Here is a 71,050-nt window from a genome sequence, read left to right as displayed (position 1 = left end):
AACAGGTCACACACCAAATGTGTCACATGACTGTGACCAGATCATTTTCATGCAGTCACAAGGACTAAAACCTCTGCAAAAAAAGGGAAACACTTCAAGAGAAGGAAAGAATTTGTTTATTTCCAGGATTTTATATGATCTATACTACTGTCTGTTACTGTTTACAAAATTAATCGCTTCTCAGCAGTAAAACAAGTTAAAACACAGTATGACACATTATCCAGTCTACTGTGAAATGTGGCCTCATACATCACACTGTTGAAACCGCTGCTGTGCTGTTTACTGTCAATGTTTTACCAGTATTTATATAAATTTGACAAACCATGTTACCCTACAACATTATTTGCAGCATTAAATTAAAAAATAAAGTACAGGTAGCTGTAAAATGTGAGAATGGTGGTTGTTTGGTGTTCGTCTTTACTTCAGATAGTTTAGTTGAAGAATCCACTGCATAGGAATGTATTTTGGAGATGCTGCCTCTGCCTCATCACCCTGCTGAGTCTGGCAGTGTTGAGAGCAAATGAGGTGAAAATCACTGGAATGTAGTTGAGAGCTTTCCATTTACAAACCACACCATTCTGGGTAAATCGCCTACATTACAATGTGAATCTCCTTTCTGCAAGGCCTTCAGGTTTTTCTTACCTAAATAACTTTGAATGGAGACTGAGTATGTTTTCCGTTGTGTTTAATAGGGCCCACTGTTGAGTTTTGTAAATTAAATAGAAAAAAATAGTTTTTGTTTTAAAAATTTTGGCTTATAATGTACAAAATGTCTGCAGTGTGTGGTGTGTCTAGACTGTAGGCAGGAAAGTTCAGTGAGAGTTCGGTGTTGTTGCCTCATGCCTCCACAGATGTGAGATGTCAGATGTTCCATGAAGCGTTTGTCTATTTTTAATCTTTGTGCAACTTTTTCATTCTGTTGTTGATCCTGTTGCATCAAATTCAGTGTGGGCATCTATGGGGTGTTTGATTATAAGCCTCAAAAACAGTGTTTTAAAACCACATTCAGATATTTCTTTGATCTGGAGCTGCAGTCTACTGAAGCAAGAACAGATTGTATTTTTTAAATGCACAACATATTTCATTAATGTTTTATTCAAAGAAGTAAAAAACATCATTGGTAAAAACAAAACAGTGAGATGGCTTTTAGGAAATTTGCAAAAAAGCTGTTGGACAGGATGCTTTTTTTTTTTTTTAACACGTACGTGAACCCACAGGAGACTTCAGACCTCATTAACATGGAATACACACCTACACTGCATCCTACTGACTTTTAATGGCTGTCTTTAGGGCGGGTAATAACAGACTAACAGTTTTCTGGTCCCGACTTTTAAGTCATTTTACAACATAAGTTCCAAAGTTGGCATGCTGAACGATATACAAATTTATTTTAACTCTGTTAATAACCTATTTTACAAATCCATATAAAAAGAAATAAAAAAAAAATACTGGAAAAGTGTTAGACAAAATAAGTTCAAAGCTGACATTAAGAAACCTATGTTCTAAGATCTATTCTCATTTGTATGATGCTAAATCAAAGAAAATAAAGTCACGTGATGTTTATCACAGTTGCATCTCCTTTTTTTTTTTTTTTTTTAACTCTGTAAACATCCCAAAACTAAGGAGTTTTGCAAATAAAAAGGAACGGCAGCCACACAACAGCATAAACTGCCCCAAAATCTTTCATTAATATCACCTTGACAGACACACCATATACCGATGCATCCCCATCAGTATAGACTAACTTTTAAATTATTAATCAATACAGAGGTTTTCTGTCTGTAGCCAAAATGACATCAACAATTTACATTTCTCTTAAAATTATTCTTTGGACATGTAGTCATTTAATGGTGAAATCATTCTTCAGCTATAAAAAAGATAAAAAACCTCCAGTCTCTCTGGTGCTTTTTCCCCCATTTTGAATGGACATTATTGGTTAATCTCATTAGTAAGCCTAATAAGTTGTGAGATTCTCCACCACAAAGATTATCCTTACTCTTCTGAAACATGAGCATTTCATCATGGTGAAAAATTTCACAAAAGTTTTTTTCATCAACAACAGATATTATTTAGGTGGCTGAGAGTCCGTTTTTAACAGACAGCCAATGCTAAGGGCCAAAGCTGTGTGTAGGAGCCAAATTATTGTGTTATGTTTTGATGGATTTATACTGTTTCTGAATGGCTGTTATTTGTTCTATTTGCTAGTTTATGAGATAAAAATGTGAAGTATTAGGATTTGAATTATGAGTTGAACTAAAGTAATGAATTGTTTATTTTGATTGTTTACTGTTGCACATGGTTGATGCCGTTTCTCATCTCCGCCCCCTCTTTATGGACAGGTGACTGCAGCACCTGGGCTATATTAGTGTTGGCTATTGGGGCCAGGTGAGCTCTCGGTTTCAGGCATGCAGCTATACAGTTTTAGACCGCGGCCAGCGTTGGTTATTTTTGTTTTGTTTTGATAAAAAGAAAGAAAGATGCCTGCCAGTCACGTCATGGTGCGGTAAGAAACGCTAACACTTTTGGAAATAAAATCATTGATCCAGAGGAAAGAAATGTTTGGACTTCATGATCATTTGTTTTGAACCAAAGAGCGCTGGAGCGCGTCGAACTTGGATGCAAGTAAGCCGAGAGCAAAGAGCGTCTTTTATAAGAAAAGAACGAGCTATTACTGTGAATGAATATTAAACATAAAAAGGACATTTCACACCTTCATTTCTGGTTAAACTTACAAGAATGTTTCATTTATACTGACCAAGACATGAGTCATCATGCCTGGTTTACTAAGCTTGCAAGCTTGATGTCAGTACAGTTTTAGTATTTTGAGTGGAAAAACCTCAAAAATGAAATGTTTTCATTTTGAACCCGACTATCTACAGATAATTCTGTAAGAACAGAAAACGCAGGACAGAGACCGAATGAAATAAAATGCCATTTTATTGTTCAGCCGTGTTATAACCTCGTCTCCAAAATAAACACAGCAGGACTACAACTGTCTGTCAACCTAGCTACCCTTGATAGCACATAAAACTGGGTTTTATCAGACCGCCAACAATAGCATTAGAATTTTTCTTTCACACATCCAATGATAGCATACAAAATAGTGAAGCTACCAGTGATACTGTATATAAAACACTTGTCTCTAGATTTATCCCCAACACACCCTCAATTTGACCCATATCCCTCTTTAGAACATTTGACACCGACATATTTTATGCTTAAACAAGCACATATTAAGAATGCATAATTCTCCATTTTTGAGATTATAAAAAAAACTACACAATGTTACACTTTAAGTCAGAATACATTTTAACTGATTATTAGTGTTCTACACATTCGACCATAACCAAAGGAACATTGTATAATATCACTATAACTTAACACTACGTGTAACATACGTTCTTAAAAAAAAGAAAAAGAAAAAAAAAAGGAAAGAAATTACAAATGATTAGCACTGAAATGAAATGAAGATGGCTAGTGCGAAGGCAAGCTGGGTCAGTACCATAACAGAATGAATAATACAAAAGAAATAAAAAAAAAATGAATAAGAAAAATAGAAACAAATTTGATAAGAATACAGGCAAGGCTAAAACATATGTGTTTCACACTTTTTAAGATCCACCTCATGTGTGCTCATTCAAACAGATAACCTGCTCTTGGACCTCCATTGTATGATTCCACATCTGATTCTTTTATTCCTTCTTTCCCCCCTTTTCAACTTGCTTTAACATTCCTGTGGCAACCATCTTTATCTTCCTGTGTCAGGCACTTTCCAAGACCACTTATTCCTCTTTCCTTTAACAATCTACAGGGCAATCACAATGCTGCTTCAGACAATACAGGCCAGTCACAATGCAGGTTCTATTAGAAAACAACTGTAAAGAAAAAACACACAAGGATGTTTTATTAATACACTGTTAAGATAATGCATAAAAAAGACAGTAGCTAATGTAAGAGTTCTATGGACCATCTCACCAATCCTACAGGTCGGTGTCAAACCAGGCCAGCTGGTTGCTGTCCATCAGATCCTGGGTGTGGCCAAGGTCTGGCAGAGGATCAGTGTGGTGACCCAGGTCAGGCAGCGTGTCAGCATGGTAGTCGGCACCTTCCATCATGGGGTCTAACAGGGAGTCCTGCCCGTAAGCTGGGGGGTAGGCCCGATATGCTCCATCTGAAAGGCAATGAAAGGACATTTGATTCCAATGAAAGGAATACACTCTAAGCTTCAGCTTCATTCATTTGTCCCAATAGAACGTCATTTTCTGAGAAAGCTGCAGGATGATCTACAGCTAGACGAACTTGTTAGATTTTTAAGATCTCTGGTGTGGAAGTCAAAACTGAAAAGATAAAAGCCTTAATGTGAAAACAAATGTTTTTGACACACACACACTCAGAAAAACCTACCTATAGTCAGGAGCAACATGGCTAAAACAAAAATCATAATCTCTCTAATTCAAGAGCCTAGTTTTTTTTTGTTTTTCTTTATAAGAGGAGATGAACTTCTATTGTTAAACTGTTTTCACACAACACTGGACATGTTCAGGATTATGTGTGGACAATGTGGTCTGGCCTTTTTCTACAGTTACTGTTAGAGAAGTGCTCACAGCTGGGAACGCGACTGTGTTCGTTAAGCGCAGAGGAGGCCAAACATAATGCAAAAGTACAGTGTGGAATTTATTTTCATTTTTGTTAACATTACATCCGAAATAGCAGGCGAGGCTCCTTGAAGATCATCTTTTTGACATAAACGCCACAATCCCTAACGTACATTGATGGAAAGAAGCAAATGAGTCGGTAAAAATGAAAATGGTGAGCTACTTATACAGCACAGACACACAACTCGAACTTTACTCGAAAACAACTTCAGAGACTTGGGTAGAAAGGTGTTTGCTGTGGAATTAGCTGAGAAAACTTCCAAAATATTCTTTTCAAACCTTGTTCTCTTTGGCTTAGTCACAGACCACTTTGTGACCAGAGGTCAAACGGTTAAATAAACTGGTTGTGTTACCTTGTGTAACAAATACTGCACAGTATTTTGATTCGTTCCAAGTCTAACTCACTGAAAACCAAATTGTTTACAGACAACAGGTTTCATTTCCCAGTATCACCCAAATTGCAACTTTGGAATATTTTGCAAGTTAATTCTTCCCAAAAAACTCCACATGTGCACTGTCACACTTCTCTTAACACAAGATGACATACTGTACTGAGCCTGCAGCATGAACTAAATTTACCTAACAAGGTAAGCAACAAAAATATATTTGACATAATTTTAATATCAGTTTTAAAAATTTTAGAAAATATCTGAAAATTAAATCTAATTAAAATCGCCCAACCGACACTTTTGATTGATTCTATTAATACTAGGGCTGTCAAATGATTAAAACTTTTACTCAAGATTGTTAACAGCTTTAAAATTAATTAATCATGATTAGACACTTACATAAACCAAATTACTCCATTTATTTAAAACAAATTGAGTCTTAGAAACCGTAACATTCAGCAAAGAGCTTTTGGTTCTGGTTCAGGTACAGAAATGACACTGATCTGAGAATTTTTAGCTGTTGGTGCCTTGTCACAGTGGGGAACAAAATCCACCCAAAACAAGCTTCTTCTGAGGCCAGAGGTCTTTATCTTCCTCAGTTGTAGCATCACAGACAGCTGCCTCTGATAGCTTGCTTGAGTTACATTCCCAGTCTGCTATGAAGAATTTGTTTGTGCTGCAATGCAGCTATGGTTTGTGTGCGGTGATCATGTGACTGCACAACTACATTGACTGGTGAAAACGCAATGATGCAGTAAAAAGATGACACTAAACTTTGATGTCAAGTAGTAGAACCAGAAAATATCATCCCACAGCTGCTCTCTCTCGTGGCACAAGCTGACTCTAAATGGTACCTTAAACCATTTTTTATTTATTAAATGTTCCATCAATGTTCTTTTTACACTCAAAATCAATTCACAGTGCAAACTGGCTCATCTTGTTCCATTTTGCTTCTAAAAACTTTCATACCCCACCGTCAAAGAAATGACTGATGTCTGGGGCTAGTAATGCTGCGCAAGCATTAAAATATTAACGCAATTAATTAGAGGGATTAGTTACATCCATTAATATGTTATTTGTGACAGCCTCAATTAATATCAGTTAGTTTTAAATATCAAAACACAAATAAAATATAGATAAACAGAGGAGGGATTTAATGAAAGATGAGAAACTCACCATCCTGCCTGTAAGCCAGGGGGTCGCCCTGTGCTCCAATTTCCAGTCCCAGGTCTCCAGTCTATAAAGAGCCAAAAGTGATGAGTAAACTGACAAAGCTTGCTTATGTAACCAACAGTATATCCTCTTTATAAATTTAAAGAGAATCTTTGCTGTAGAAAAGGACATCTTAATTTCCTATACAATGAATTGTGATCATATGCTTTGGTTTATTAGGTTCACAACAATGTAAAATACCACCCATTGAAAAGAAAAACAACCCACAATCAAGCTTGCTATGAACACTGTTCATAGCAAGCTTGATTAAAATGGTCATTTCCCCCTGTATGTAAATACAGAGCAATCAGTATCAAGCTTATCACAGCTTATTTGTTTATTTTGTGTCTATGCACATACATCATTCCAGGCCATGGGTTCAGTCCTGAACAAAGAGCTGGTCAGTTCCACTGACAGACGTTTCTTGTAGTCCTGGGGTTTGTCCTCAGACATGCGGAACAAGACAGCTGCAGCATAAGTTGCTAAAACATAAGCAACACAGGTTAAGTTACTTAGGTTGACACAGACAATAAAAAAATGTTTACACTGAAACTGTGCTTGTATACTTACCAACGCCCTCGTTGCGGGAGTGCAGCAACTCGGTGAGTGGTGCAGTGGCTCCTTCAGCTTCGATTGCCTCAGCAGCTTCCTTGTCCTGGGCCAATTCGCACAGCACACCTGCTGCAACACGCTGGATATTCTCCACTGGAGAATACAGCAACTGGATACAGAAAAAAGGGAGCACAAAATGCACAATATGAAGATCAACAAAAGAACAGGAGTCCTAAGAAGGAAAAGTTTATTTCACAGATAAGGTCATAAACAAGCCATATAGTTGAGACTGTGTATGCTGTGATTGCTGTGATGGTTTCGTTTTACCTGGACAAAGAGTGGAATGGTGTTAAGCCCTCTGATAACAATTCTGTTGTGGACATCGCGGGCCAGGATGTGCAGAGCTCCTGTGCACCCTTCCACTATTTCCTCCATACGCACACCCTCCTGGATGTATTTCAGGGTAGAAAAGACAACAAAAAAAATTACCTCAAATACATATAAAAGGGAAAAAAAGATCAATTTAAAAATTAAAAAAGATAGATAAATAAAAAATAAATAAATAAAAAAAAGGTGACATTTATCAACATACAACAAACTGCTGTTGGTTGCCTCCCATGCTGGTGCGCCTCTGGGTGTCCTGGTGAGCTCTGACGAGCAGCTGGACCAGTCGGGGGATGGCACCCTGCTCCCGCAAAGCACTGTGATTAGCTGGGCAGAGAGCCAGGTTGCGAATAAGACCAACTGTTGCCTAAAAAACAGAAAAAATTGTCTTTGGTTATTAGTGCAAACGTATAAGGAGAAAAAAAAAAAAGAAGAAAAAAGGGGTAAAGTGGGGAAAAGTTACTTTGATCAATGGCCAGTGGGATGGAGGGTGCAGTAGTTTCACTACCACAGGCAGGCCATAGTGAAGACGCACAGCATTCTGGGCCATCTCAGCATCCTGGTGGCGGGAGGTCAAGTGGCGCAGAGCACAGACCGCTGGCTCGGTGATGTCCTCCCTGTCACCAGCCCGAAGCACTGTTCGCACTAAAGCCTCGATGCCGCCAACCTGACATGATGAAATCATTCAGTGAACACTTTAATTCCATAAAAAAAGACATCAAATCAGTCCTGGCAAATAATTATTGAAATTTGCAATTCATACTCCACGAAAACAGATCATTTTCACAGGTTTGTATACATACCTGGCAGACCATAAGTTTGTTACTGTAGTTGTTGCAAGTCAGGTTGGAGAGAATGCCAGCAGCACATGTCACCACATTGATGTCATCACTGCCCAGCAGCTGGACCAGGGTCCCCAGGAGACCCTCCATCCCCTCCTACAGACAACGGCAGGGTAGCAGGGCACAAAAGATAATAAATAAAAATTTGAATGCTTTATCAGATACTTCAGATTAGAGGAGCTTTCATTTTATTATGTGCTACATTAAATTTGATATAGACAACAAAAAATTAAAGTCTCTACACCGTTACTGTTCATTTAAAAAAAGAAAAACATCTTATTGAAAAGGTGTGCAACACCTCTGAAAATCTGAACCTGAGGTTTGTTTGAAGTTGGCATTTATAACTAGAAAAGTGATTTACCTGTTTAGTGGCAGCATCAGAAAGATTTCTCAGAGTCCACAGACAGTTTTGGACCAGACGCTGGCTTGGATCTGTCAGATGAAGCCCTAGAGCCTGCATGCCTCCTGCGTCGACAAGGTCATTTTATTACAAAACTTCAAACTGAGTAACTCTAAAATATAAGTTAGAGCAGTAGAAATATCCACAGCTGCATAGTAATGTGTTAAACAGAAGATTTAAGCCCAATTTTTTTTTTTTTCACCATATAGTGTTACTGTTTAATTTCTGGACCAGAAGTATGTGCATACCAGCTTCAACAATGGCAGGCTTGTTGCTTGAGCAAACAGAGAGCACCTTAAGCACTCTGCTTGTGGTCCACAGCAGTTTCTCATATGTGAAGGTCCTCATGATGTTGACCAGGGCCTGGGGGCCACCACTGGCCAGAATTATCAACTGGAACATAAACAGTTCAATGTTCATTATTTAAAAAAAAAAAAAAGGGAAATTGTGTATGTAGATGAAGATACTTGTTACCTAAAATGTAGTCAATTAATTTAAATGCAAGTCAAAATAAGCTCAAGCTCCTGTACCTTGCTTTCCTGATTGCCATATGCCAGGATCTGCAGACAGTCGGTAGTGATTGCCAAGAACTTAACATTGGTGTTAGACAACAGCGCCACCATCTTTTGGAGGCCCCCAGCTAGGCGCACTGCCATTTTGGCCCCTTCCTGGTGCAACAACAGGTTGTGAAGTGTGGTGATGGCATAGAACAAAACACTGTCCACCGGTGAGCTGAAGGGAAAAATAAAATCATAATAAAATTAAAATAAGTTAGTTTTGAAAATAATTAGTACAAGAAAAAAAAAAAGATAAATCAAAAGAAGTGCTTAGTAGAAAACCATACAAAATACTAAATTATTTAACCATTGATGGTTTGTCAAACTACAAGAGTTTGTTGAAACTGGTGTCACAGCAGATCAATGCAAATTCTTTAAAAAAGGAAAATTTCATGGCCAAAGCACAACTAAAAAACAAAACACTGCATGTTTAAGATTTACTTATAGAATAAGCTTTAGTATGTTATTCTAAATTACTCCTTGTATCCCCATTTATACAAAGAAAGCACCTCTCTAATTTTCACACCAACCTGTACTTATTTTTAGCATAATTTTTGATTAATTCATTCTTGAGATAAAACAACAAAGAAAAAAATAATCCAAATACAAGAATGCAAAAGAGGGCAGAAAGAAGAGCAATCGTATACGTAGTCCCATTTTTACATTAGAATTCACCCTAAACTTATCCAAAAAAAAAAAATCCTGCACTATAAAGCATGATGTGATTCCAGGTGCAAATTCAAACACACATCCAACAGGTTGCAACTTGCAAGAGAGAGCAAAGCGTTTTGGCTTTTCATTGTAAAACACAAAGAACTTAGTATGGGTAGCACTTCAGTGTTTTCAGAGAGATAAAAGCATTTCATTCCTCAGGAATTTCGCTGATTGAAAACTAGTATGTTTTGTGATCTGTGGACAAAACTAGTCTGTCACTTGTATCAAAGTATCTATGTCAAAGAGGGTTTATAGTTGGTCAGCTTTATGCTAATTCTACCACGTCTAGATTTGCAGTTCACATTTGTAAACTTGTGATTGTCAAGAATGGAGTTTTACAATGTGCATAGCCTTCACCTGGACAGTACAGAGCAAGGACAAAATGGATAGAGAATACAATTCTGTCTTTTTGTCAGCATTCCAACATATTTATGAACAACACTCATTTGAGTCTAAAAGAAAAAGAAAAAAAAAAAAAAAAAAAACTTAATTAGCTCAATGACATGGAGCAGTGCTGCATATAACACAAACATGAACTGCAAAGCAAACCACCAAACAGTTCTCTCAAAGCACCATTGATCAGCAGATCTCTGACAAAAAAAAAAAAAGCTTGCCGGTCAGATGTAAATTCTTATAGCTTCAAAACAAATATTTTCCATCACATAAAATGCAATTAGAACCCCAATCTTTGGCATCTTACCCCAACATCTTGACCAGGGCAGGGATACCTCCAGATTTAAAGATTGCAAGGAGTCCCTCACGATGGTGGGAAAGATTGTGTAAGGTGCCTGCAGAGCAACGAGCAGTTTCCACATCACCAGTGTTTTGCATGGCACGAACAACTGCTGAAACCATCTGCGGTGAACGCATGAGGGCATGGCGCGATGCCTCCTTCTTTGACAACTGATGCACCATTACAGCGGCTTTATTCACAACAACCTAGGACAGAGATTAGATACCTTAGCAACAAATGGTTAAGGACAGGAAAAGGAATAAATTAAATTTTTTTCCCATTACTGTAATCACAATTCACTCAGGTGGCACTTATTTTAAAGTACTCGAGTGATAAATCCGTAATTTGTCCACATACCTGGTCCTCATCATTGAGCAGTTTGGTGAGCTCAGGTATGGCACGAGTGGCCAGCTCAGCATCATCTTGATAGTTAATAAGGTTAACTACAGCGTGCTTTAGCATCTGAGAGGGCTCTGCCAGACGCTGCACCGCCGTTGGGTGGGCTGCATCCAGCTGGGTAGGTGGAATCTGAATGCCCTCTTCCAAAGTCTCAGGGAACATGGCAGCACGCACACGCTGGGCCCGGGTCATGGCATACCCCTCAATATCTAAAAGAAAAGCAAAACATACACTATGAGGCTTTTGAAATGTACGTTGTATCTCCCCCCCCCCCAGTTGTATTTTTCCCCTGTAGTTGTAATCACTTGTTTCTGGCCAAACCTGCTTTGTAATACATAACATTTTCTAAAACTGATTACTTACATGGTAGTTCAGCTCAGTGCGAGTTCTACATACCATTTAATAAATGTACTCACCATTGCAGGCCACACAAGGCAGGAAGTCACAGTGATGCAGTAACACAATCAACTGGCTCTCCTCAAAACCAATAAGATTTTTACACATGCCCATTTCCAGCACTCAACATCTAAACTACAAGAACTGAATGTTTGCTTAAAATAAAAAACAGCATTCTTTAAAATGTTTATTGAGTCACTTGTGTATACTAGCAAACCACATACCTGTAGCCTCAGGAGTGAAGGGTTGGTTGAACTCCCAGTCATAGAGAGTTGGATCTTCTTCTTCAGCATCAGGGTTCCCCTTGCCACTCAGGGATGGAGCAGTGGTGGTGACACCAGACTGAATTCCTGAATCCAGATAGGACTGCTGTTGCCACTGGCTCACAGCAGCCTTACTGTCTCCCATAGCCATGTCCAACTCCATCAAATCAGCTATAAAAAAAAAAACAGATTGGATTAAAAAAAAAAAATAGGAAACTTAACACCACACACAATGCTTTTCATATATTGAATGTAATCATAATTTGCCTTTAAAATGATTCTGCTTGGTATTTTGTGTTAACATGACAGAACACTGCTCAAAGACAATGTCTATTTAAGTGTCTGACATGCTCACTATACTAACAAAATAACCAACACTGTGTGTAAGTATCATTTATCATTCTGCCAGCTCAATTAAAGACATAGTTGGTTGAATGGATGTACACACCATCTCCTCCCTTATATTCTATCTTTTTGAAGTTGTGGTCATTTTAGCACACTCACTGTTGTTAACATTCTTTCACTCAAGCATGTCATACCTGAACAGAACTGGTTGCATCCAGAAGATATAAATGCAAATAACAGCATAAATGCTACTTGCCCCAGAAGAGATCTGAACAGATTATGCATGTATCCTTTTTTTTTTTTTTAAAAAAAACCCTGTCCCGGCCAGCATCCTAACATACAGAACGGTGGTCTGTGTGCCATAATTTGCTTAACAGATTTGCTCTACCAAGGGAGACATGATGTATACATGGCTGCCCTTGATAATTTTATTATTTTTTTTGTAATCTTATTTTCTTTAGTTTTTATATGTCAGTACCAAACCTGACAGGGAGAAAGAGGAAGAGTGAAGAATATATATATATGTGTATGTATATATGTGTATATATATATATATATATATATATAAATAAACTACCACAGTACTACATGGTACATAAAGAAAATAGGATAATGATATGAAAAAGTACAGTAGTCGATTGTGCACGTATCCAATGCAGAAGTAAAAAAAAAAAAAAAAAGAGAAAAATTAAATGAATAAAAATGAAAATCTAATGGGAATATTTAAAAGCACTGGTAAAGATCATGTTTTTTCTTCTTCCTGTGTCTGGTACCTCATTGCATTAGAGTATGTAAACATCAATTTCCTTTGATGTTTTCCAGATTCCTTTACTTTTTCCAAAGGAAAACTGGAAATGCAATTCATTTTTGAGATCTAGTGGTATGTGCCTTCTACTGTTTCCACAGTGCTTCAAAGCTAACAATAATTTATTTATATTATTAGGTATAGAATTATCATACATGGTAATGAAACAATCGTATTTGTATTAACATAAACCCTACTTATATAAAAATAGTTTCCCATACTCACACTGGGTAGCCATTGTTCTTGCCTGCCCTCAGTCCGCACAGCAGATATGTCTGAAAAAGGAAATGGTACACGGGAGAATAAGTAAACTTGAACCAATTTCTTAGAAGGCAAAGCCAAACTTAATCGGAATGTTCAAGAGTTCTTCCTGCGTAGTCTTAATAATTAAATCGCTGTCCGCTGCAATACCTGCGCCAGTCCTTCAAATGATTGTTTGCCTTACAAATAGATATGAGGGGAAATGCCGGGCCTCCACCTTCAACCCAGAGAGCAAAGCGGTGGGTATTTCCAGGCCAGTACGAACACAATTCACCATTCAGCTGCAAAGAACATCAAAGGCATATTTCTCCCCCTCCCCCTACCACGGCCAAGTTCCGACCTCGCAGCTTGGGTTTCCAATGGGAGAGACTACCCCTCCGCCCGCAATCACTTCCATGACTCCTCCTCTCATGGTAGCTTCAACTACCAGCATAACAAGCTACCTAATCAACATTAAGGGAAAACACAATTAACCGTATGGCCCACATCGAAAACCAAGCCAATTTTATCAGCATAGAATTCAAAACCGGTGCGCTAGAATGTATTAGCCACCTCTGTTAGCTAACAGGTTGGCTAGCTTACCTTGAAAGCACACTAAGCTAACCTAACGTGCGCAGCTAATGTCTCCGCTAGTTAGCTAACTAGCAAACATAAACAATCAGTGTTTAAGGATTAGACCACTAATTACAAATCCGTACGATTTGTACTGAGAGACAGTCAGTACTATAAATCATTATTTTCCAAAATAATTAATTTATAGTTTAAGTCGTGACATCCAACCATACCCTCGAATTTTTAATTCAGGTTTGATTAGCTTAGCAAGCCAACACGTATGAAAAGTAGATCCAGGCGCCACCGTACAAAACCTGCTGTGCTGCCAGCCAAATCAGAAAACCCCACTGGAGCCCCCTCCCCGGCCAAAGATGATTTTCTTAAGTGAAGCATACATTGACAAGCAGTAAATACGTTATAGAAAATATCACACTAAGCATATTGTATTTACCAAAGTCAAACGGCTTCTCCGTGGTTCTGGTCAGAATTTTTTCCCCTTTCACGTAGCTGAAAATAGGAAAACGACTGCTAGGTGAACCACCCGTACTAATCCGAACCACACCCGTGGCTGCCTCGCCGAAGATGTTGCTTCCGCGGTGCGACCGAACATCAAGATGGCGAAGAGAGGGGATAACGTATTCCGCCGCGCTTGGAAAAGTAGGGCGCCCCTTATAATAACTTTAAGCATACACACTGCTATTTCTTATTTATTGCAAAATAGAATTCACTTTTTATTTCAACACAATGTGATGTTTTAGTGTTATATATATATATATATATATATATATATATATATATATATATATATATACTGGAAAGGACTGAGAGTTATTAACTGCTGTGATTTGATAGAGGCATTAAATTAACATGAAATCAACTAAAAAAATAAAAAAACGTTTCATTAAAAGGATTTAAACTTATACTGATATTTCATTTAGCATTATTAAGTAAAAATGAATCCAACAGAGGGCTTGTAGCTAAAATCATGTCAACTTTGCATATGATGCAGAGGTTGAAGAACAAATAAAGTATGCAGAGTGCAAAATAAACTGATGAGAAAATGCAACTGTGTAGAAATAAAAGTATCGGTTTTTTAACCTCTTTTATTTCATCCTAAGATGCAGTAGGTCATCTTGATAGTTAAACTTAGTGTACTATATAGGCTTATTTGTACAATATATCATGTCAGAATTGTGTGGAAGTGCTTACTACTTTAGATTTGGGAGGAATAATTTGCACTCTTGCTGTGTTGTAATTGAAATTTACATCCCAGTGTATCAGTCTAACAACCCTAACTCATGTTTTTATTGCACTCGTAATTAGTCTCACGTATAAATATGTTTTCAGCATTGCATACATACATAAAAAATTGTAATTTAACAAACCTGAAGCCTAACACAATCCATTATTGATAGATTATAGCAAAACCAATATTACATTTAATTAAACAAAACCAAAATAACAAATATCATGCATATACCAGAGCATGTCCATGTTGAGTGACACATGCTACAAGCTAGCAAGGGTCTAAGTCCAAAGTATCACTGATAGCATTTCCTGCAGTTACAACAATGTACCTAACAAAAACTAAACAATCATGGACAATACCACAAAGATCTGTTGATAGTGGCATATTTATTTAAAAAATAAACCTGTCTGTTTTTGGGTAATAAAAATTTGTGGAAAGTCAACATGCATCCAAAGGACAAGGAAATTTTAATATATTTTTTTCAATTTGTTGTTTGAATCAAGCATAGGGAGGGGTCATTTTCCTTTTTCATTTTAAATATTGGGTAAGTTTACTCATTTTTAATATCATTGGGACTTTAAGAGAAGTTGTTAGTTTTGGGCAAATATATAGTTCATAATTACTATTATTATGCTGATATTTCCTGTTTCTTGACATAAACCTTTTTGGTTGCAATAGGAATAATGCTATCCTCTCATAACATCATATGTTATATTTTATAAAGCATACATATGGTGGTCAATGTAAGAAATAACTGAGCAATCTTATAGGAAATAAATTACCAGGTAGTAGGGCTGGATGAAATAAGGACAATATACAATATATACAATGTCAATGTTGAATATTAGGATGACATAACACTTGTATTATTTAAGCGAGTACTTCACCATATGATGCTTGTTAAAACACCATCAGGCTGCATTCCATTTCTTAGTTGTGGAATAGACAAAAAAAAGTCCTCGGAAATTCATCTAATTGAAATGCAGTTCAATTATAGATCAATGCTTATTCTCTTACAAGTCTAAATGTTTTTACAATATATTGCCGTGCATTTTCAGTGTATTTCACAGTTCTACATGTGAAGCTTATCCAGTATTTTATTTTTTTTAAAGATTAAGTTAGTGCTCACTGTTACTGTTTAAAAAGCTACTAGCCCAAAAGGTTCACCTGCAAGTAGTTATTAATCCAAATCCTTAAACACATTTATTTTAACTCATAGTGTAAAAAGCTTTAAAAGAAAAAAAGCCAGATGATTTCGAATAAATACACCTTTTATTTAACTGATTGACAGATCTGATTATACAAACGCCAACACGGAGTTCTGAAATAACAGGACCAATCAGCGAGACAATGACTGTACATTCTTGATGTGACCCTCCCCACCTTTCTTAACCACCACCCTGCCTGCAGTTAACTATGGAACTTAATCACTAGTGCTTTTTCCTGTACACGTAAAGCTCAGCTACCCCACCCACCCACTAACACCCCCCCCCCCCGGATCAGTGTACTGTCCGTTATGTACAGGTTTGAAATTGATGCAGTACCTACAGGTGCTGTTCGACCAATTACAAGCACCAGATTACAATTACAAAACAGGGTTTAATGACTAACCGTAGTGCTTGAATACCAAATTTGACTTTGTAGTATATTTTAATGAAATTTGGTTGTGTAGTCCAGCAGATGCAGCTGCTGTAGTAGTAGAGTTTGCAAAGTTTGAAGTGTATGAGCATGGTAACATCTTTACCATTTAGTTGCAATGCAAACTGACAAAAAACCTCTCCAAAAGAACTTCCCTATTCATCCTCTACCTGCCACTTTCTCACACTCTTGTTCACACTTTTACATAGACGCACATGCACACACGCACACACAAACACGCACACACAAATACTGGTATGTTTTTCCCTTCATCTTTAAAAATAAAAAAAAAAAGAATGTTTGCATGTTTGTTTCAGGATTTCGTTTTTTGTTCTCAATCTCTTCATCCAACCACATGTAACTGGCTTCAAACCATGCGCGATCATCCCCATGTTACCTAAGTGCAATTTCTTCCACATGCGTCTTCAGCCTTTCCCTACAGTAAAAACACAAACTGTACCATCACAATAAATTGATGGATAAAACATCCTCACTTTCATTCTTGCAGTCGACCTTTCTCAGTCCACCTCTCACTTTCTCCCATCAAAACCTTCACATCTCCACAACCTTACCCTCTATGCTCTCATGTAACAGACAGTCTTGCATGTAACAGTGACAAATACTTGTCCTCGGCATAACAGCTGGGAAGAAAAGAGGGACTGGGCAGGTGCGAGGTGTGGGTGAAGGAAGGCATAGGGGAAGAGATGGCGAGTTTTTCTCCTTGAGAAGAAAGTGAAAAACGATGGGGGAGGAATAACTGCACGTCCACCCCTTCGTTTCCCCAGCATCTTTATGATGAAGTGGAGGGTGAAGGTGGAGGGAAGAAGGGAGGAGGTGGACGGTGACTGTAGTGGGGAGAAAAGGAAAGCAGGGGGATGATGTGTGTTGGTTGGTCTTCATGTGTCCTGGCCGTCAGTGGCAGGGGTCTCGTTGGCATTGGACAAGTCTGAGTCCGTCTCCCGGTTGGATATGCGATCCAGGTCTGCCTGGACGTCAGTCAGGCCCAGCTTGGAACCTACAGCAAGAGTTGGAGGATGCAAATGAACATGCAAATTAGTACTATATTACAGCAAAGGCCAACACATGAGCAAGCTAGCCAGTATAATAATTAACGACAGATTTTCAGCATTGAGTGGTTCAGCCATAATGTAGTAAGCACAAAAGCAAATGCACATGATTGAAATAAGAACTGGGTGAGACAGTGATCATTTCAAAATAATTCTATACACACTTTTAAGAAGACTGCATTGATGTCAGTGGTCTCATTGTGTCTCAACTCATTTGCAAAAGGAAGAATAGCTACAGAACTATCAAGGATAAGCAAACCATTGCAAGAGTAAGACAGAGGCCCTTATACTAAGATGAAAAAGGAGGTAAAACAGTTTGAATTGATTTAATATATATATATATATATATATAATATATATATACACACACACACACACGTAATGGTTTCAGCTCCTGCTACAGTCAGCATTGAACTGAATAGAGGATGAGTTGATCAGTTCAATATTATAGATACGTATTTTTTTTTTGTACAGTTTTGAGAACAAAATATATAAGAGCATATTCTAAAGTTTGAGAACCCAAAGGAAGCCAAAAGAGCCTGTTAGCACAGTAATAATTCAGAAAGATCAGGTGATGCAAATTTCAAAACTGTAAAAATAACTCCTCATAATGTCTCCTAATGATCAGCATCCACTGGCTCCTTCAAGAAGCTACTGAGCGTTCTGAAAATAAAAATAATTGATCCCTGCACAGCAGGAGAAGGCTTTGAAAATAAAAGAAAACAAGAATTGTAGAGGCCAATTTGAGGCTTGGAAGACCAAGAAAAGTTCAAATAGAAGTTTTTGCCACCAACGCAGCCACACAACTTCCCATCAGTCCTCACCATAAAATGTAACACTAGAAGTTTAGAGATGAACAGCTAAATACACACCATGGATTTTGTCCTGCAGACAGATGGAACTAAAACAGAACGTTTAGGTCATTTTCTTCAGATGGAGTTGTCTCACCTAATGAAATTAAGCAGCTTAAGTTGATATGAGGAGGGAAGCATGGCACATAAAAAAATTTGCAGAGCCAACAATGTTCCTCCTCACTGATTAAATTCACCTGCTTTCTGCTGATGGTGGCGGTTAATTTCCAGTCCTGCTCAAAATCTACAACACACTCCCTGGAGTGAAGCAAGTTAAAGGTTCTACCATGACCCTCACAGCCCTCAACTTAAACATCAGCGTTAATCTTTGCATATACCTCAAAAAGAGAGCTGCATATAAGAGTTGCACATAATTGAAGTCTTCTGATGGAAGAATGAAAAATCCACCAAACAACAACTGAAAGATTACTCAGGGTGTTCGTACGAACTGACTCAGACTGCACACCTTTTTTTTTTTTTTACAGAAATGTAAAAGTCCCCTTTATGAGGACACTAACTCTAATTCTTTGACTTTATGAACTTTAATTTTAACATGGATCCTGGGATGGTTGTATATGCATAAAAAATTTTAAACGATATAATTAAAAATGCTTGAACATTAGTATTTACTGTACATGTTGAGATAAGAAAAACATTTTCAAACTACCCAGCCTCAGTTTGAATCATGTGCATATGTTGGGAGAGATGTTGCTGATAAGAAATGCAATGAAACATGCCAAAGAACACATTGAAATAAAAAAAATGGAAATGGAAAAAATGAAAGGATGACAGGGTATTTTAAAGGAAAGGATGCAACTCATCAACAAATGCTCTATGTCTATCTGTCTTCCTGTAAATCCTTACATGGTTGTTGTGTTTATTCTTTTATACTCTGGCAAACTGGCAAATAAAATGCAAGAGAACACATTTGAGGGCACAAAAGTGATTAAATAGCTATGGGATCATCTCAGGTGAGACAGACATATTGGAAGGATGAGCATAATGTAGAGATGAATGAACATAACAGAAAGCTGGCATAACAGAGGATAATGGAAAGAAAAATAGGCCATTCACAAGCAGGTATGAATGAGAAATAATCTTGCTAACACACACCTTAACGTGGCCAGCATCCTCTGACTAGCACATACACATACACACATTATATGAATGGTGTCAATAGTGAGACTGTAGGAAAGACAGTAAGTATGGTAAAGGAGTAAAAAACAGAGCAACAAACTAGCATAAAGGTGATGGTGAAGAGTTTGTGGTGCCCTAGATGAACCCAAAAATACTAAGCTCTATCAAGAGTTATGTCTGAAGTGAAGAACGAGTATGAAAGTGAAGATGACAAGTGGGAACTTAAGTGATGAGGTGTGGCTAAGGATAGAATTTCAGCCCTCAAACACAACAAAATAACTTCTTTATTGGAGAAAAAATTAGATCAATTAGAGCCCACCAAACAGAGTGAATCTTCTCACCTGACTTCCGTACAGTTCCTGGAGTGTTGTTACCACCACCTGGTGTCCCGGGCCCCCCTGTGCCCGCTTTCTTTGTCAGTAGACTGTTGAAGAAGTTGGCCAGCACACCCTCACTGGTCTGACCTGTAGTGTTAAAAGGCTAGAGTTAAAAAGCAAACAAAATGCTTTGCAGTGATGAAGTAATAAACACAGGCAGCCGTACACATACCTGACTGAGGCATGGCATTTGCTACATTGGCCGCTGCAGAGCGATTACTCGTCCTTGGGGAGCCTGTGGGTGCCCTGCTGGTGGTGTCCTATAAACAACAGCACACAACACAGTTTCTTTCACACATATGGACACTTTCTTTCAACTTGTGAGCCAAAACTTGTGTATTCGTGTGTATGTAGGGGAGGGGGGATACCACTCACCACTGGCCGCCCTGCTGTGACAGCGGGTTGTTTGGCAAGCAGCGACTGCAAATTAGAGCACAATATGCACATTCACACCAATTAGTACTTAATTACCATATCAAGACCCTTATCCAGATTTGATTTGTGTACCCACAAGCAGAAAAACCAACTGCCATTAAAATAACTGAAATGCTTTCTGACCTGCAGCTTTACGAGAAAAACTTGGTCATCTTCTGCCTGAATCTCCTTTTCATGAACAATCTAATGAGAGGAAAGGTAGAAAAACATGATTAAATGGGATTTGCCAGGTTAAGCTTAGTGTAATGGCTGTAATGATGGTGCACAAGCTAATGCATTATATTATAGTAGAAATCAATATCTTTGTCTGAAAATATTATCTTTTGGTTGTGTGTACCTTTCTAACTGGTGGTTTGATTATTACTTCCTCATAAGTGTCGTCTGCTTTTACTGTCTGGAAGTTCTCGTGAAGTATGGCAATCTTTTTCTCATTGTCCCAGCCTGACGGACTAGAAGAAAAGAAGAAGAAGAAAAAAAAAGAAGGCTCTATGATCCCTAGGAGAGACAGTATCAAAATACTACCAGGCTTACATGAAGATGGCATCTCTTTCCACCACGAGAGCCGGGCAGTGGAAGGGAAAACCGTAGAGTCTGTGGACAAGATATTTGTACAGGATGTCCAAGTTCTTCATCTCCTTCACTGATGTGTAAAGCAGAGAGGCCCCATCTGACACAGCCATCAAGGATATTTTCAAGACTATAAGTAAACCGATTCTAGCTTGAACAAACTGCTATCAGGACAGAAGCACTGCAATCTTGTTTCAAACCCATTTTCCTGGAAAGCTGCAGCACCGTTTCCACTCAGCACTGACTGGAGAAGAAAATGTGGAAAAACAGACATTTTGAAGGAGGATGGAAAATCTATTTATTGCAACAAAGCAACAGTTCAATAACTCACAGAGCTTAAAACTGTTGCAACAATAATATAGCAGCAAACTCATATTAACTACCTTTGGATTGTGAATTAAAAACTTGCAGAGATGGACTCTCAGTCCTATCAACACCCTTCAGCAGCTAGTACATCAAGCAAAAATGCCATCACCTTTTCCCAAAATTACATCATCAGTCATATCAATAAGCCCAATTGAGACCCAGCATGTACATAATATGTTTTGTTTTGTTTGCATGTCAGGTTTAGCTTTGCACCTGCATGAAGGGGACAATGTTGTGTTAGTTCAAGGATACATTGCAGACAGAAATGTCTGATGTGGGACTGGATGAAGTCCAGGTGTTCGTCTCTGTAGTCGTACTCCTTCTCCAGTGTGCTGATAGCGTCACACTGAGGACAAGATAAGCAGGTGGCAAAAGTCAGTTTGTGAACGGACGCAATAAATCAGCACACACACACACACACACACAGACAGACACGCACAGATACAGAGAGTACTTTAAAAGTTTTCCCTTTTGCCCTGTAAAGCATTTTAGCTTGCACTTGTACAGATCAACTTGAATTTTGAGTTAAAAGCAAAAATGTAATAGTCCATATGTCACTGTCAGCTTAAAAGTAAATGTGTGTGTACCTTAGTGCAGACAACCACCACTGGTATTCCCAGGTTGTGTGTAAGTGTGTTGTCTCCTAATGGCAGCAGCACACTCTCTTCTTCTTCACTCCTTCTCTGTGGTGTGCCGTCCTCCCCACTGCCCGGTTCTGTGTACTCCTGGAACTGTTTTACAACTACAAAGAAAAAAAAAGAAAAAAGAAAAAAAAAGATAAATAACACCAAGGTACACAAGACTTGCAGGAAATTACAATTTGAAACTTCAGATAAAACTACAGGAGGGTCTGATGTAATTTTTGTACAGAACCTCTTTATCCTACTAACGTTTTATACAATTAAGAGGACATCTGAATACACACTGCTTTCTTTTTTTTTACCCCCTGCTAGTAGGTCCAACTGCCGTCTGTATGACTCACTTTTGTGTTCCAGGTCCCGCAGCTTTTCTGGCGCAACTCGGAGTTTGTCAATGTGCTCCCTAGCAACGGCGGCCCACTTCTGGAGGGAGTCCAGGGCGTTCCACGGCCGTGACATGTCAATCGTTATCAATAGCAACGTGTTTTCAATAGAGTCCACTGGAACGGCTACTCCCTGAAGACCTTTATGGTAAAGGTCTCCGTCCAACACCCACACGTTACATCTTGTTTGGTCTAAGAACACAGACATGCAAAACAGGTGGAGTTTAACACACTCCAGTAAACAGGAAAACACAGTTTGCAATTTATGTAATTTATTATGAACAACAAGCATTCATTGGTTACCATCAATGTCATCGTCATGGACACTGAAATAGAAATATTCCAGGCCACGCCCTTTCATGTACTCCTCAACCCCCTGTAGCTTTGTAACCAGGGTGCTCTTCCCTGAGCCCACCTCACCTAAACACAGAAATTAATGTGAAATTAACAGGGTCACTCAATAACATGGTTGGTAATGTAAATGATTACCTTTATTATTATATTTGTCAACATGCTGGAAAACAACAACAACAAAAAAACAAAAACAAAAACAAAAAACCACATGACCAGCAAACATAGTCATGCCCTCAACAATGCCATCATTTAAAACACACTGAGAAACATACAAATGTTGCATTCTGCTAAAGAGGGACACCCATATCATCCTTAAGCCTGGTACACACATAACGATATTTGGGCTGTTTTTGTCCCGATTTTGCCTCTTCCCGACCTCGGACGTTAAACGGCCGACCATCGTGAGATTTCCCTGTCCAATCATCATTTGGTCTCAGGTGTGTTACGAGCCGATTTGTCCTGATAATCCGCTCCGAAACGGGTCGTAGTCAATAACTGGGAACATTGAACATATTTTAATATTTTAGAGCCAATTTGTGTTGTGTTTTCCAGTTGTTACTATGTTTCTTCTTCTTCATTTTTTGCAGGTGGTTGCTAAGGTTCTTCTTCTATGTTTCAACGTTTGTCCAGCTCAGAGGACTAGATTGTAGATGAGTTGCAGAACAGCATCTTTATGTGTGTGTTGCTCTGTGATTGCATTTTCAGAGCACACCACACACAATACGATCAAAACTGATTTTTTTTTCTTTATGTATGAGGTCTCGACCAGATAGAAAAATCTCATAAGATTAAAAATAACGTAATGTGTGTACCAGGCCTTTGGCAAATTAATAATCATGATAATAATTCAGAAAATGTTCATAAAAAAAGACAATACATTACTGGCCTGTACCGTTTTAATAGGAGTATATGCCTAGATAAAGTAATAGACGGTTAAAAGATATGATGTGGGATTACTATAAATAACACAAACATAGATATTTCAGAATTGCTCATTGCAAAAAAAATTAAATAAAATAAACTGGGAATATATAAACGTATTTCAATGAGACAGTCTCCTTAGTTATTTGACCTAAAAACAATACACTTTATTAGCTGCCCTCATATTGCATCTAAATATATTGTTAAGTCTGACGACATTAGATTGTTTTTGAGTGTTAAAAAGGTCAAGCTGCATCCATTCTTTTTCTGTGTCATAATAACCTAAACCGACAGGGGGACTCGACGCAATAAAGAAGAGCTTGCTGATGTTGTCATGGACAGCATAACACGCAAATGGCTTCACAGCCTCCCCATACATAGGTAACCAACTCGCTGATTAGCTGGAATGGGTAGCAGGCTGCGGATTATCCCGGGCGGATGTGTAGATAGTGTGTTTTGTGTGTGCGCCTGGACATTAGCAGGGCGGGGGGCGGGGGGGCACCATCTCTGCTTCACTCACATAAAGCTCCGTACAAAAGAACATTAACTTGTCCTCCAATCACAGTCATCTCAGCCCAGACGCTACTAGCATCGTCGGATGCTAGAATGACTTGCAGGGTTTCAAAGAGGCTCGGGTCTCTCCGAGAAGATGATGTGGTGTGTATGTGTGCGCGCGTGCTCGTGCCCCAGTGCGGGCGCTCAGGAAAATGCACCTGTCTATTTCTCCTCCGCAGACAGCCAACGCACCAGCCACGAAGCTGGAACACAAAAGCTCCAGTAGTGCAGAGCCAGCTAGCTTAGCTATCGAGCAGAATTAAGTTTAGCCACAATGCAGAGATGATCAACAACTCCTGGGCTATCCGAGCTAACGATGCCCATTGGCTAGCCAGGAGACTGCAGAAATACACAGATACCCACCCATGACCAGGACATTTCTCCCAGACGGTAGCTTTGATCTTGAATGGGTAGACACTTCACTCAGGATGGCGGACCTGCAGACAGAGCAGCTCCGTTACAACACAGCCAAACAAGGCGTGTTCATTCATTTATAAACAACGACTGACAGCAGGAGGCTAGAGAGAGCTATAGAGCCGATGTGTCACCAGTCAGTCTGGTGCTGATGCTAGCTAGCCTCATTAGCGGGCTAGTTGTCAACCCATCCTGATCCAAACACAGTGGGCTCTCTGCGTCCCCAAACTGTGTTCACAATAACCAAGCTTTAATCTCTTATCGCCCACCATAGGTTCTGTCCATCATCCTCTTCTTGGTTGGAGTTCTCCAATGTGCTCTTAGGTCCAGTTGAGGTGGAGGATAATAATGCACTCCTCCCAGAAGTCGCCATCTTCGCAGGGCTTGTAAACCTAACGAGGGCGCCCGGATGTAGCAGGAGAAGCAGTGCTGAGCTAACCTAGCCTGGCGCACCGCACGGCACGCCGGGGCCGGGGCGTGGTCCGCCGGCACAAAGCTTGAGCTCCATGAGATGATCTCATCCGCAAAGTCTACTCTAAACATCCCCACCAAGTTATGTAGAGGCAGAGTTTACTGCGATGTGCCATGCCAAAATTAAACCTGTCATAATCAAGGGCTATTAGACTACTTAATTTAAAGTAAAACTGGCTTTTCAAATTTATTTATTTGTTTGTATGATTTGCTTCCATATCATGCCATCTTTCAGGTTTGCTAAAAGGAAACATGATTTTTAATAAAATATCTCGCCAGTCTACTTTCCTTAAACATTTATTAGGCTAATTATACCATGAATTATATGTATGTAACATTTCATTCCTTCCTCCTTTCTTTCTTTCGTTCTTCCTTTCTTGAAACATTACACCATTTGCACAAACATGAAGGACTGCAATCTTGGGGAGGTTTTATTACATTTACTAAAAATGTAACCCACTGCTCTCCTTCGCTATAGTGCAAATAAATGAATAATGAACCCAACAGTGTGATGGCACAACACCGTAATACGTTATTTAAAAAAAAATCACCGAATAGGCTATGTGACTGGTTTATCCAAAGAAATTATCAGGATGTCCCAAAACAACCACACAAATCCGTTTCAGACAAAATATCCTCTTAAATACCCTGCCTCCTAAATCAGTGATTTGATTTGTGAATTAAATAGCATCAGGCCTAAGCCTGTAAGGAGATAAAGCTATAATTCTGTGTAGCATTTGAAGGCACTTCAGATTTATTGGGGTTTAGAGGTTGCTGAGGGGAGAAAAAAAGAATAAGTACACAAATAAACTAATAGGTAAATAATCAATTTTCTTTCAGGTTAAAAATGACGTTTCTACTCTAGTATAGGCTATGTCAATTTCTACATCTGGAAACTGCCTGTAGCCAACTAAAAACTCAAACCTGTCAAATCGATTAAAGTGTAGCTACACCCCCTACTTTCGGTGGGCGGGACGGGATGCACAGGCAGAAATGATTGACAGACAGCAGCTCAGCTTACTGGCAAGATGCAAAGCGAGATTCTCAGAGCAGCTACGCCACAGAGGGAAGACTTCCCCTCCTGAATACCCTCAGCTACACATTAACAAGGTGGTCCTGATCCTTTTCAGTTTGAGCCGTTAGAACTGTTGCGCTGACCAGCTCCAGTAGCTCTGGAAAGCTATGGAGCCTGGCAGCAGGTTGTTCTGAGGTTCCATTTTTGCCAAAAACATTCAAACATGTTTATATGCACATTTTCTACGTCTACGGACCATTGTGTATGTAGTTGGTAAACCTGACCATACATTTGGCTGTGTCGATCCATCCTTGTCGTTCTTACATCTTGTTATAACGTGTCCCAGCTGGCATTCAACTTACATTAAACGTTTAAATGTGGTTTAAATAATGTGGGTTTACGAAAAAAAAGTTAATTCAACGTGGAAAAAATTTGAACAAAAGCTAGTTGAAGTAGTGTTGACTCACCATGGATTCACTATGGAAATATCAACTGTATATGCTGTATGTCGAATTAACATTATTTTACAACTACTTGTGAAAATTCTGCAGAAATAAAACTGTTGAACAAATAACGTTTCAACGGCTTAATAATGCTACGGTGGCCGGGAAGTGCAAAACAATATTACATCGAGTGAAACACTTTTACATTTTCGTGATAGAAATTTACAGCCACTGCAACACTTTTACATGGTCACAATGCATTTAAAAAACAAAAGTACAACGCTGAAACACTTTGACCAACGACAAAGTAACTTTACATTTACGTGAAACACTTTTAGAAGTTTACCGAAATACAATTACAAAGATAGGTGTTTCACCAAAATCTGTGACCATCAGAATCTGTGACTGCACGTAGGTTTTCACGAGCAAAGTCTTGAAAACACTTTTATTTAAGTCTGAGTTCACTATAATACAGTAAAGTAACACATTCTGAGAGCTATCAAAAAGTGTTCAAGACTTTGCTCATTACGTAAATAACCTCTCCATGTCACGAAAAACATAACCTGGTTTTATCCTGTTGAAGCGTTATTAGTCATTTTTTTACCCACAAAATCCTGTTTATAAAATAAATAAAAATAATAAAAAACCCCAATTTTATCAGCAGTATATGTGGTTTTTATTACAATTAAGTAATAACATGTTGTTTACAACTAAAAAACAAACATTTTTGGGTGTACTACTCCTTTAAGAAACTTTTCCAAGACCATTTCATTTGCGTAGGCTATGAATTTGTAGCCTATTTTAGAAGCTAAATCCCCTCATACATGATTTGGACACATTTTTGAATTATTCTGAGCAAACAATCTGTGAGCTGAAACTGCCAAGTGGTCTCAGGTGTGCGGTCACTGCTTATTAGAAAATCACTGAAGCGCGTCGCAGCCAATCAAAGCTGAGAAGCAGAAAATTAGTATCCTGAGCGTCAGTTAACCATAGTAACCACTAGATGGCGCAGAAACACTGCGGTCGCAAGCCGCTGGTCCATGGGTAAGGTGCGCTCTCTGCGGCCCCCGATGGAGCCAGCGGATTACAAACTCCTGTTAAGTGGCGCACCGTTCTCCTCCTCCCATCTTTCACCCAGAGTAAACCCAGGCGTGCGGAGCGCATCCTCACCGTGCTCCAACACTGTCAGCACCAAAGCGGCCGGGCTCTGCATTATAGGGGAGCGATTGAGTCGGAACAAAGAGGCAAGAGTGAGATGGGTCCGGAGGTGGTTAGGTATCCGTGATTATCAAGTGAACGGCGGTGAAGTTCTTCGGCTCCGCTCGGATCTTTTCCCCAGGACGCTGAGGTGAGTTTTTTATTTATATATTTAATTTATTTTTTCACTCTCTCTGCAGGAGATAGAAACAGCCTAAATGCTGACTGGGTGGTAATATTCTGTTTTTGCCCAGAACTGTTTTCTGTATGGTCCTGCAAGTAGTTCACATAGCTTAGTATGTAAACATGCAGCTTTACAGACCTGGCAGAGACTATTTTAGATCATTGTTAGACAGCTTGTATGACTTTGTGATGCATGATTAATTCTGGACAACAAAACACGAAAGGAAATTACTAATTTTATTACCAGTTTATAAAATATTATTTCAAAGCAATCCACTGGGACTTTAATATACTGGAAAGCATGTTGAAGGCTACTCTGAAAGCTTCTACTTTAATTTAATTCTCCTGCAAATATGACAAGATCAGCTATTAAGATCCACTTTATTCTCCATCCCTCTTTATTTTCTGCTGCAGCTTTGTCTCTTTCTTTCTCACTTGCTGGCCTTTCTTTAGTTCTTTCTCTGATTCAAGTCTTATCTTCCTGACTCTCCCTGCTCATCCCTCCATGTCAGCTTTAATAACAGGGAAAGTTCACAGATCCACGCAAGTTCCCTTTGGATATTCTTCCTTCTTTTTTGCGTCCCAGACGCCTTTTATGTGCCCACTCTTTCATGGTTGATATTACATATATGGCAGCATGAAATGCCACATGACTCTTTAAGATGAAACATATGTGAGGGAGTAGTGTCTGATAATCAATATGTGACAGATCAGTTACAGTAAGAGTTATGGACCTTCCTGTGACTGAATCTGTAATGGCAAATCTGTCACAGTCACTGTTGCACATATGTGAAGGTGAATGGTCACAGCCACACATACAAACACACACAGAGTCAAGGGTCAAGCCAGTCGAACTCTAGTGATTGTCACAGTGTGAGGAAAATGAGCTGAAAGTGAAGAGCTGTGGAACGGTTCAGGCTCCACTCGGCAATCAGTGGCTGCTATTCTGGAATTCAATTAGGAATTACAGGAAAAAGCTCAGCCCGTCCTTATGCTATGCTCCCCCTTTTCGATGGCAGTCTAAAAAACTTATACACTTAAAATAAAGATTATTCTCCTATATTTCTTTTTTTGTCAAATGTTTGAAAAGTAGCAACACTAAGCCTTGATTAGAGTGTTAGTGAAGGTGGTCTTAAGATATAAAACACAACAACAAAAATGAATACAAATAATAATACCATTTTTAACAGAAACATTTGAGAAAAGTTGACAAAATCTCAGAAATTAATCTGTTTTGTTGTAGTGTTTCCATATTTTTCCATCTCTTGTTTATTGTTGTGTCCTCTGAAATTTAGCTGTGTTTTCTGTTTCCTTTTTTTCTTTGTTTGTTTGTTTGCTTCCTGGTGTTTCTGGTCTTAATCATGCACATTTCTGAAATGCTGTGTTTTCTGTTCAGAATCAGAATCATAATCAGAATAGCCTTAATTGTCATTGTACACACTATAGGTGCTCGGCATGAAAACCATGTGAAACTCAAGATATATAAAACAGGAATAAATATTATCTGATAAATAATATATAAATGAGGGTTAAAAGATACTCGGGCTAAAAAATGAACAACAATGGCAACAACATGCACCTTGTAAACAGTAAGGCTGCACAGCAGATCCAGATAATGTAAAGTTTTTAACCTGGTTTTTTGTCTTCACCTGTAAACCTTTTAGGTTTTCAGAAATATTTCATTTTCTGTTGTAATATTTCCTTAAATGTTGTCTTATTCTACTTAGTTTTTTAACTTTCTGACATTTTGCTGTTCGTGTGTATTGTCCTGTGGTATTGTGTTCTGGCATTAGTACTTTGGCACATAACTGTAAAAATGATCCAACTGTCAGTTTTTGCAAACCACTGATGCTAGTGCCAGATCATGTGAAGAAGTATGATGGAGAAATTAATTGTCACCTCTGGTAATTTGTAACACATGTGAGAGCTGATGCTTTGGTGAGATGCAATGGTAGATTTTGCACACAGTAGCTCTGGCTGTAGAAATCTTCCACATCTCCCTTCACTATCGGTGTCATCTGCTGTCAACCGGAACAGACAGGCATCTGCTGCTCCCCACAGACACACACACACATACACACACGCACACACACATTTATACTAAAATATACTGCCACGCACAGGGACACACATGGAAATGTAACTCTTTGCTGTTCCCACACAGGTCTGTTGTATGTCACATAGCTGCCTTGTGGCTCTGTCAGTGTCTTTCTTACTGTATACAACCCATTCACTGTGCTTAGATAAAAATAATCAGCCACACACTTAAAGCATGAATTATGGAAGATGGAGGGAGAGAGAGAAGCATTCAGGTCAGAGTGAGACCCAATTCCATGAGCTTTGTTCCCTAAGGACGATGCTACTAGACCAGTGCATTAATATTCAGTTGGTACCATCTAGAACAGTGTTTCTCAGTCCTGGTCCTCAGGACCCACTGCCCTGCATGCTTTAGAGGTAACCACACTTTAACAAACCTGAATGAAGTGTATGGGTCATTAACAAGCCTGCAAAGAAATTGTTGAGTTCATCTGAATCATGTATGTTGGAGTAGAAACATATCTAAAACATGTAGAACAGTGAGTCCTGAGGACCTGGATTAGATCTGGAACGTCAGGTCTGTCATTATCCTTTAGTTTGGGTTTAGTTGACATGAGTTCACCAAATGACTCAACCCTATGGGCCGGGAAACTTTATCCATAAAGTTTGCACAATATATATGTACATGTTTCCGACCCAAACATAATAATCTTAAGCATATAAATGCTTTAGATGCAGGTTTTGGCTGGTGTAACTGTTAAGGTGCCAGCCTAAAGTAGCTGCGCTGCCTCATTAAGGGCGTCAAAATTTTTACTCAAAGGAATGGTTACATATTTTGGGAGCTACTTTTATTTTTCTTACCCAGAAAACTGATATGAGCTTTGTATATTTCCTTTAAACATGAAGCTGAAACACTGCCATGAACTGGCGACCTGTCCAGGATGTACCCTGCCTCTTGCTGCTAATTGCTAGCCTAGGTTCCAGCTTCCCCATGGCTGGAATAAGCAGTATAGACAATGGATGGATGGATGAACCTGAAATAAGAAGTCAGTTTTGCCTGGATACAGCTCTGTTCAAATGTTAAAACCAGGCCTATCAACACCTCTACAGTCCACTAATTAACACCTTTGTCATTTTTTTACACACATAGATAATGTGAGACTAATATTTTTAACATAACTTGCTAATTGGTGAACTTGAGAGTTGCTGATTGGCTAATTATTCTACCTTTAGACAAAACCAGACAGGTTGCTTCTCTCTGATATACAGTCTTTATATATAAGCTAAACTAAACAGCTTCAGCAAGTAGCTTAAAATTTATAACAGGCAAAAATTAAAATAAATAAAAAAGAAATTGATATTGATCTTCTCACTTAACCTTAGATAACTAATTTAATTGTTTTCATGCCATGAAATAACCCTTGTCAATTGTTCTCATTCCCATTCTCCACATTGGCCACACTGAACCTTGCTGTGAGCTAGAAGGTTCCCCCCCAAGGACAAATTCCCAATTTAACTCAATTACTTCAAGCAGAAGTAAAAGAATATTATCAATGTCAACCAGGACACATAGCCCACTGTCTTGGGTGAAAGTTTTACACCTGATAGCATTACCTGCAAAGACACACCACAGTTAGTGTAACAGTCACAATACACAATCTACTTATTTTGTGACCAGGGTTACAAATAAATCCTTTTCCGTGTACATAGACGCAAAAATAGCGGCATAAATTTATACATTCTTAAAGCATTTCTTGAAACTGTCACAAAATTAATGTTTTGACAAGATATGAAATCCACCAGGAGACACAAGTTAGTCTCCTGTCCAAGCCAGTATTATTTTATGCATAAGTATCCTTTCACTTGCTGTTTAGAGTAGGTATTGAAAATGAATTGGTTGAATTTAGAAAAATGTCATGACTTGCTTAAAATACATTTTCCAACAAATCTGCTTTACATAGCGTCCCAGGGCACCATGGTTGCTCCATCTGCAAAAGACTCAAACTTGGTATAGACACTCACACATACAGACACACAAGTACTTACATGATATGGATAAATAGGTGTAGGCTGTCTCCAAAAATAAAGCATAATTTGTGTCCAGCTGCATGATTGAAATGATTTCTGTTTCGTGCCTATTTCATTGCTTTAACTTGAGACTTGGCTACCAAGTGGGCTGCTAACATCCAATGCAGGTTCAATACACAACAAGGCAATTACTGACAAACAAATTGAAATAATCTTTCAAAGGCCCTGCACACTTTCTTTTCAGGCTGTAGACAGGTGAGGATGTAATGGGAAATTACCTGGTGTACTTTTATACTGACATAAATACTCAAACAGGCGCAGCAAACTAATAGGGAAGGAAAGAAAAGTGTTAAGCTGAAGCTGGACACACCCACGGAGTCCAGAGAACAGGTCTTATTAAGCAAAATAACTGAAAACACCTGTGTTATTGGATGTGAAGAGTTATCCCTGCTAACCCATAAGATATTTTTTATGTTAATATGATAGTGACTATTTATTATGTTCTAACAGCTAGATGCTCTACCAACACATTTCCTTAAGCAACAATAAAGTGTCGTGTGGTTCATCACTTGGTGGAATTGCCTTTATCTTTTGTGGTGTTGTAGCATAATTGAATTATAATTGAATAAATGAAAAGTGGTCGACAGGCTTTATTGTAATGAATTGCATTGTTGTCCCTAAGCCTTACTTTAAAGCAAAAGAAAGAACTCTACATCATCATGGCATAGAAATATATGTGGCACTGATTGAATACTTGAGAATGTCCTATTTATGGACTGTGAACATAATACACTCTGTGGAAACCTGAGGAGAAAGCCAATGATTCTGTCCTGGAGACTCAGCAAAGTTCAACCCATGCTTGTGTGTGCATGCAGATGTTGGTTTATTTGTGTTTTTTTGTATTAATCTGCATGCACATACACTCAAATGAGTGTTTGCACCTAAATGTGGAAGGGCATTTGTATTTATACTGTACGCTACCTGTGTATTTGTGTGCAGTTGGACACTTTGTCTATCAAATACACACAAATGCAGTCCTGACCTTGTCATGACAGTTTCAGTGCTGCTTGCTTAGTCAGGTCCACTGCATCTGCTCCTTTTAAGACGAACAAAACATCTATCTATCTATCTATCTATCTATCTATCTATCTATCTATCTATCTATCTATCTATCTATCTATCTATCTATCTATCTATCTATCTATCTATCTATCTATCTATCTATCTATCTATCTATCTATCTATCTATCTATCTATCTCTCTCTCTCTCTCTCTACAAATAAGCCACTATTTTTCTTTCCCTTTCTTTTCAGTCTTTAACTGTGCGTTCAGCATGAGTAACATCTATGAGTCTGCAGAGGCCACGCTGGGCTTCATCAGCTCTCCATGCCTGACTAAAGTGGAGCTGAGAGTGGCCTGCCGGGGGATCTCGGATCGTGACGCGCTCTCCAAACCTGACCCATGCGTGGTGCTGAAGATGCAGTCGCACGGGCAGTGGTTTGAGGTACAGTAATCAGGGGAGGCGATGAGGCGGGAGGGGATGAGTCTGCTTCTGGTAAATGCATTTCCAGTTAAGAAAGACTATTTCATAATGAGAAAACGAAGCTATAATAACTGGATGGAAGTATGAATTGAGGGTTTATCATTCTGAAGTGTCCTTTCTCATAACACTGATTCACCCATTATGAGATGTTCTGATGTGTGAGTGTGCATGTTTGATGGTGCAATCTTATGTGTGAATGAAGTGTTTGTAGCTCTCTGCTGTGAACGGATGTGTCATTTGAACTACTTTGTGGTGCATTTTTTTTCTTATAGTGAGAATCTACTCATACATCAAACTTTTGGACACTGGTACTGCATATGTAGGCCATTTTATGCTAATTTAAGTATAAAATGAACAATTTCAACACCTTATTACCATGATCAGATGCATAATAAAATATCTACTTTGTTTATCTGCAACAAAAAGTAAAACTCTTCTTTTATTAAAAAAATAAATAAATAAAATAATTTTTCTCAGGAAGATATACTAAAAAAAAGTAGGTTTTCAGCTTTTAAGCTATATTTAGCAGAATCTGGGCCAGGGAATTTCTTACTGCAGGTCCAAAATTACTTCTGTAGGAGATATAACTGTAGTATAGTTACTGAATTAAAATGTGGTAGCAAGAAAGTGGAGAAGTTGAAACACGAATCATTTAAAATTAAAATAGAATATAACATTCTTTAGTAAAATGGATTTAATGACAACAACAACAACTGTTTAGTTGGTAAGTATGGTTTTGTAGATGTTACATACACATTTCCAATCAATTCAGTGAGAGTTCAGAGGTTGGTAGGGCTGAAGAAGTATGACAGAAATTCTGAAATTTGGCTATTATTAAAAAACAACAACAACAAAAAAAACAAACAACAAAACAAAAACAAACAAACAATATAAAAAACAATACATAAAGTACAACTTTAGGATTTTGCAGGATCACAAGAACTTGTGATTTTTACCTGATTATTGTTTCAGGAAAATAAATTTTGTAAAATAAAAACATAAATTAGGATAATAAAGTGAGCCTGCACTGAATGATCCATTTGCATTCATTCAAACTGGCAACACAACAAATTCTTCAAGAGACAACACCTAAAATTACTCAAGCATGCCACTGAATTCATGTTTGACTAAGTGATTGCACTTCATCAAGGAATTTAGCTATCACGCACAGCTGTGATTGTGCTTTGTTGTGATGTGTTTGACTTTTATGAATTATAAATGCTAATTGTCATGCAGGTCAACTGAAATAAAAAAAAAAAAACGTTTGCAGACTGCTTTTTCAAATATCTGTCCAGATGGCCCTCTTACAGAGATGTAGTGGTCTCTTATTAGATCATCAAAATAATTAGAGCCACAGCTCCACGTTTTCCTGAAATTATCAGCAGTTTTAACGCAAATAGGTCTCAAATAGATGGAGAAAGCATCTTCTTTGAGATGAGTAATTTAATGTTCTACATGTACTCCAATTACGTCTGGCACAGGTGGTCTTTCAGGACTTTCTAATGGAAAGTAGACATGCTATCGGAAGAATAGAAAAACCTGGAGAAACCCATGTGAAATAACCTGTCTTCCCTTTAAATATGTAGTTACCACGCTCACTTTCACATGTCTGTGGTGCATCCTCACAAATTCGGCACAGCAGTGACCCATCCAATAGGTGTGCAAATACATAAGTAGATTCACGCATGTAAGCCATTTACACAAACTGTCAAAGCTAGACCACCACCACCACACACACACACACAGACACACAAGTTCTTTTTCCACAGAGGCTCAAGATCAAGTGCTCAGAAAGTAGTGCAACATTAGGCAACTCTGTCTTTTGGGACTCCAAAAAAAGCTGCTTTGTACAGCAGAATGGTGTATGTGTGTGTGTGTGCATGTTCATAAAAGAATAAAGGAGAATATATATGTGTGTGCACTATGATAAGCTGCTTTAAGGGAGTGTGAGAATGGACAATTGCTATCACTGCCCATCAGATTCAGTTTTAATTAGATAATTGTGAGAGAGCACTGTATCAACCGGGTGAGTGTGTATGTTTATGTGCTTAAGCCTTTTTTTGTTGCTTTAATGAGTTGCCAGCCTATTGAAATAAGTGTCAGGAAAAGGACAACATCTGTGTGTAACAGTCTGTTTGTGTACAATTCACTTTAGCGTGCATGAGTATGAATGAACCAAAGGGTTATCAGCAATAAAAAGGCACCCATTCATCACCACCGCGGTGCAGCGGCTCTTGTCAACGCCGTCGCAGACTTATTTGGCTTTCTTATCCTTGCTGTGTCAGGCAGTCAGGGAGCAGAAAAATGTAAGATCAATGTTAGAGCTACAGTCGGATTTCTGTGTAGTCAAACAGCTTGTGTGATTTTAAGGCATCAAGAAAAATCAATGTTTGCAGTTCTCAAGTTGATAAGTGTAAACAATGTGGTAATGGCTATTTGTGGTAATTGCTGCAGTGCTGAAAAGTCTTCAGAGATTCACAATCAATGCACAGTAGCAGTGAGTTTGATGCTGAATGAGATTTTCATACTTGAGTGCACTTTGGAACATAAAGAGCTCAATTTAAAGTAAGACTGACAATAATAAATAGTGCAGAAGCAAAGCAACTTTTTGCACATTATCACGATAATTTTTCCAAAATTCAGTCTTGCCCAAAGTTTAACAAGGAAAATATCAGGGTTTGTTGTTTGTTTTGACATATTTTGATTAAAATCTAAAATAATAAATGCACAAACATGTATGATCACATATTGTATACTAGACAAATGTTTGAATACTCATTCATTGTAGCTGTTAATGGACTTGCCAAGTATATCTGGGATATACACACTCTCTCAATCATATCATTATCAGTTAAACAACCACAAAAAACATATTTGTACTTCTGTATTTCTAAGATAATCCCCTCGAAATAGAAGCTAGGTTTATTTACACTTGATCAGATAGCTCCTTGTTCTTTATAAATGCCAAAGAAAACCCAGAGTTAATCGTGCATGCACATGTGTTTGCAGGTGGACCGTACAGAGGTGATCCGCAGCAGCAGCAGCCCAGTCTTCTCCAAAATCTTCTTGGTGGATTACTATTTTGAGGAGGTCCAGAGGCTCCGATTTGAGCTGCACGACATCAGTTCTGGTAACAATGGCCTCCGAGATGCAGATTTCCTGGGAGCCATGGAGTGTACCTTAGGACAGGTCAGTACATTATATGATTGGTTTGTAAACAGGAAGTACGTATAAAGCATTAGGAAGATAAGGGAAAAATCCCCAAGTGCACATTTTTAAGGCTTTAGCAGTTTGGACTCTTACAAAAAAACAAAACAAAACAAAATCTGAATTTAAACATGATTCATACTCCGTGCTATCTGTTTTTGCTGAGTTCTGCTCAATAAAACAGACTGAATGTGAAAGTGCAGGTCAGGTTTGTCACCCCATCAGACAAGTGGTGCATGTTAGAGTTGTTTTAGTTCACTTCTTCTTAGAGTGAGCTCAGCATAAAAACCAAAAGTGTGTATGATGTGTGAGCATACCTCCACAGATGAATGCATGGAAGGAGCAAATTTATGTGCATCAGTGAGTGCAAAAATAATCAGCAAATGTAATATCAAATGTTGTTTTGTTAGTCAGAGTAGAGCATGCAAGTCTGCTTCAGTTACTTGAATGGAATGTGCACTGAGGTGAGAAATATGCAGTGGAGTAAATAATTCTTTAATAAGGGTCTTGTTTGTCAGAAGCATTGGGTAATATGTACTTTGATTAGTGCAAGAAACTGTGGATCTTTACACTTGAGTTAAGCATAGGTCACTGTCTGCATTTGCACTTTCAGTGTCCTTGATTTTGTATTTACATAAAGCCCTGAGGGTGCTTGAAACTGTTTTCAATGCATTTACATGTGCATATGTTAATCTGTATAGCCTTGCCCACTTAATGGGTTGCTGACGTTTGTGATTGCTGCAATCAATATTTAAAGATTTTCTCTTTTTTTTCCTCCCATAATTCAATATCCAGCAGCTTTTGAAAGAAAATTATCATTGCTTTAGAGCCAATTAAAATGTTTAGTTGGTTGATTTAAAGGAATTACCATCTGATGTCATATTGTAAAAGCAAGGGCAAAGTCCTGCAGCATTAGGATCCAGTCTGGTGTGCCCGGAAGTGGAATGAATTTTCTATTAATTCTAATGGTCATGGATGCTATCAGCAACCTAAAGCTGGAGGATTTTCAATATTTGGAAAAGATGAGATAACGGCCAGAGGAAGAGAATTTTGAAGGCCAGAAAGGTGTCATGAGATGGCATAACAGGATGCTAATATTTTCTCTCGCCATGAGCAGCATCATCTCTCAGTTAATACAGGGAATATTAAAAACACGGCATTGTTTCAGTTAAAAAAGAATTGAAAAGCTGCTGTCTTTTGCATACAAAATGTGTCCATCAGGATTTGAGAAAGTGCTGTAATTGATCTGTTGATAGAAACCACCTCATGAGGTTGACAGCAGAGTGTTTTGCACTGAGGCTATCACAGCCACATATTACAGAGCATACATAAGAAGTGGTCCCTCATGTGCACACGATAGCAACCTATTTGGATTCATAGGTAAAGTGGCACAGCAGAGGGAGGGACCTGCGAGTTGTTTTGCAAGGTTACAAAATTCATCACAGGTAAACATTGCATTTATGCATTTAGACAAGAATTGATGCAACTTATATATCTACCTTTGCTCATGTTTGAAGGACACGTCAATCTAAACTTGAAGATTTGAGTAGGCCATTATTCTTCCACACTCCCTTCAAGTTCTCAATGAAGGTTCTGCACCAGAGTTCTGACATGTTAAATGTTCCAGAGCAGATATGTTTACTGCAGATTTTCTGTAGAGATTTACAGCATTTAACTGAGCAAAAGTCTCTCTTCAGGTTGGCATTCAGTTCAAAAACAGTAAATGTTAATATATGTTAATATACAGACGTGGACAAAATTGTTGGTACCCTTTGGTTAATGAAAGAAAAACTCACAATGGTCACAGAAATAACTTGAATCTGACAAAAGTAATAATAAATAAAAATTCTATGAAATTTAACCAATGAAAATCAGGCACTGCTTTTCAACCATGTTTCAACAGAATTATTTAAAAAAATAAACTCATGAAACAGGCCTGGACAAAAATGATGGTACCCCTACAAAAGACTGAAAATAATGTGACCAAAGGGACGTGTTAATCCAAGGTGTGTCCACTAATTAGCATTACAGGTGTCTACGATCTTGTAACCAGTCAATGGGCCTATATATAAGCTACAGGTAGTCACTGTGCTGTTTGGTGACATGGTGTGTACCACACTCAATATGGACCAGAGGAAGCAAAGGAAAGAGTTGTTCTTTCATTAACCGAAGGGTACCAACAATTTTGTCCATGAGTGTATGTGTATATATATATATATATATATATATATATATATATATACTTATATAATATGTATTATAAGTAACTGAATATATTTAATATCTGTAATTTTCCATTATATATAGAATATTAGCTATTAAAAATTGTTCCATTCTGTTTTGAACATTTTAGTCTAAGCTTTATTTGGAAACAGGGCTTTAAAAACACAGACGGTGGATTTCCTCTGCGGCACTCAGGTGGTTTAATAATAATTATTTAGTTTTGAAGATATTTCGTTTTCCTGCACTTTTATAGAACTAATCTTACAATGAAACATTTTTCAACATGTACCAGATTTTTTATTTATCAAACGTAGCACCCAGAACATTTAATTGGAATAAGGAGGAATAAAATTGGATGGATGGAAAATTAACCACAAAAATACACAAATACTAAATACAAATTAGTTACATACATGCATTCATTTGGGTTTTTGAAATCCCTTTTTTGTTGAAACCCTTGTGCAAACTGTAGGCTTTACTCTTTGAATATCAATGTTGATTTTGAAAGCATTACTAGAACCATCAATCCTACTGGGAATGAAGCCTTGTTTCAGCAGCTTGATGTTACAGTTGTTTTAATTCTTTTTTAAGATTTTCCAACTGGAAAGTCATTTCTACCACACAAGTCACAAAGGAAGAAGTTTAGAATAAAAATGCTAAAAGCTGCAAACAGCTGACAACCTATAGTTTTAGCAGGTTAAAGCAGGTATTCCAAGCCAGTGTGAGCTTCATGTGACACTTAAAGACTGAGGTTACTTCACCAAGCAGCTTTCTGTCGGCTTGATGTTGAAAAGCCAAGCAACAGTGGCTGAAAGAGGCCAAGGCCAGCCCTCTAAGTAGTCTGTGTTCCTGTTTGTTTCAGATCGTGTCACAACGGAAACTGACCAAAGCTCTACTCAAACAGGGGAACACTGCTGGAAAGTCTTCCATAATGGTGTGACTCTGCTTCTAAAGTCAGCCCACATGTGTTACAGACACACACACATACGCAAATCACACATACACACTACCTCCTGCACTCAGACACTGAAGATAATTAATTTGATGATGTTGCCTGTTCAGTCTGCTCTGTACCTCATTTCCATCTCATTTTCTCTCACCTCCTTCCTCTGCCTCCCCCCAACCTCCCCTACTTCCTGTATAGGTGACAGCAGAAGAGTTGTCTGGTAACGATGATTATGTTGAACTCTCATTCAGCGCTCGAAAGCTAGACGACAAGGTTTGTACAACTAGGGATTCTCTTTTAAAAATGTTCAAATTGAGGTTTTTTTTTCCCTTAAGTGGTAAGATTGTGTGTACGAATTGCCATTCATGTGTGTTTTTGTGAAGAAGAAGGGCCATGGGATTTGCTGATTAAGTTGCGCAATACACAGGAGTACAATCTGGTATTAGAGAAGGACAGCCAAGACAGGTGGGCACCCCCTCCTCCACAATAAACCCCTTTTATCTCGACAACCCCACCAAACACAGATAACTATATTAATTTTCAGCTTCCACACACACATGCAGGCATGCATGGCCACGCATGACTAATCTAAACAAGTTGCACCCGAGGGGAAAGATGGAAGAGAGCAAGGAAGGAGTGGATAAATGAGAGAGGACAGGAGAAGGATTGTTGCAAGAAACAAAGAAGAAAAGGGAGGGATAAGAGGTGTAAAGTGTATCTGTTAGTTTATGAATAATTTATGGTGATCAAAGGCACATCTAAGGGAATGCTTTAAAAGTATGTTTCTCTCTGAAGGATTTCTTCAGTAAATCAGACCCATTTCTGGAGATTTTCAGAATAAATGATGACGGGACTGAGTCACTAGTGCACAGAACTGAGGTAATCACAGCACATTCACACACATATTTATGTATGAAGTTAACAGTATCGGCTCTAACAGTAATTATCATTCTTGTGTTTGTTTGTTTAATGCATGCAGACAGTGATGAACAACTTGAGCCCAATTTGGAAATCTTTCAAAGTTTCCTTAAACACACTCTGCAGTGGAGACCATGACAGGGAGCTAAAGGTGAGTCGAGGTCTTGAAAAATGATGGCAGCATGATTTTATTTATTCTTAAACATAACCTGCAGCGCTCTTGGGTTGGAAAACCTTGACAGCCACTCTCTACATTACCCAAGTTCCCTCAGTGAGGCACAAAGCTCGTTTAGAGGACCAAGGCCAAAAACCACCTGAATGCCTACGGACGTTTCTTTGCCAAGACGTGTCACTTTTCATGTTACACAAGAAAACAAAACCAAACAAACCAAAACTCCTGTGAAAGCAATAAAACTTAAGAAAAGCATCATATACAGGGGAATGCAAAAGTTTGGGCACCCACACCAAAGTCTCAGATTTTGATCTTTATGGTTTGTATACATGATGCAACACTCAAAACTTTAGAGGTAGCAAAACTTCGTAAGCCTTGTCCCAACTATCAGATGATTTTCTAAGCAGCTGTCTCTTGAAAATGAAAGTAGTTAGGTATCATAAATCATGAGAAGGTTGGTTACAGAGTAATTTCGGGTAGTTTTCCCTTTAGAGTCAAATCAAGATAAATAAAAACCTAGTTTGGACTCCATAAAACAACGATTGAAAAAAATTTATCAGCCTCTGAAGTGGTGTTCCACTGTTCTACAGCCACAGCAGCAGAAATATAACCATCATGGATGAGACAGCAGAGGAACATTTGTGCTGCATTATCACCACAAAATTCATTCAGAAGTTTCAAAAGAATATATGAACAAGCCTTAAGTTTGGAAACAACTCCTGTGGACAGATTAAGTCAATAGGGCATTGCATTTAGTAAAAGAAAAACCTCTCTGACTGGAAATCATGGTGGTGGATTGATCTTGCTTTGGGCTTTTGTTGGCATGGAAAACTGGCAAAGGGAAGATGGGAAAACTGAAAATGACAAGAAGATGACCTTTAAAACAGGATAAGAATCCTCAGCTTAACCCCAAACTCACACATTTAAGTCTTTTTTCAGGGCCCTCACTCCTTAAATATCACTGAAAACACAGCTCTCAAAACCCAGATCTCAAAAGAGCAGTGTATGCAAGACATCCCTAGACTCTCCCAGACCTGCTTTTTGCAGGAAGAAAATCCCCCACATAAGAGCTGAAAGAAGCTTAGTTTGCTCCAAAAAGTGTTTACAAGCTGTCATACTTGCCAGAGGGGGTCTTACTAAACCTACAAAACCGAAGCCATTTTTTAAATCTAAAAACTGTATTAAAAAAAAAGAAATTGAAATAAAAAAAAGTATCTGTGCTCAATTTAGTATTCACTTTTTGAAAATATTTATTGAAACATTTGCCTGGCACTGTGCTGAGAACCATAACATAAATTAAATAATAAAAACAAGTCAGAAATAAGTCTCAGCTCTTTTCATTTTTCCCCTCACAGTCATGAGTTTAGTTCAGGTCATGTATTTTGTTATAATCTTTAAGGAGCTCAGTGGTCATTTTCAACTGTCACCTTCCTTTGCCAAAATTATGCGCTTGCATATGTGCATGAGGAAGTGGTGGCTGCACATCAGCTGTGAACAGTTATTCTTCTGATGAATAAACATGAATTTGTTCATTAAATATTCAGAGGCTTCTTAACTCTGCACGGCTCCTGACAGCAGGAGAAAGGGCTCACACACTCACAAACCCACATTCAAGCCACCGGCTAGGTTTCTAGGCTACCTGTTTAAAGCATCAGGGCTACTGCGTAAAATGGGAAGGCAGAGATTTCTATTCAGACCAGAGCTTTCTTTTCACCAGGGTCTTTAACTGACCAATGCATAAATGCATAACCCTCTTCTGCAGTGTCTGGCTGCCTCTTCCTTTGTACTTCTCTCCACCTCTCTACTTTTCCTCCTCGCTCACTCTTCCGTCCGCCTCTCTCCTCTCTCCGTCAGTTAGTATTCACTGAACGGAACAGAGCTTCTTCATTTTTTCATTAGTCTCTAGCACACCTCTCAGCAACTTGAAGTGGAAGCAAGGCTGAGAAATCAAGCGCTCCCTGCTTCATACACAGAAATTGCTGTCAAAAGCACAAATGATCAGACACACATAAATAGAAAGGGCATACACATACATATTTCAGGTGTAGGCTCTAAGCACCTTAAGAGGGAAAGGGAAAATAAGGGGATTACTGCTGCTCTTTGTGTTTAATTAAACGCGGTGGGATTGGTTCTGATAGCTAGTTGCCAGTTTGACCGTAGGCAATAGGGTCACAGCTTTACAGTGAATTTGGCCTATTCACAGCCATTAGACCACTACAAGAAAGATTTAAGATTCTTTTGGGCATCTACATTAACTTTAGTTTACTTTCTAGACTAATATTCTTAGTATGAGAACCCACACTTTGGGAACTTTTGTCACCTTTAGAAAATATCAGACTGATTTTTCTGAAGCATTAAGTTATTGCCCACTGACTCTTACTTGCCTGTAGTCAATTGTCATGTCAAGAAGCTCCTCTGGGAGAAACAATCTATAAGGTCTAAACACTAACACACTCATGAAGCTGGCTCTGAAGCTGCATCCCTCTCAGCACCCTCAGATTAATATTTCACCGCTCCATTGCCCCCCCATCAACACCACCCTATCAATCATTCAGCATGGCATTTCTCTGTGTGCCTGCCTGGGCACGTGTGTGCGTTTAGACAGCTGTGTTGCAGGTCTAACTGAGTGGATCTGTGTGTCTGTTCCTGCACCAGTGTACAGTTTGGGACTGGGACTCCAATGGAAAACACGACTTCATTGGCGAGTTTCAGACCACGTTTAAGGAGATGATGAGGGCAGAGCAGGAGGGCAAGCAGGTAAGAAAATCCAAACTCAATGCCTTGCATCTTTATGTGATGCTTATATAATTAGACCTACCGTGCCCTCTGCACTCCCTTTACACCAGCATTAACATATTTTACGTGTGTGTGTGTGTGTGTGTGTGTGTCTGTACTGCCAGATCCAATGGGAATGCATCAACCCTAAATATCAGATGAAGAAGAAGAATTACAGAAACTCTGGCACTGTTATTCTCAACCATTGCAAGGTGATGTATCACAGTATTGATGTGTCCACAACCTTTTTTTGTTTGAGTGCACTTTGATTTGAATCCTGAACTCATTTTTTAGTTTGTTATTGTGATAAACAATTGTTAAATCTCTAAAAAGTTAGATAATCGCAAAAAATTCAGGACTGGTCTTCTGATTGCTGCTTTTATCTCAGTTATATTCACAAAGAGAAGCAGGAATCAGGGGATTTACTAACTTATTGGATGTCAAGTAACTACTAAATTATTTCAAAATTACACTAACATCTAAACTCAATCTAGAAGTGATGAACATTTTGGTAAAGTTTCATATAATGAACTGAACATAATAAGTGGAGTAGTTTTCATATGTTGGTCTCAAACACACATCCTACAGCTGAAAGTGGTTGGAGACGTCACACATCACCATGACATTAAACCCCCTAATGTATGTTTCCATAAAGACTTTTGCAGCTTGTCAAATGAAAGATTTGAGAACTATGTTTGGTCTAAAGTGTGGAAATGGTCACATGAGTTGTATTTCCCTCCTGCTGCCTGTAGGGATGATGCTTTATAGAGGTCCCCAACCCTGGTCCTCAAGGCCCACTATCTTGCAGGTCTTAGATGTCTTCCTGCTGCAACAAACCTGATTCAGATTAATGGATCATTAGCAGACTTGTGCAGAGCTTGTCAGAGAGCCACTTAATTTTGAATCAGGTGTGTTGCAGCAGGGAGACGTCTAAGACCTGCCAGATAGTGGGCCTTGAGGACCAGGGTTGAGGACTTCTGGTATAGGATGCTGCCATTTGAACAATAGCCTATGGTTGTTTCGATCGAAGTACTTGTAATTGTTTATATTCTTTTTGTTTCCAAATGAAGCACCTTTAAGCTTTTCACATGTGATTTTATACCCTTAAATGACATGCAAAATGTTTAGGATTAGAGCCAAAATTCATGGTAGGGTGTCATGCACCCACTCTAAGTTCACTTGCTAAATCTATTCTTTAAATGCACCACATAGTCCTAACAAACTGGCACATACATGAATGTCTGCAAAATAGCCTGCATGCAACCTATGGTAACGTTAAAACACAAATAAGTTTATGAATAACAGAGTGCCGTGGACATAGAGCTCCTCCTAATGTTGTATCCTCTTGGACAGTCATGCTTAATACATGCTTTGCAGAATATTGTCCAAAAATAGAGGTATTGCATGCATGAATGTAACCCTTTATTTTCCACAGAAACAAGAATTAATTGTTTGACAAAATACACAATACTGAGATTTTATGTTGCTTTCCTATATTTTAACAATATACATGTTCTTTTTCTAAATTTCCAAATCACTCCCTTGCCTCTAAAATATAAAAGAAGAGCAGCATCCTCTGACTTTGCAGACCGGCCTCCCGCTGATGATATTGTTTTTTCTTCCATATCTGATCATGTCTTTGTTGTATTTATCTTATCTTTGCGATCCATGTGAAAAGCCAGATTGCGCCAGCTGTGGAAGCACACCCCCCCTCTGAGACAATAAAATAATAACCCATGAACAATTCATGACCAAAAGCCTGAATTAAAATGATTTCTCCTGACAGATCATCAAAATGTATTCCTTCTTGGATTACATAATGGGAGGCTGCCAGATTCAGTTTACAGTAAGTTTTCTCACATGCAATGTAAATTCCTTGATATTTGCATCAGTGCAACTTTTTGGCAACTTTTCTTGTGCGAGTGTGTAAGTGTGTTTCTCTGTCCCAGGTGGCAATAGACTTTACAGCATCCAATGGAGACCCAAGAAACAGCTGCTCTCTCCATTACATCCACCCCTACCAGCCCAATGAGTATCTCAAAGCACTGGTAGCTGTTGGGGAGATCTGCCAAGACTATGACAGGTAACAACCACTCCATCAATCATCATTCATCTCATGCTGACACACACATCTAAACTCTGTTGCATGCACACTCAATTTTCTCTCCTTGATGATTAAATCCTGTCTGTATAAAGCAATTTATATGAGCTTATTTTGCAAAATGTTTTAAAATCTCATTATAAATCTATACATTTTTGTTATTTTTCTTCCCCACTTCAGTGTTTTTTTTAATGAATCGTGTGTCTCTTTTTCACCAGCGATAAAATGTTTCCTGCATTTGGTTTTGGGGCTCTGATACCACCTGACTTCAAGGTAAGACATGTGAGGATGTGTGTTTACTGAAGCAAAGGTAGTTCTGAATCGTTCAGATTAAGATTTCAGCCATGTTTTGGAGCCTCAGCTTGCTTTTGATCATCATGAAAGCAGAATAGATCTGTCAACCTGTAAATCAGACTTGACATGTTGTGCTGAGCATTCAGTTTGTCGCAGCCATTAAAGGTCCTCTGTTCTCTGTCCTGCCTAAAGGTTTCACATGATTTTGCTGTGAACTTTGATGAGGACAATCCTGAATGTGCTGGTGAGCTATCCTCTTTCAAACTAACATAAACACACTTGACAATGCTCTGAGAGACTTTCACATGCACATTCACACTCCACACAACCAAAACAACCCTGCAATAAGCCGCTGCATGCCTCTCATGTCTCTCCTTCACTGTTAGCTCCATATTTCTCTCTCTGTGTCTTTCCCACTCCTTGGTTTATTCCTTTCACACACAAATACATACGGGAATGCACACACACAAATGCAGCGGGGAGATTTGTCACAATGCTGCAGGATCTATTCCAGACTGTATGATACAGAGGAAAAACAACACTAATCTCTATGTGTGAAATGGGCTTCTGTGCTCTTCTCCCTACATGGCTGCAGTTCCTGCCGCGAAGGTGTGTGTATTTCATTGTGTGTTTGTGTGTACTATGAGTGAATGCTTTTTAAAAGATGCTCAGCAACTATGGAGTACAATTGTAGCAGATGTTTTTGCAAGTACATGACATTTGACTTGATGAAGTCAGCACAATTGAATATTGCATACAGATGTATAGGTAGGTAGACACAAACTGCAAACTAGCAGTGTAAGAGCCTGCATGTATGTGTGTTGCAGGGATCCAAGGTGTGGTAGAGGCCTACCAAAATTGCCTCCCTAAGATCCAGTTGTACGGACCCACCAACATCGCTCCAATCATCCAGAAAGTGGCTTCCTCTGCCTCCGAGGAGATGCACACCAAAGAGGCTATGGTGGGTAATAAAATTCAAAAGAAAGGAAAATAAATAAGAAAGACTGTTTTTGTTTCTTTTGTTATGACTGTTGTTTGGACTGGCAGAGAGGCTGACATCACAGTGGGTAAAATAAGATGAGCAAAATAAAATTAATCAAGAAGAGTTAGGGATATATTTTGTATTAATTTGATTCCAGATATAAATTTTTGAGTATAAATTCTTCTGCCTTAAAGTCCCTCTTTTCTCTCTGCTTCTCTAGTTGATTAGAATGAGTTTTATGTAAATTGGTCTGTGAGAAGAAGCCACTTTTAAAAAATCAAATTCATTAAATATCTATTTCTCATGTCCTCACTTCAACCAACAAAGTTCTCCCCTTTTTATGTCCAACCCTTCACCTTTACCTTCACCCAGGAATACTTCATCTTGCTGATCCTGACGGATGGAGTCATCACTGACATGGCAGACACACGAGAGGCCATTGTACACGCATCTCACCTGCCCATGTCTGTCATCATCGTTGGCGTGGGCAACGCAGACTTTACCGACATGCAGATTCTCGATGGGGATGATGGGATCCTGCGTTCACCCAAGGGCGAGCCTGTCCTCCGTGACATTGTCCAGTTTGTCCCTTTCAAAGACTTCAAACACGTAGGTGGTGACTTGAGTTTTGCAGTAGATGCTGTTAAGATATTTTTGCACTTTGTTACCACCACTCCACATCCATTATAGACAGAATACTTTTACACGTCCATGTTCTCTTTGTGTCTTTTGGCATCAGTTCTTTGACAAAAATTTTGTATGATAGAAAGACATAAGTGCATAAGGAAGAATAGGAGTGGTTGATTTTATGCATGTGTTGCCTTGGTAGCAAAGCTCAGACCGATGTCTTATCCTTTTTCTCTAGAAATTAGATCCATGCCCTTGGATTTAGATGTGAGACTAGATTTTTTTCATATTTACTTTTGTTTTGGATGGGTTTTGACATAAAACTAAATAGCTATATCAGGGTTATCCTTCTAACCACTTTAAACCAATTTTAATGCTCAAGGGTACCTCATTTGCTTCACTGTGACACCAACGGAGTCTTGTATGTCATGAAGTTACTCTGAGGTCAAACTTTTTATAAAGCAAACAACAACTCAACAAAACACAAGAAAACATAAGACCAATAAATTATACAAAAACACACCAGCTCACAAAACACTGCAGTGAAAGCAAGCATCACTGTGTAGATGTCTGTTATTGGGGATGTTGAGGATGGCAGATTGATGGATTTAAGCTGAATCACAGACTAACACTGAAGTGTGAAATGTTGAAACAACAAGGCTTCATATATCTTTCTTACATATCATCACAACTGTTTGGCAAAGTGTGTTCTTCTGGATTTATTTAATTGTTGAACAGATTAAATGTTCTTTATCAGTCCAAGACATGTTTGAACATCACACCAAAATTATTCCAAAGGGAAAGTGGGTTTTGTCTTTTTCCAGGGAGGGGGTAAGCTTACACTGTTATCTGACACCTACAATGTAAAATACATTTCCCAGCTTACTTTTTAACTAACAAATTTTGTATTAATATACCACAACAAATCTCAACTCAACAACATGTAGGAGCTTTAAAATAACACACTGAAGCCCTCCATCAGTAGAGTCTGCAGGTGACTGATCTGCTCATGATCAGCTTTCACTGACAAAGCAAATGCAGCCTCAAAAATGCTGTTCAAAGAGGTGGATTGTCTTCCCTCACTGTAAACCTCATGTTTGAAAGGAGGGGGAACCATGTGCTGTGGAATGTCCATCCTTCTCGCCTTTGCGGCAGAAAAGTATTGAATGTATGTGATGAAGCATTGTAGTCCAACCCTCATATCACTGGAAAAAAAATATATTTTATTGCAATGCGGACCAAGCTCTGGCACTGGTCTCATAGGGACTGGGCAGCTCATACAAGGGGGTCCGTTACTCTATTCTCCCAGACCACCTCCTACAGGAGAACCCCAGGGGACACGGTCGAACACCTTCTCCAAGTCAACAAAGCACATGTAGACTGCTTGAGCAAACTCCCATGCCCCCTCCAAGAACCTGAAGAGGGTGTAGAGCAGGTCCACTGTTCCACGACCGGGACAAAAACCACACTGCTCCCCCACAATCCGAGGTTCAACTATCCAACAGACCCACCTCTCCAGAACCCCTTGATAGACCTTACCAGGGAGGCTGAGAAGTGTGATACCCCTGTTGTTGGAGCACACCCTGTGGTCCCCCTTTTTGAAGAGGGGGACCACCACCCTAGTCTGCCAGTCTATGGGAACTGTCCCCGATCTCCACGTGATGCTGCAGAGGCGTGTCAACCTAAACAGCCCTACAGCATCCAAAGTCTTAAGGAACTCCAGGCCCATGTCCAGACAAGGAAAACCTGGATCCATTGTTTTTAGTCATCATATGGGGTCTATTGAGCCGCACTTTGTCTGGTCCCTCCCATAGAAACTTGTTTGCCATGGGTGTCCCTATCAGGGGCATAAAGCCCACGACAACAGGATCTTCAGAACGTGCAAACTCCTCCACCACGGTAAGGTGGCGGCTCAGGGAGGAGGATTAAATTCTGGAGTAAATTCATCTGCTTAATTTAATAATAACATGACAGAGTTGGTTAGCATTAGTTTCTCTGCACAAAACTTTTTAAAAAGTTATTTTTCAGCAGTGATGTGTTTGTATTCATCTGTTTTTGTGAGCACCAGTTTGGGAGTAAGGGCAGCTTTGGTTCTTACGTTCAGCAGTGACAGTTTTTTGTGTGTGGGCGTAATATGCTCGCTGTGCTCGTCAAAACACATCAGTACTTCACTTTCTTGTTTGTTTGTATGTGCGTGTGTGCCTAAGTTTGTATCACTGTCTCTCAGATGGCATTAATATTTCCTGGCTCTGACCAGATGTGTTTGGCAGGGTTCGTTATGGTGGCTTTGGTCTGTGACAGGTTAGGAAATTAGGCAATTATACCCCACTGAATCAGTAAGAAAAGGAGTTCAAACATGAATTGAATATTTGAAGATAGAAAACTGGACACAGAAGAGAAGAGATGACTAATATGGAGGGATGAGTGAGAGAGACAGCTTACTGTGGTTGTGATGTTGGACTGGGAGGAGGGTCAACGGACAACCATAGCTAAAGATAAAAGGGAACGAGGGAGTGTGTGACAGAGGTGGAGAGGTGATTTTCTGCTCCGTCGTTTCTTTTCAGAAGGGATTAGCAGGACGAAGCTGCTGGGTGACAGGCAGAGAGGGGGATAACAGGTAGATAGGAGCTGAGGAGAGCAGGAGGGAGGGTGGAAATGAGAGGAGGAAGAGTGGGTGAAGAGGTTGGGGTGGAAGCACTTTGATGATGCATTGTCTCAGAGAATTATGTGAGACGGAGTACGACGGACTATCTGACTTTAACTATTCAGAAGTGTGTGTGTGTGTGTGTGTGCGTGTATGTGCGTGTAGTATGGTCATGCATGCAGACAAGTGGCTGGTCTGTATTTGTGTGGTCATAAATGTTCCAAAAGATGAAGCAGGAAATTTCTTTCTTTAGTGTTTAGTGCAAAACTATTCTTTTACTCAAACGCGTAACATCAACACACAAAATAACAAAATATCATAGTAACAACATAGTATGATTTGGTGGGTGGTTAATTAATTCATGAGACAAATACAAACATATCATGACTGTTTAGATCCTGAACTATTTATCAAATTTCCTCACACAGTCCAGCAGATAATCTTATCTTCTCTTATATCTGGGGGATGTAATAGATCGTCCATTCACTGCTTATAACTGCCCTATCTTTTAAAAGGTCTCAACAGACTGGAGTTTTTTTTAGGTGATAATAGGTGAAGTAGTGTAGGGGCCACAAGATTATCGCTTGCATTGCGCACACCTACTCCTTACTACCTGTTACTTAGCATGTATATCTTTGGACTGAAAGGAAGCACTTGCAGAAAAACCACACAGGGACAGCATGTAAATTCCACTCAAACGCGTAACATCAGCTGTCTTGTTCTATGGTTACAGTTTCCATTTCTGTACCTCTGTACTGCCTGCCAAAAAGTAAATAAAAATTAGACTATTGTCTACTAATAACTCATATAGTGCAAGAGAAACTGCAGCAAAATAAGGCTTTAAACATCTTCCTTTTGTGCTATGCAGGGAGCAACATTTTATGCAGAATCTGATAGGAGGAGTATGGATATTATTAATTTTTCTGCTGTGCCATTTATTTTCTGACATGCTAAAAAGAAAATCTCAGTCACAACACCAGAGAACAAAAAGGTAAAAGCAAGAATGTTTTTGAGGTTGTCCGATGAACTTGTCTGATCACATCAGTCTCAGTAGGCTGCACTTTTGGCAGCATCAGGCTCAACAGAAAATTTGAGCTTCTTAGAATCATACAAAGCCAGTGCGGTGTATGTATTTGTGACCTGTCCTCCCATCTCTGCATTTGTATTTGCAGGCCTCCCCGGCTGCCTTGGCTAAAAGCGTTTTGGCAGAGGTCCCTAACCAGGTGGTGGATTACTACAATGCGAAAGGAATAAAACCCAAGTGTGTCTCGGACTACGAGTCCACGAGAACCTTCAGCCCCTGAAAACGGACTGTGCACAGGCATACACATCCCACACATACACACTCTCATAGAAGTATATAACTCTTATTTAAATAAAATTCAAGTACTGTATAATACATATACATGTCCAAAAGCACAAGCAGACATACACAAATATGTACACACAGCAATGCTACTATCAGTAGTCTAGCTCAGAGAATTAGCTTGTCATGGTGAAACAATTTGATCTACTCTATTGATGACTATTGCATGTTTGGCCAAAATGGCATCTCCTGGGAAGTTGTTACTATCTACTGTATATTGAAAAGTATTTCTAGAAATAATAACAGTCTTCTGAACCAGCATGCAGACTCTGACCATAGCCGACTGAAAGAAATGACATTCCTACCTTATTTAGATAACTAGCAAAAACATAGACCAAAAGATCTCTATGGGTGAAAGCCTTAATAAGAGCCTGTTTAGCCCCAAATGCTTAGAATTAGCATTGCAAATATTGTTATGGGAGTGATGGCATTCCGGTTAGTGTCCTGCATAAATGCATGCATAATTGAGCTCCCTTTAATATCCAATCTGCAGTAGTCGCTTGCTAGTTATGAAATAAAGTATCTCTGTCATTTGTGTAGGACTTGGGGTCATCTTGGGAGCTTGGGGTTCTTTTTTAAGGATTTGTTTGTGATTTTACTAAATGGAAATGAATTACTGAATAATTGTAATAATTTCTTTATAATCTTCTTACACTATAAAGAGCTTTGGAAGGTTAGACAAGTGTGTGTGGTAGACACTCATCTGTGAGCTGAAAATAGTTTTTTCTGTATTCTGCATGTTGATAATAATAAAGATACTTTGGGTTTCTCATTTTAGTGTACTGCATTCTTTCTGTGTGTGTGGGTGTATATGTGTGTGTGTGTGTGTGTGTGTGTGTGTGTGTGTGTGTGTGTGTGTGTGTGTGTGTGTGTGTGTGTGTGTGTGTGTGTGTGTGTGTGTGTGTGTGTGTGTGTGTGTGATAGAGAGAGAGAGAGCGAGAGAGAGAGACCCAGGTTTTGTTCATCTTGTGGAACTATGAATTGATGAAAATTGTTAGATTATAAGATTGTGTCTTCTTCATGGGAATTGAAAACAAATTCTGACAATGCCAAATCATTGTGATGCTTATGAGGCTCATGATGCTCCTGGGGTTTTTTGATCTTTAAAATTTAAAAGATAGACAGAAGATCGAAGACATGTAAAAGAAGCTACATGGTATCAAAGATATAAAAGATTATGTTTAATGACCGTAACTTTCATGGCTTCAGCTATGATACCCACAAAGTGCAATAACACTTACAAGGTGAAAACAATACTAAGCTTTATTATATCAGCTGGTACTTATTTAATCTGAAATGCTTTATTTATATGGTTGAACCTTTATGTTGTGGGTACAGTTTTGCATGTGCAAACTATTATTTAAATGTTGCAAATTATGATTTCAACAACTTTTTATGTGCAATTATGTCATATTTATGAATGACCAATAGCATCTCAAACTTTGTCCTCGAGGGTCAATGTTCTGCAAAATTTAAATGTTTGCCTACTTCAACACACCTGGCTCAAATGAATGGATAATTGTTTCGAACTTCACAATAAGATGTTCGATCCATTTGCTTTGCATCAGGTGTGTTGCAGCAGGGGAACATCTAAAACCTTGAGGATCAGTGCTTGAGATTCCTGAGCAATAGTAATGAAGATAAAGAACACGTAGCTTATTGATTGTTTTTTTTTTTCTTTTCTTTTTTTAGCTTCTAAAGGCACATTTTATTTGTATATACAAACTTAAAGTGAAATAATTTATCACACATTTCTGTCTCTCTCATGTACAACCATGCTTCAGTACTGAATGAACTGGAACTCCACAGTGGTTCAAATAATATTCACACTTCCTTTTCACACAAAAATAACACTATCAGTCCACAGACACCTTCATACAGACATTAAAATGCAAGAATAAATTATTTCACCAATCTTCATGCTGTTAATTAGGGCAAACTAAACTTGGGCTGTCTTGAGAGTACTCTCTATACGTGCCTTAATCGTTGACAGATCAGTATTCAGCACATGAACCTCCTGATATCAGCTTCCTATTCAGAGACTACCCCAATCATCAGAGCTATACTGAGAGAGTAAAAAAGGTTCAGTTTCACAGCAGCTGATACACAGCACTTAAAGATTTAATTTTATTCTGTTTTATTCATGTATTTTACCTCTATTTCACTAGTGCATAAATGATAGCCGTTAAGAAAACTGATTAAATGACAGCACCAAGGAATGGAAGTCTTTTAATGGAAATTCCTTCACCCTATTTGTTATTCTTTTAATACACAATAAATAACAATAACATGACAATAATAATAATAATAATAATAATAATAATAATGTTCTTTTTATTTGTGAGTAGTTAAGTTGTCTTCTAATTATAAGTGTACTTTAAATATATTAATATGCACAATAAATAAATAAATAAATAAATAAATAAATAAATAAATAAATAAATAAATAAATAAATAAATAAATAAATAAATAAACCAACCTGCGGAACCCATGGCATTAACCCTAGTGCAACGGAAGTATTTTGTTCACGTACCGGAAATGTCAAGGGTGACATTTCTCACAGGACGGAAGTGAACGAAGACATGTGTTAGCATATCTTATGCTGCACGTCTTTATAGTTTAGCACTGTTATATCTATGTATTAGTTCGCGGATTAAGAATATAATGGCGGCGTTGGGTTGCCGGTTTCTGTTTCAGCGGGGAACTCGGCTCATTTTTCCGAGTGTAGCAGCTGAAAGGTAAGGATGCTAAGTGGTTACTTGTGGAAGAAGTAGTAACGGGTTCGCTGTGAAGCTGAGCTTTTCCCTAGCAATGAGTAGTTGATATTATTTTCTTATTAAACGAAGAGTTAGGGCCAGCTTATTTGTCTGTGCTTGCTGGAGACAAGATGGGAGTTTCATTTTTTTTCTTGAAAAATAACTGATAGCGTGTAGTTTGCGCTTTTACCTGCTAACCATGCTAAAACCTTGTCAAAGAGATGTATCTAACTCTGAAGTAGTGTGACATTGAGCGTCTCCTTGTTCTACATGAGAACTCACAAATAATGTGGTGACTTTTACGGAGAAGAAACCTATCCCAAAGTATAATCATTACCTAATGACATTAATCCCCAAACTGCCCTTGTACATTCGTGGACCAGAGGGTAGCAGCATACCTGCTATACAGCATTTGTTTTGCTTAGTACATTCAAAATCTTTGGCTGCCTGGGTCAGCAGCAACAAGACAAAATTCTGTGCAAACTGTTTGGTGAACAGATTTAACAGCAGTGGAAAGAGGATCTCCAGAAAATAACAGAACCGTAACATTCATTTTTAAAAATTACACGCATCTGAACGAATAGGCTTGGCTTGTTTTGTAGCATTTTTTTCTTCATATGGAATATGAACTTAGCCCAAAATATGAGGATATGTGTGTTTGGCAATGAATGCTTTGTTGTAAGTTGCAACAGTGCTTCTTGGCAATAAACCTTATACAGTAACCATAATTACTGTATAAAATCATTGCCAATAAGCATTGTTACAACAAGAAATAATCAACCAAACAGAAACTTACTTTCGTCTTGTTCACAGTTTCTGTATGTTGCTGTTTGCCAGGCACAAAAATATATTTCTAGCTGTCTCCTTGCAATGGGGTGGGCACTCGTTAATGTTCAGACACTAAAATTATTTCCTACATGGGTACTTGGCAGTGGTAGTTTGGAATAAAACCTCAGTTGGCAATTGGCACAACGTTTCATTTGAGGTGTTAGATATGATGCTGGAGATTGAGGCAGGACTGGTGAAGTTAATTTAAAAAGGAAATGTGAAGGACATGTGACTATTGTGCCACCAGATTTAATACTCCGAACACAAACAGATGTCCTGTGCCACATCCCAGGCAGATTTGTTCACCATATGAGATGAAAATGTAAGACAAAAAGTCAGTCAATATTTGAGATTATCAGTAAAGAGTATGTTTACAATTTTAAATGCAAGTACAGCTACTAGCACAATAAAAAAAAAATCCAATTGTATTATGTTTAGCCTCAGGGTAATGTGAGCTACTTGTATTCAGAAACAGTCCTGTAACTATAACTACCTCCCAGGAGATAAACCTATAAGCCAGCAACATGAAAAAGGGCATTACACAGCATCTTACAGCTTGTGTAGGAGAGACCACAGTTTCTGATCAATTCTCTATTCACAACTAGTTTGTTATTACTGTCAGGTATGGCTTGTTTAGAAGGAGAGAACCTATTTTCCTCTACAAATAAACAAGGCACCAGGACTAAGTCTTTTAAATAGATGTCATTTTTGGTAGACAAAACCCAAACCAGCTGTCAGGCACGGTGTTGGAGGGGTGGTGAGTTTGGCTTGTTTTGCAGCCATATGACCAGGACACCTTGCTTTTTTCAGATAGTTTAGGTGCTGCCACTGCAAAGGCCCAGTCCCTTCTGAGCTTCTGACTTGTATTTGCAAAGGAGGAGTTGGTCAGTTGACCTGATTACACTATACAGAAAATGATTACTTGGATTACTATGGTTTCTGCAATTTAACTTGATTTTTGTAAAATAAATGTCATCACATGTGATGTGGTGTTAATCTGAGGTTGAATTTACTTCATTTTATGAGCTGATAAGGATCACCTGGTTTATTTAGTATTACATTTATTTAAAATTTGTTCTGGTTGGTAAAACCTTGTAGTTGAAAGAGTGTTTTTCCTTTTCAAATGAATGTACATTTTATTTTCCTGACAGGAACAAAAAGAAACCAGATACCTTCATATTTCTTGTCTGACTCACATTCAGATTTGTGTTATCTGTTATGCTCCTTTCTGCTTCTCATTTAGAAGATTTTGAAACTTCTATGTGGCAGGACCTTGGAGCATGCAGTATTATTAAGCGAAAGCATCAGCAAGAGCTTTTGTTTGTTTGCCTGCAATAGGGATCGTTGGCGTGAAGCTATTATATTGTTCACTGTTTGCTTTCCTAGAAAAAAGTTGTTAAAAGTGTCAGAAAAGGTCCTAAATATTGTGACAGAAATGCTCAGATGGAAAAAGTGTAACACAAGTTTTTTGTTTTTTTTTCTTCTTTTTGTGCATTTACTTCCCACAAGGTTTCAGAACAAGACTTTACTTTTAGGGAGACTTCACCAGAGCGCTTCTCCAAGATTTTGTCAGTCACTTATATTTACAAGGTTGTCAGCTGCAAATATGAGCACTTTTACTTTGCTGTGGACATTTCTTATTGTATTGCATCAATTTAGTGGTTGTCACTAATGTTCTGATTCAGAATAGGCGCTACTGCAAAAAAAAAGAAAAAAGTGGAAACCAATTTTTTTTTTTTACGTGAGCTTTGAAAGGCTGTCATGATTGGAAATGTAATTGCAGATGCTTTTATGGTTTTGAACAGTGTTGTTTGATATTTAAAGAAGGCAAGTTAACAGATAAATACAGCTGTGGAAAACAAAGCTTTTATTTGTGCAATTTTGTCCTGTAGTTTTGATTGGAAACAATTCTCTAATTTCTCCTCTGTTTTAGTCCTGCTCAGTTGTTGGGTTGTATCAGAACGGTAAAGACGACAACATGGTCAGACGAACACCTCACAGAAGACAACCAGAAGTACATGAGAAACATCACAGCAGAGGAATACAGAACACAGACAGCTGAAAAGCTTAACCCTCTCAAAGATGAGCCATGGCCTCGGCATGAGTGGACAGAGGGTGGGTGCCAAGATTAGTGAGAGCGGTGTCCATCACAAGCCGTCTTCCTGTTGACTGAGAGCACATTTATTGCCCTTTCATCTGTCCTCTCTCTAGGTAGTCGAAGAGTTGGGTTAGTTGCTGTCAAGTTGGGGATGGCTCCCATCTGGACAAAAACAGGAGAAAGACATTCAGTCACCATGTTACAGGTAACACAGATAGATACACCAGTTTATTTTCTAAGTTTTGTAGCCAGATATCCTGCAGGCATTCTTCAAGAATGATAAGCATTAATGTTTGCAATCTAAATTGAAATGACCAACAGGTCAAAGAAAAAAAGCAGTCAAATAAATTGCTTTGTCCTGTAGAGTATGATGGAAGAATAGGAATTGTTGAACACCATTCAGATCTCAAACGCAGTCTTTGATCTTGCATTTGAAATACTTCATTATTACATAAGAAACCTCTCCTCCATTACAACAAGGTGTGAACAGACTGAAGTCAGGTTTATTCACATCACGTTTTTATCTCATTGAATATTCTGTCAGTAAAGTAAATTGAGAGAAAATCATGGCTGCACTCACTCTTTCCTGAACACGACTGACTATTGTGGGAATCGTAAGAAAAATATTATTTCAGTGCTATGTTCATGTTAACAGTCGGAGATCTCAGTGAGCCATCAACGGATCCTAGAAATAGGTTTATGCATACTAATTTATTAAAATAGACTGAACCAAGGACAATGGATGTTGGAAAAGTAACAAAAAAATGTGGGCACAGTTCTTTGTGCTCCACTCAACTGTTTCACCAGTGCTGCCTTTTTGGAGGGTGGTTCTGAAAATCCTTGAAGGATGGCTCAAACAGTCCACTGCTCAGTGATAGCCTTCGTGTGCTACCGGACCTTATTAGAGCAGAGTTTGGATTGACAGTAACACGTTTTCCTGAGGCAATCAGGCTTATTCTGGGCTACATCCTGCAAGTTAGCATGTACAAGATGGCTTGAAGACAGCTGCCTTGAAGAGTAAAATCAACACCAGGCTACAGGCTGCCCTAGAGGCCGGAAGTAAAGGTGCAACATCCCAGAGAGTGCACCAGTGGCCAGATATGTGTTCTTAAGTGTGTATGCTTATACATATGTGTATATTTTACAGTTTTTGAAGTCCTGAGATTTTTTGTATGACAGCTGTCTTTTAAGTTTTTTTTTTTTTTTGCTTCCTTAATCAACCATTTATTTTTTTAAATAAAGTAAAATTAATATGAAATTTCTATGAACAAAAATCACGAACAATTAGAGTAATCTTTTCATTTTGCCATCTTTTCTTGTTATCAGTCAAAGCCACAAAGAAAGTAATATCCCCCCCTTTGCAAGAGTGGCCTCTTCTTCACTTTTGTCATATTTACTCATTTCCTTTGCAGCTGAACCAGCACTAATATGTGCAAAATGAAAAGTAGGAAATTGAATTTTGCCTTCTTGGGGTAGAAGTACTGCCACCACTTTGCCTTTTTTAATGTTTTATATAAACTAAATACAGGACAGGTCCAGTTATTGTTTTGGAAAAGTAACTTTTTATGTACCTTTTTTTCTTTCACTATTGCATATAGATAACGATGTATGTCTCAGACGATTTTCTTGCAAAGTCTGATTTTATACTATATGTCTTTGATGTCATTCTATTGTAGCAGACAAAAAAATATTGTGCTAGGTTATTAACCCTGTGGATGGATATTCTTTACGACAGCGACTTCCACCTAATTGTTTATGCATTTATGTTGCCGCTTTGTAGGACCAGACTGTGCACCAAAACCTGCAATCAGACCATCTTTTAATTAAACGCTGTGCTAACATTGTGTCTCTTATTATTAATGAAGTAAGCTTTATTGCATTTATTCCCAGGTGCAAGACTGCCATGTTATAAAGCACCTGTGCAAAGAAGAATATGATGGACATACTGCTGCTCTTATTGTCGGGGGGAAAAATGTATCGCCATTCCATGTAAGTAATTGTAAATCATTTTTAGCTTTAACATGTGTGTTAATTTTGCATGTGTCAAAAATGCCTGTAAAGTTGAAGTTTCTACTCTTTATCCAGGTTTTCTTTTGGATCAGTTTGTAAGGCTCAGTATTATTGAAAAAGTTATTCTAACTCTCACATTCTAGTTTGTATCTACTCTGAAAATGATGCAATGATGGAAAGCTGAAATAGCCTGGGCTTTCAATCAGGAATGCATTTGAATTTAATTCATTCCCATTTGGTACCTTCAATGAGCTCCTACAGTGTCTTTGGAGTTCTTCAGTGTGATCAGGGAGATTTTGTGCATATAGAAACATCTGCAGAGTTATGAAACCCAACCCGAAATGCCTCACTTGTAGTGCAGATCTTTTGTTGTTACTCGTCTTCATCACCATGTCCCACGTTTGTATGAAGCCCAACTGACAGATTGTTTGGCATGACCACAAGTTTTGAGTCACATTCTGCTATTTTAGTAATTCACAAGGGGCCACGTCTCCTGCTTGTAAATGTCTCGACAACGCGGAGAACACACCAAATGTTCAGCTGTTGACTGCAACAGTCTTGATTCACCCCTAGTGTCAGCAGAACAGAAGATCCAGTTGATTACAACAGTAGTAAAGTCATTGCTGCTAGCACATTGCATGGCTAATGGGCCTAGCATTATCACTAGCTTCAACTGCATGTCCACAGGTTAACATATGTGAAAATGCTAAGAGTCCTCATAAAATAAAATGTCATATTAAAGAATATTTGGTTATTTTGTTGTGAAGACTAAGAAAAGAGGACTCATCCTGCAAATCCTTTCCCAGATTTCTAATGTAGGCTGATGTCATGGGCAGTAGGCAGCTCTGGCCAATCAGAGCTTCCCTAACATGCTTACAGGAAAAGCATAAATGTCTAGAAGAAACCACTTTGCAGTAATATAAAATCAGAAGGTAGTTTTTTAGCATGTCATGATGGTGCACTCACATAAAGGGCTACACCAGTACTACATTTACTGGGAATATTACCCTCCCTTTTCTAAAAAAAAAATAATAAGAATTAAAATAATTTAATGTGCTTCCTGATATTATATGTATACATCTTTTTAGTAAAAATAAAACATCATAGCAAGAATGAAAAAATGAAGGTGTAATTTATTCACCGGGTCTAGATGGATGCCTGACAGTTCAGTGTTTCACTTGTCAAGTTGTTTTAAAGCCTTCTCACACAGCCACATCACTCTTTAGTCGAAGGCAGAGTTTGTTGGAGGGAGAAGCTTTGGCAGACTGATTTTCAGTCAACAGAAGGGAAGAGGGAGAGTTAGTAGTGACTGGAGGCGCTGAGATGAGAGTGAGAAAAGTGAAAGCAAATGTCAGACGCTCACTGCCAAGATAACATGCGTATGCTTACAAGTGTGTGTGTTTGGCTCCCATGAAGTTATAACAGGCTCTGAGTTTATTTAAAAAAAAAAAAAAAAAAAAAAAAAAAAAAGTCAAACTGTTGCTCACAGCTTTTTCTTCTTTTTACCCACAACTATCAAACTCTTTCCATCACGGTGATTCACAGAGGTCTGAACAGAAAGTAGAGATGTTCAGGGAGGCAGGAGTACCTCCAAAACAGAAAACCACCACCTTTAAAGTTTCTGATAATGCCATTATCAAGCCAGGTAAGAAGAATGCTAACTCACAGCTCTTCCCATGCCAAACACAGATTCTTCTTATCTTCTTTTAACTCTGGTACAAGATTTCTTACGTAGTCTTGTTTCTTGTGTGTCAAGGCACTCCTCTGTATGCAGCACATTTCCGTCCAGGCCAGTATGTGGACGTCACTGCCAAGTCGTAAGTTCTGTTCTGCCAGGTTTTTCTCTCCTTTCTGCGACATCGTTTTGGCCTTTCTTTTGTACTTCTTGCTCTTCTGAGCATCAAGATCATATTTTGTAGTTGGATGACTTTCTCTCTAGCCCCCGAAGCAGCAAGAAATAATATCATGCACTTCTTAGACACGAGTTTGTATGCTTACATTAATTGCTTTTTTGTGCAGCATTGGTAAGGGTTTCCAAGGTGTAATGAAGAGGTGGGGATTTAAAGGTCAGCCAGCCAGCCATGGTCAAACCAAAACTCATCGCAGACCAGGAGGTTCTGGTCCAGGGGTAAGACGTGACATGCACATACTGTGAAATCCATGCCAAATACAAACAGTTGGCTTCCTATAATCCATTAATATGAGCATGTGTGGTATTCTTCATCTCCCTTTAGGATCCAGCCAAAGTTTTCAAGGGGAAGAAGATGCCTGGCCAAATGGGCAACGTTTACGTCACGGCATACGGGCTGAAGGTAGCTGCAGATTCAAACACATTCTTGGTTTTAAACTTGAGTGTCCTTGACTCCTGTTGCAGTATAATTTGCCTCTTTAAAAATGCCTCTTCACACATGTGGCTTAGTAAGCTGTCTCATGTGTACTTTATATTGCTCTAAACACCTGTGCCTTAATTAAAATACAGAGGCGTTGCAATAACTATATTATCTATTATATATTATATTCTGGCAGCTATTTTTTACTTTATCTTATTTACCATGTTGTAGCTACGTTATATTTTGTCTTATCTATGTTGTTGCAATTATTCCCTTCTGTTCTATTCTATTCTATTGTATTCTGTCTTACAGATATGGAGGGTCAATACCAAGTTTAATGTGCTGTATGTTCACGGTTCTGTCCCTGGTCATAGGAACTGTGTGCTGAAGGTAAAAATTAAATACACACAAAGTAGAGTGTGAAGTAGCTGGTTGACTCCAGCATGCTTAGTGACCTTGCACCTGCAAAACACCATCACACCTGCAGGACGGTGCGATTCATCTTCATTGACACTGTGCTGGATCAGCAGTGTGTGTTTGTGTGTTTTCAGTGTGGGAATGGAAGCGTAATGATGTTAGTAATATCTGCAGCATCCATCTCCATACTCGGCATGTAGCGCTTGCCTCATGAGTGTGTGAGTGCTGCATACACACAGGTTATTATTTGTTTTGGGGACAAGCAATAATGAATACAAATACTCTTTACATCTCATCAATCCCAGCCCTCTCTCTCTCTCGCTCTCTCTCTCGCTCTCGCTCTCTCTTACACACATATAAAACTATTCCCTTTAGATTATATTGCCCCAAGTGCTATATATGCAGGTTAATAATGTTTGTCCATTGTTTGTTTTCATTATTGTGAGGCACATCACTGTCAGCTATTTATTGAGGAACCACCGTGGTTTATTGATTACATTTTAAACTGCGGCTAACCTAAAAGAAGGTTTTCTATGAATTTCTTTATTTACATTTTTATAACCAAGTCAATTACTGAAGGATTTGGCCCAGTGGCTGTAAGGCTGTTTGATATGGCCTAAAAAAGAAAACCTTTAGTTTTTTTTTCATCAAACTCCATTTAATAGATTTTTTTTTGTCTTTAGGACAACAACCTAAAAGTAACATAAAGAAAACAAATTATTTTTTATTTTCATCTTAAGAATAAAATGAAACCTCCATTAATAAATGATTTGTTAAGCTGAGAGCTCTGAAAATGATTTGACTTAAATGATGAGACGAGCTGTACCAATGTGGTCCATCACAGTCATTTACAATTTACAATCTTGGTCACGCTTGCCAGCATGTTGCTGTGTGAAACAAAAGGAGGATGAAAGGCAAAGCCTAAACTACCACAGTCAAATTTTTCTTAAAGAATTGTCCCAAGCCACAAATGGAATTGATTGATCTAATCATTTTATTCCCCAGCACGATGGTGAGGAGAGGGTGTCTTGAGGATGTGAACAGAGAAAAATTGATATGAATTCTATACTTAATGTTAGCCATCAAATCTGTCAGACTCAAATTGGGCTCTTTATGAATAGAGGATTATCTCAGCTAAGTTTCTTTCTTTTTCTTAATTTGTCATGCAGATTACCATCTAATTGACATTAGCATATTTATTGCATAAATTATATATAAGTAATGAAAAAGAAAATCTGTTTATGGTTCACAGCTGTAGCTTCCTCCATGTGTCACTTATTAAACACAATAAATTGCACAGAGCAGCATATGGGAAACTTTGAAATTAGGCTCTCTGGGATTGATCCCCATTTGTCTGCTCTTTTTTTTCTCTGAGGAGGACATAAACAGACTGGGCATTATCAATCCTCTTGAAGAATGCCGATGCGCCTCCTCTCCCCATGTACATTAATTTTCTTTCATCATCACTAGCAGCCAGCTGTTTCTCATTCTTCAAGATGGCAGCACAAGCTAGCTTGACAGTTTCCAGCAGTGATGCAGCGGTTACAGTTTTCTTATTTGATTGTGATTTCTTTAGTCTTTAAAAGTATCAAGAGCAAACTTGTGCAGTAAAATTAAAAAAATGTTCTTTATATGTAATCGACAACATGAAGTGTTGCAGTTTACAGGACAGGAAATAACTGCAGTATATCCCATTTTTATCAAAGTTGGGATAAACTGCAGCGGCTGCTGCTCCTTTGTCGTTTTGGATCCCTCACTTCTCTCACAGTCACCTGCAGAGTCCAGTATAATCAGTTCTGCTTAGGACAGCTTGTTTTGGTGAATATCAGACTGTAGGGTTGTTAGGCTGCTGTGTCTGAAAATAATGTTTCGCATGTGGGTTATTGATCGAGAAGTTTGAGTCTGTGAACCATGTACAGGGCGTCTCATGCTGAGGGGGAGAAGGGCTAGTTTGTGTGTAAATAATTTGGCCTTCCTGAGGTTTTTACTCGATGAATGACTATTGCAGAGGATGTGATTTGACAGAGTGGGAGAGATCGACTGATGCGTGAGCTACATTGATTTCTGGAGCTGGCAGCGAACTACTGTTAATTCATTAACTTGTTTCAATAGGTTTGGGCTGTTTTCAAGGATAAAAGGGAATTTGCAGATTTGGTGCTATTTTTCTTGCATTCTCAGGGTTTTTTCTGCTGTCAGTATAAAATGAATTTGCAGCAGTGTAACGAATCAGTGACCTGTGAGCATGACTTGAAGCCTCGTTTTTACGTGCTATCAGTTTCTTAGTACAATCTCACCGTGTCAGTCTCTGCACTGACAAGCTGATGGATGATTGTGCCACAATTTGACTCACAGCATCTTCTGTATTTCTCAAAAGCCATCCGAAAAGTGCTTCTATTTTCATGTTAAAACAAGCTGTGTTTGCATGTTTCTGGTCCTTATATCAATGGCACTGGAATTTATCTTCATCCCTCTCAAAGTAGCCCAAAAAATCAGCAAAACCAAAACATGGAAATAATTTAGCTGTGTGTGAGATAGAGTATGAAAGAAATTTGTCAGGATGGTTTCTTTTCTACTTTTGGCCATTATCAACAGTAACAACGTAACGTTATGAACAGCCTTTGAACTGTGATGTGCTTGTGCAGGCTTAACAAGTATTGCCCCTCATAAAATGTCTCGTTGACCTTGATAACCTAACGATATTGTCTGTTGAATAGTTTTTTGAAAGGGAATCATATGTAGTCTATTAAGAAAAAACTAAGAAAATATGCCTTCTATCAATCATTCGGGCTGAACTAATTTCCCAGCGCAGTTTAAACTTATTTTGATAGAACCTATAAAACTGTCATGAAAGCATCTTGCAGCTTGTACATCTGAGACAACTTATCACTGCATCTCTGAACATCTGACAAGTATTGCTTGTAAATATCAGGTGGTCTATAATAAGCTTCAAGATTTAAGACTTTCAATCAGTATTTCATTGACCAGCACTATTTTTATTTTTTATTTTTTTTCTTAAGACCCTCATTGGCAAAACAAAGATAATAGAAGAGCTACTTTTACCACAAAACACAAAATGCATATTATAATAAATCATAAGCATATTATCTGACTGCCCATTTTTCTTAGAATTTCATCATGTGTTCATCTTATATTATATCAGATTCATCATATTCCTCAGTTGCTACATCACTTGGTGTCCGTCTGATTTTGGATAACAATATGAAGTACTTTCAAACAAGTATTTTCTAAATGATCTTAAGTGCCTGCATTTTAATTAAAATCATTAGCTGCCACACAGACCACATATTAAAAGTTAGCGAGCTCTGCAATAAGTAACACTCCTCTAATTCATTAAGTAAGAATGAGTTATTTTCCTGGCATGTTTCCAGTGTGAATGCAGCTTCAGCCTTAGTTAGCTTAGGAGAGAGTCAGTATTTTTTTGTCTGATGTCATGCATGGAGAAACACAGCAGACACATTGTCACCTGACTACATGATGACCACGAGCAAGTTTAAACAGAATTTCTTTGAGGATGATGCTCTCCCAAGCTTTCAAATGTTTATCACTGTGCTTGTTTCTCTATTAAAATACAACTTTTAACACTGGTTTGTTATGTCAGATATTCAAACTAACTATTAAAGTCCATGAAAATTATTGCTACTTAAAATCTTTTGGGGGTCTTCACATAATCAAGGTCAGTTTTTAGATAAAAGAATTTCTGATACTGGTTTGTTTCAGCTTTAATGTGTAACTGTGTTTGTGATGCAGGTGAGAGACACTGTGATGCCAAACAGGAGCTCCACTCTGCTCAACCCTCCTTTTCCCACCTACTTTACCGAAGAGGAGACCGACCTGGATGAAGACCTGTACGACGAAAACTTGTTTGTTCACACAGAGCAATCATTAACACTGACCTGACCAATGACTCCCTCAGATGTAATTCTTACCCGAGCATCCTAACTATATCTGTACGCTATAATAAAGAGTAATTCATAAGAATGTCTTGATTTTGTGTGTTTGTGTTTGAGGCAGAGATACAGTGGCTCAAAGCCTGGCTGTTTGATAGAAACGGTTATTACTGTCCCTTTCCTCTGAAACCATGGTAACTGTAGGAGTGATGTCACTGGAGGATCCCCAAGCAGAGAGAAAGAGGGAGAGAAAAAGACAATGAAAAAACAGAGGCAGATATGGTGAAGAAATGTGTAATATCTATGCAGGGTAGAGGAGAGGAAGAGGTGGTGAGCTGGATACAATAAGTGAAAGAGTGAGGGGAATGCAGACAGAAGAGGGAAGGGGTGAATTGGGCATAAAGCATAGAAGCAGATACAAAAGAGTAGAAGAGGGAGGAAAGGGAGGGAGGAGCTGGTGAAGGTGTGGAGGGCATCTAAAGAGGGCAGAGAGGGAGAGGCAGGAATGAAGGCTGACAAAGGTTGACATTTGTGCATAAGAGGATAAATGAGGACATTAATATTGCAGGAAGAACTGCTGTGCGCTTAAGCCTGTTTGTGTGTTTATGTTCAGCAGTATTTAAATGAGAGACTGTTTGGGGATGATAAATACCCATTGCTGCTTTGTGGGTATCTCTTGTTTTTTGGATGAATGGAACGGTAATTAATTAATCTGAATCATGTCCTTTTAGCTGTTTAAGTGTTGTTTTGAAAGAACTTATTCTCAGAGGCGTGCATGTGAATCAGTCCCACTTTTCTGGCCTCTGCTCTATGTCTGCAATGTAATTGACAGCGGCAGTAACGAGGCTTTTGTTGGAAATACTGACACGATGCAGAGAGGCCTCACAGGATAGCCTGCAACAACTGTGGACGCACACAGCATCGATGCCTGCTCCCTAATTGAAACAGCACACAGCAGCTTGCTGCCCGAAATGTGAAACATGAAGTGGTAGGCTCTCATTTGGAAATAAAGATGTTCAGTGATGAGGCAGTTTGTGGCAAGCTCCATCCTAACATGCTATAGCTTGTAGGTCTATAAGGCAGCAGTGGGGCTTTGAAATGGTAATATCGTTTGAAAGTCCTGCACATCATCAGGCTCCTGTGGGGGTGGACGAGAGGGAGGGTGAAATTGGAGGTGGGTGGGTAGGTGGGTGGTGGGGGGGTTGCTCTGTGTTATAGCACCAGAGCAGAAATCAAAGACTGTCCTGGTTTGTGCAGCTGTGGCCTCTGATTACCAAAGGAAAGGATGTGCAGGACTGTTAACTTATTATCTGTCTAGGATAGATCAGCAGGTTACACTGTTCCGTGTCTTCTAAACCATCCAATAATGTATTTAGAGGGATCAGGAAACATGTCTTGACACCATTTGTTAGAGTACTTTCTACCCTAGCTTCTTCAATCAATGTCAGGTTCACTGGGTCAACAAGTTTGACCTGAGTCTCACTTTCATCAGTGCTTGAGCCCACAGGAGAGATAAACCTCAGACTTAACATGACCACCAGAATTCCTGTTCCTCTCAGAGGCTTGAAGTATACCAACTCAGGTCACTGTCAAAACTGAAAAACACAGACCTAATGAATCAGCATAGTTAGCGTTTGTAATCTAAAATGTTAGATATTTTACATCATACTATTTTTATTGGCTGTAGATCAGAAGGAAAAGCAGCACTCTGCCAGCTGGAGAGTTGGTGGATCGATTCCAGGCTTCCCCTGACTACATGCCGAAGTGTCATTGGGCAAGACACTGAACCCCAAATTGCCTCCGGATGTCTCTATCAGGGTATAAATGTGAGTGATGGGAGAAACCACGTAATATGTAACAATAGAAGTGCTGTATGAGTGTAAACGTGGTCAACACACAACTAGAAAAGTGCTATATAAAGTACAGTCCATTCCATTAACCATTGCTGTACCCTCAATGCTACAGATAATATAGTGGCATATTTGAAATCAGCTAAAAATAAAATGACTTGGCTTTACTGAAACATGGTTGCCAAAAGAGGACATGACTTTAATGAGCAAAACCCTTCAACTTTCAAATTCATGTAAGGCAGGCTTTGTGTCCACAAAACTGTGTTTCAGGTTTAAAAATGACTCAGATTTATTAGCTAGACATAAAAAGTGGATTTGCAATTAAAAGTATCCAAATATACAGTTTTGTACACAAGTCTGCCTGCCTACCTTTTATTATTATTGTTATTTTGAAAAGGAAGAGGTGCCACAATTTACTGAAATCTACAGATAAACACAGATTTTGCAATTTTAACAAACTTGATAATATTTGGTGTGACCTTTATTCTTCAGTCTGGACCCTCATCTTTGTGATTTCTTATTAGGAAATCATCATCACTAATTTCTCCCTTTCCGCTCCTTAAAAATTTTTTCATTGCCGCTTTTCTATGGAGACCATTTTTTATGAGGCTTCAAAGGATCAACTTGTGGTGAGAGAGAGGTGGAGTGGCAAGTCTACACCAGCAACAGAAAAAACCCTGGGGTTTGCATCCAAGGAAACACCATTTTAAGTTAAACTAAAGAAAGGCACTCAGGTTGGTGAAGTTTAGGCAGCAACAGATGGGATTCAATGTATAAAATAAAGGTTTATTTTACAAAGAGATCAAATAAATAAAAGACCAAAAAGAACTTAAAAAGCCAAAGGTGTGTCTAAGGTAAAAGCTAAGCCAAAGCAAAGTAGCAGCAGCATTTCCTTTATGGTATTAACACAGGGCTGTTTAACCAATGTAGACCTAAGTAGCAGGAGTTAGGGGCTCTGGAGGGCTGCAGAAGTCCAGGGCTGGAGGACCTTTGAAGCAGACAAAGTTTTATTCATTTGAATGAAAAGACAGAGGGGGCATATGTTACAAGAAGCAACCACACATACTAATCAGACAATACCTGTAAGCTCTGGGGAGAGAAACAGCTCAAGCCTATCCGGTTAGCCCGCCCCTAGGAGCACATGCGGTTATCACCACTGGTGAGTCCTGCTAAATTACCACCAAGCTAGAGGTACATACCAGCAGGGATATACCAGTCTCCCAGGAAAGGGCCTGTTCCAAAACAAGCTACAAAAAGAAGAGACAGCTGCAATAACACAACAGCACTACAGGCCTAAAGAAGGAACCAAGCTGCAAAAGCAGCAGCATACCATACCTGCAGCAGTGTCAGACAACCAGGAAGAAGGTGGAGATGGTGGAGTGAAGAACACTGAGCTTGCAGCAGCAGCACTCTGCTTATATAGGCTGGCAAGCTTAAATGATTGGCTGTCATCTCACACCATTAAAAAGGCTTAGTTAGCTACATTTAAGCAAAGAAAGGAATAAAATATTCCTCTTACTATAAACTGAAGGCCCAGTTGCATCTCTCAGGTCCCGTGTCTGGTCTATTCTTGTTTTATTTTTTTCTGATTTCTGCAGGACATTACTTTTAGATTCTATTCATCTGCTGCAGATAGTTTTTATAACCTGCCGCTTTTTCTTTTCTCTTCCATTTGTCAAGAACACACTGCATATTATGCCAAAACACATCGAGATTTCAGCCTAAAAGCTTCTTGGAATTAGCTTTATAGTCCAATTATATTTATATGTCATGCAAGTGCAAAAATTTAAACTATATGTCTTTGTTACAGGCTATTAGCAAAGCTTTATTTAAAATTGCATTGAAAATGGATTTTTTGTTAAATTGTTTGTTATGTGCAGACACAGCACTTGTTCATCCCTGCGGTTGGGCTTTTTTTTTTTTTAACAATTCAGTCATTCATAAGTAATTGAGGGGTATTTTAAGAGCTTTGTGCATTTTGATATCTCCATTATAAATGTCAGATCAACAATTGTTAATTAACTGTGGATATTCACACTTAAAACAAATAATCATTCTTGACAATTTGGAGTCAAAATGATTTTTGCTATTTTGAGTTTTAGCAAATTGGTGCCAGTTTATTAAATTTGGACAATGTTTCTTTAATGCCCTTGATTTAGAGAAACAGAGGGTGTAAACACATACTGTACTGCTATGAATAGGGTCAGCACCTAAATAAAGGCCAACCTTAAAGAAATCAATATTCATTTAAGTGTATGCTATAATTAGAATATTTTCATCCTGTCCTTCTCTGACAGGCAACCAAAGCTAATTATAATGCTCTCTTTGAAACAGGGGTGCCCAAAGTGTCCTGTCCTGCAGATTTTCTAATGTTTCCTGCTTTAACACACCTGACTCAAATTAAATAGATTCAACAGCCTATTAAGTTTTGCACAATGACTCATCAATTTGAGTCAGGTGGTTTTGGAACAGGGACACATAAAAAACCTGCAGGATTGTGGCCCTTGAGGGTTGGAGCTGGGCATCCCTGCTTTAAAGCAACCAGCCTCCATTGAAAAAGCAGTAGTTTTACCACACAGAACACCAGAGTAGCTGCTCTACTGCTGTCTAAGTTGTATGTGTTAGTCTGTGTCGAATGGATGAACAATAAATAACAAAAGCAAACACATCTGTTGCTCTTGCCCACCTATTTTCTCTACTATTTATCTGATACCTTATCCTTAAATGCACTAATTAAAGAGTTGTCCAAGTTTTGGCTGAATCTAAACATTCTGGGGAAATTACTTGGAGTGTCTGAGAGGAGGTTGAGTGGGAATTTTGACCCTGCTCTGACATGATGGATCTACTGCTCTACTTCTGCTGGCTCAACACATGAGAAATCTGATTTCCATTAGTAAAGAGGACAGCGACACAAACTCTCCTGCTTCACACGCACATTCGCTGTGATCGTCTGTGCACACACATATAGTTTTAACACCTCAACATTCTCCATTGGCGGTTGGTCAGCATTTAAGTTTCTCCATCCTTTCTGAGTTTGTACACTGACCTGCATCTCCACACACATGCACAGATCTGTGTGTGTGTGCCTTGCAATATGAATTATTGAGTGTGTTATTTGAGGGACAGCTGGCTCTTGAACACATTAACTGCTTCAGTCTGACAGCCAGTTTATACACTGACAGGAGTGAAGAGTTGCTAAACAGAAGGGAAAAGGGGAATGAGAGGATGCTAATGCAATTTCACACTGACTTGTATCAGCAGGCAATTAT

At 38.6% G+C, this 71,050-nt stretch overlaps 4 protein-coding genes and 1 long non-coding RNA gene across 8 annotated transcripts; 2 read left to right on the top strand and 3 right to left on the bottom strand.

Moving 5' to 3' along the window:
- Positions 1-2,919: 2,919 nt before the first annotated feature.
- On the bottom strand, positions 2,920-14,060 carry LOC121656757 (catenin beta-1-like). 2 transcript variants are annotated; one of them, XM_042011866.1, is made up of 17 exons: positions 13,911-14,060; positions 12,872-12,921; positions 11,458-11,667; positions 10,796-11,046; positions 10,406-10,644; positions 8,965-9,166; positions 8,683-8,827; positions 8,396-8,499; positions 7,996-8,130; positions 7,656-7,859; positions 7,401-7,559; positions 7,136-7,255; positions 6,827-6,977; positions 6,617-6,738; positions 6,221-6,281; positions 3,968-4,171; positions 2,920-3,875 (listed from the first exon to the last, which is right to left on the bottom strand). In XM_042011866.1, the coding sequence occupies exons 2-16, from the start codon at positions 12,882-12,884 to the stop codon at positions 3,981-3,983; spliced, it is 2,307 nt and encodes a 768-aa protein (XP_041867800.1). In that variant the 5' UTR covers positions 12,885-12,921; positions 13,911-14,060; the 3' UTR covers positions 2,920-3,875; positions 3,968-3,980. The 2 variants fall into 2 exon arrangements, with proteins under 2 accessions (XP_041867800.1, XP_041867799.1); XM_042011865.1 differs by having other exon boundaries at positions 3,976-4,171.
- Positions 14,061-15,961: 1,901 nt separating this feature from the next.
- dync1li1 (dynein, cytoplasmic 1, light intermediate chain 1) lies at positions 15,962-26,461 on the bottom strand. 3 transcript variants are annotated; one of them, XM_041967328.1, is made up of 13 exons: positions 26,365-26,461; positions 24,361-24,434; positions 22,471-22,587; positions 22,129-22,359; positions 21,734-21,888; positions 21,399-21,492; positions 20,745-20,880; positions 20,551-20,662; positions 20,337-20,396; positions 20,154-20,198; positions 19,951-20,038; positions 19,743-19,865; positions 15,962-17,361 (listed from the first exon to the last, which is right to left on the bottom strand). In XM_041967328.1, exons 1-13 carry the CDS (start codon positions 26,415-26,417, stop codon positions 17,243-17,245), a joined length of 1,407 nt encoding a protein of 468 aa, XP_041823262.1. In that variant the 5' UTR covers positions 26,418-26,461; the 3' UTR covers positions 15,962-17,242. The 3 variants fall into 3 exon arrangements, with proteins under 3 accessions (XP_041823262.1, XP_041823263.1, XP_041823261.1); XM_041967329.1 differs by lacking the exon at positions 26,365-26,461 and adding an exon at positions 26,187-26,291; XM_041967327.1 differs by lacking the exon at positions 26,365-26,461 and adding an exon at positions 24,681-24,868.
- A 935-nt stretch (positions 26,462-27,396) lies between these two features.
- On the top strand, positions 27,397-52,355 carry cpne4b (copine IVb). The gene is made up of 16 exons (XM_041967238.1): positions 27,397-27,688; positions 33,099-33,289; positions 36,338-36,517; positions 39,621-39,692; positions 39,903-39,977; positions 40,500-40,583; positions 40,684-40,773; positions 43,450-43,551; positions 43,695-43,781; positions 45,356-45,415; positions 45,519-45,652; positions 45,889-45,943; positions 46,157-46,208; positions 46,792-46,925; positions 47,319-47,555; positions 51,390-52,355. The coding sequence occupies exons 2-16, from the start codon at positions 33,119-33,121 to the stop codon at positions 51,519-51,521; spliced, it is 1,665 nt and encodes a 554-aa protein (XP_041823172.1). The 5' UTR covers positions 27,397-27,688; positions 33,099-33,118; the 3' UTR covers positions 51,522-52,355.
- Positions 52,356-54,124: 1,769 nt separating this feature from the next.
- mrpl3 (mitochondrial ribosomal protein L3) lies at positions 54,125-66,022 on the top strand. The gene is made up of 10 exons (XM_041967015.1): positions 54,125-54,322; positions 57,102-57,283; positions 57,380-57,471; positions 59,157-59,255; positions 60,822-60,921; positions 61,033-61,093; positions 61,296-61,404; positions 61,511-61,588; positions 61,919-61,996; positions 65,792-66,022. Exons 1-10 carry the CDS (start codon positions 54,249-54,251, stop codon positions 65,939-65,941), a joined length of 1,023 nt encoding a protein of 340 aa, XP_041822949.1. The 5' UTR covers positions 54,125-54,248; the 3' UTR covers positions 65,942-66,022.
- Positions 66,023-68,634: 2,612 nt separating this feature from the next.
- LOC121628265 lies at positions 68,635-69,172 on the bottom strand. The gene is made up of 3 exons (XR_006008117.1): positions 69,117-69,172; positions 68,862-69,028; positions 68,635-68,769 (listed from the first exon to the last, which is right to left on the bottom strand). It is a non-coding gene; the product is annotated as an uncharacterized LOC121628265 (long non-coding RNA).
- Positions 69,173-71,050: the final 1,878 nt, after the last annotated feature.

The sequence above is a fragment of the Melanotaenia boesemani genome, chromosome 17 (genome assembly GCF_017639745.1).
Source record: "Melanotaenia boesemani isolate fMelBoe1 chromosome 17, fMelBoe1.pri, whole genome shotgun sequence".
NCBI classification, from domain to species: domain Eukaryota; kingdom Metazoa; phylum Chordata; class Actinopteri; order Atheriniformes; family Melanotaeniidae; genus Melanotaenia; species Melanotaenia boesemani.
This window is presented reverse-complemented; position numbering and strand designations above follow the sequence as displayed.

Bases quoted from the DNA above. Each gene is read 5' to 3' on its own strand.
- LOC121656757 (XM_042011866.1), bottom strand. The intron at 7,560-7,655 runs GTAACTTTTCCC...TCTGTTTTTTAG, and splicing joins CCCACTGGCCATTGATCAAA to GCAACAGTTGGTCTTATTCG. The intron at 6,282-6,616 runs GTATGTGCATAG...GGCTCTTTATAG, and splicing joins AACCCATGGCCTGGAATGAT to ACTGGAGACCTGGGACTGGA.
- dync1li1 (XM_041967327.1), bottom strand. From the start codon at position 24,784: ATGGCGACTTCTGGGAGGAGTGCATTATTATCCTCCACCTCAACTGGA. The intron at 24,435-24,680 runs GTGGGCGATAAG...CTCTGTCTGCAG, and splicing joins GATGATGGACAGAACCTATG to GTCCGCCATCCTGAGTGAAG. The intron at 22,588-24,360 runs GTGGGTATCTGT...TTCTGTGTTTAG, and splicing joins GAGAAATGTCCTGGTCATGG to GTGAGGTGGGCTCAGGGAAG.
- cpne4b (XM_041967238.1), top strand. From the start codon at position 33,119: ATGAGTAACATCTATGAGTCTGCAGAGGCCACGCTGGGCTTCATCAGC. The intron at 40,774-43,449 runs GTGAGTCGAGGT...TTCCTGCACCAG, and splicing joins ACCATGACAGGGAGCTAAAG to TGTACAGTTTGGGACTGGGA. The intron at 45,416-45,518 runs GTAAGTTTTCTC...TCTCTGTCCCAG, and splicing joins GCTGCCAGATTCAGTTTACA to GTGGCAATAGACTTTACAGC.
- mrpl3 (XM_041967015.1), top strand. From the start codon at position 54,249: ATGGCGGCGTTGGGTTGCCGGTTTCTGTTTCAGCGGGGAACTCGGCTC. The intron at 54,323-57,101 runs GTAAGGATGCTA...CCTCTGTTTTAG, and splicing joins CCGAGTGTAGCAGCTGAAAG to TCCTGCTCAGTTGTTGGGTT. The intron at 57,472-59,156 runs GTAACACAGATA...ATTTATTCCCAG, and splicing joins ATTCAGTCACCATGTTACAG to GTGCAAGACTGCCATGTTAT.